Source organism: Lupinus angustifolius, chromosome LG03 (genome assembly GCF_001865875.1).
Source record: "Lupinus angustifolius cultivar Tanjil chromosome LG03, LupAngTanjil_v1.0, whole genome shotgun sequence".
Taxonomy (NCBI): domain Eukaryota; kingdom Viridiplantae; phylum Streptophyta; class Magnoliopsida; order Fabales; family Fabaceae; genus Lupinus; species Lupinus angustifolius.
In genome coordinates this window covers 14,150,563-14,211,551 of record NC_032011.1, presented here as the reverse complement: position 1 = coordinate 14,211,551, position 60,989 = coordinate 14,150,563, and the positions used below count along the sequence as shown (strand labels likewise).

At 32.0% G+C, this 60,989-nt stretch overlaps 6 protein-coding genes and 1 non-coding gene across 12 annotated transcripts; 5 read left to right on the top strand and 2 right to left on the bottom strand.

The window, feature by feature from the left end:
* Positions 3,133–5,901, top strand: LOC109343455 (60S ribosomal protein L10-like). The gene is made up of 4 exons (XM_019581733.1): positions 3,133–3,245; positions 3,935–4,436; positions 4,691–4,772; positions 5,621–5,901. The coding sequence occupies exons 1-4, from the start codon at positions 3,236–3,238 to the stop codon at positions 5,690–5,692; spliced, it is 666 nt and encodes a 221-aa protein (XP_019437278.1). The 5' UTR covers positions 3,133–3,235; the 3' UTR covers positions 5,693–5,901.
* LOC109343454 (probable inactive receptor kinase At5g58300) lies at positions 8,460–13,109 on the top strand. Of its 4 annotated transcripts, none has more exons than XM_019581731.1 (3): positions 8,460–8,731; positions 10,091–11,468; positions 12,235–13,109. In XM_019581731.1, exons 2-3 carry the CDS (start codon positions 10,172–10,174, stop codon positions 12,852–12,854), a joined length of 1,917 nt encoding a protein of 638 aa, XP_019437276.1. In that variant the 5' UTR covers positions 8,460–8,731; positions 10,091–10,171; the 3' UTR covers positions 12,855–13,109. The 4 variants fall into 4 exon arrangements, with proteins under 4 accessions (XP_019437276.1, XP_019437275.1, XP_019437277.1 ...); XM_019581730.1 differs by lacking the exon at positions 8,460–8,731 and adding an exon at positions 9,226–9,769 and having other exon boundaries at positions 10,100–11,468; XM_019581732.1 differs by lacking the exon at positions 8,460–8,731 and adding an exon at positions 9,226–9,769.
* On the top strand, positions 14,158–14,231 carry TRNAI-AAU. Its single transcript has one exon. It is a non-coding gene; the product is annotated as a tRNA-Ile (tRNA).
* On the top strand, positions 16,863–19,521 carry LOC109343453 (protein NETWORKED 4A-like). 2 transcript variants are annotated; one of them, XM_019581726.1, is made up of 2 exons: positions 16,863–16,983; positions 17,658–19,521. In XM_019581726.1, the coding sequence occupies exon 2, from the start codon at positions 17,658–17,660 to the stop codon at positions 19,332–19,334; it is 1,677 nt and encodes a 558-aa protein (XP_019437271.1). In that variant the 5' UTR covers positions 16,863–16,983; the 3' UTR covers positions 19,335–19,521. The 2 variants fall into 2 exon arrangements, with proteins under 2 accessions (XP_019437271.1, XP_019437272.1); XM_019581727.1 differs by lacking the exon at positions 16,863–16,983 and having other exon boundaries at positions 17,648–17,937; positions 17,968–19,521.
* LOC109343452 (transcription elongation factor TFIIS-like) lies at positions 24,813–27,690 on the bottom strand. Of its 2 annotated transcripts, none has more exons than XM_019581725.1 (3): positions 27,617–27,690; positions 27,324–27,506; positions 24,813–25,966 (listed from the first exon to the last, which is right to left on the bottom strand). In XM_019581725.1, exons 2-3 carry the CDS (start codon positions 27,477–27,479, stop codon positions 25,031–25,033), a joined length of 1,092 nt encoding a protein of 363 aa, XP_019437270.1. In that variant the 5' UTR covers positions 27,480–27,506; positions 27,617–27,690; the 3' UTR covers positions 24,813–25,030. The 2 variants fall into 2 exon arrangements, with proteins under 2 accessions (XP_019437270.1, XP_019437269.1); XM_019581724.1 differs by having other exon boundaries at positions 27,324–27,513; positions 27,617–27,688.
* On the top strand, positions 39,191–40,761 carry LOC109343451 (putative F-box protein At3g16210). Its single transcript, XM_019581723.1, has one exon. It carries the CDS (start codon positions 39,301–39,303, stop codon positions 40,504–40,506), a length of 1,206 nt encoding a protein of 401 aa, XP_019437268.1. The 5' UTR covers positions 39,191–39,300; the 3' UTR covers positions 40,507–40,761.
* LOC109342580 (two-component response regulator ARR17-like) lies at positions 44,387–46,515 on the bottom strand. Its single transcript, XM_019580537.1, has 5 exons — positions 46,049–46,515; positions 45,651–45,727; positions 45,194–45,271; positions 45,007–45,077; positions 44,387–44,913 (listed from the first exon to the last, which is right to left on the bottom strand). Exons 1-5 carry the CDS (start codon positions 46,179–46,181, stop codon positions 44,811–44,813), a joined length of 462 nt encoding a protein of 153 aa, XP_019436082.1. The 5' UTR covers positions 46,182–46,515; the 3' UTR covers positions 44,387–44,810.

Below are 60,989 nucleotides of genomic sequence, written 5' to 3'. Positions count from 1 at the left end.
CCCAATTCGGTTTATGTGTGTTGGAGGGGTTAAATTCGGATTCCCCACTCCAAACACACACACTTCATTTTTGCCTCACTTTGAAACATAAACACATTTTCGTTTTCCCTCTTTTTTGCTCTGCTAGGGTTGCACTTCTTCTTTATTTTTCATTTTCGGTTTGTTCTTCCATTGTCATGGAAGGCTAAATTTATGGACTAAGTTCCTTTGGTAATGTATCACAACTCTTGAGGTTTTATTATTAATGCATTTTCGGTTTCTTTATTGTTGATTTCTTCTATCTTATTTCTGAATATGGTTTGCTTAATTCTATTGCTTAGACTGGTTGGTTGAGTTTATCTTCACTTAGTTGATTTACTCTCTCTAGTTCATGAATGCTTAGTTCGTGTGAATTTGTTAATCGTTTCATGCTTATATTGATTTCGCTTAGTTTGAGGTTTAGGTTCTGGAACTTTGAATTGATTATCGCTTAGTTAATTGATTCTCAACAAATTCGGAAGTTAATGGTTGGAATCTGAAAATAATCTTTTGAAACCGAGGATTGAGTTGTGAATAAACGAACCAAAGGGATTTAGTTGTTTTATTACATTGTTTAACTACTGTTTCTGAATTTGATTTATGTTCATACTATCCAACAACAAAAAACCCCTTGCGTGTGTGTGAGTATAAGGTGATTGAAGCTTTGCTTAAAAGATAATCCTTGGGAAACGACATAGGAGTCATTTCTTAGTACTATAGTTTTAATTGTTATATTATTTGTATCGGGTACGGCCTCGATCAGCAGGTGATGTGGTTCCCTCAAAGTGGTTGTAGTGATATCAACAGAATGACAAAGAATTTTGTATAGTGAGATGATGTTAACAAGCGAAATTCTAATCTGGTTAGCTGGAATATCCTCACTAGACATAAAAGATATGGCAACCTTAGGTTGAGGAATGTAAGATCGACAAATATTTCACTTCTTGGTAAGATGAGTTGGCATATGCTTAATAATACTAAGAATTTGTGGTGTAGAGTCTTGAAGGATAAGTATCTTGGAGGTAATTCACTGGTGTTTACTCTTTCTAAATCGAAAACGTCTTACACTTGGAAAAGTATTTTAAAAGCCACTCAACAACTCAAGGATGGTTCCAACTTGCAAATGGGAGGTGGAGACAGATCCTTATGGTGTGACAATTAGACAAGTTTTGGATAGTAATGTAACTTCGTCAATTTTGTTAATATTTCTGATACTTGAGACTTTAGTTGTCTCTTTACTATAGTCCATATACTATGGTCCCACTCAACAAGTTTTGGATAGTTATGTAACTTAGGACTTTAGTTGTCTCTATACTATGGTCCCACCTGAGATTATGGAGATTGTATGTAGTAGTTTTTCACCAGACTTGCCTAATTAGGAATAAGGGTGGACTTGGGATGAGAATACTTCTAGTACCTACACAACAAAGTCTGGGTATTGGTGGATTATTAACAATTCTGCTGAAGAGGATAGGTTTTGTTTTAATGATTAGACCTTGGTGTGGTGCCTTCGGATCCCAAAGAAAGTGAAATTGTTATGTTGGTTGGGCTTTCATGAGACTTTGACGTCTAATAAGCTTCATTTTCAGGAGGGAGATGATGACTAGTTCGTTGTGCCAAAGTGTAATGTAGGTATTGAGAATGTCATATGTCTTCCAGGATTGTCCTCATTCTTCTACATTATGGTTAAGATTAGGTTGGGCTAACCCATCCTTCTAGGTAACCCAATCCTTTCATTTCTAGGTGTTGGAAAACTGTATGCAGTAGAATGAGCTTCTGTTCTTGGTTGGAATTTGGTGGGCTTGAGAGGGTCGTAATAACTCCATTTTGGAAGCAAGTATTTGGGATATCAATTTTTTTTTTTTTGTAATGCTTACCAAGATTACTAGGAGTGGTGTCGTTTTGGTGCAGGTGTCTTTGAGGAGGAAAGTACTTGGTATCCCCATAAAGTTGGTCAAATTAAAGTCAATGTAAATGGTAGCTACATTAAAAGTTCAAAGGTTATGGAAGGAGGTGGATCTATTAGAGACCATGCATGTCAATGGTTGTCTTGTTTCTCTGCTAATTTTAGTATTGGTTCACCTATTCTTGCGAAATTCCAGGCTATAAATCAAGGTGTGAAACTTGCTTGGAGAATGGGGTTTAAGAAAGTTATCCTTGAAAGTGACCGTCTAAAGGTAATCCAAACCATTATAAATGGGGTTCATATTCGTTTCCAGCAAAATCTAGGAGTGGTCGATGATATTTGTGCTTGGATTTCTCATGATTGAACGTGTGAGGTCAAATATGTTGTTTGGGAGGCTAATCAAGTGGTTGACTTCATGACAAGACTTGGATCTCACTCTTGAGAGAAACTAAGGATTTGGACAGTGGTCCCTACTAATTGTTAGTCTTATCTAGCAACTGATCTGTCTAGATAAGTTTAGTTTTTTCTTTCTGTTTTTTACGTTTTCCGATGTACCAAAAAAAACCTTGTAACTTTAGATTTTGTCATACGTTCATAATTAGTTTGCCACAATGGATTAAGGGCTACAAGCCCACATTGGCACAATTAATTAGATCTTATACATATGATTCTACCGACTAAATTAATCAGATCGTATACACGATCTCTTCCAATTTAAAGTTTGGTCCAACTTTTACAATATTAATTTAGATCATACAGGTTGTAATCCATATTTACGACTTACATTGATCATTAGCTTAGTTTTTTTGGGTAGAAAGATCATTAGCTTAGTTGGAATGTCTATAGACACATTTGAAGTAATAATTACATGACAATGATTATTTAATTTCTAGAAAGAAAAAAATACTAATATTTAATATGTTATAGTAGTTTAAAGAATATTAATATTTTTACATATTAACAGATGTCGTTCACAAGAATCAAATTATTAACCTTTTCAATTATCCTAAAAATCTAAATAGATCTTAAACTACTAGATCAACACCTTATTGGTATATACAAATTTATATAAGGTGAATACATCATTTATAATTCAGTCTCTAATTTAAATTCTTGATTTATACATAGAGTTGTTTGTGGATTTTTTAACCAAACAAGGTCTTACATATAATGGATAGACTTATTTAACCAGCTAATAAATCACTGGGCCGAAACAGAAGCCTATCACACTCAGAAACGTATTGCATTTTCCAAGCCCTATATAAGCCAAGCCTCTAGGGTTTGTTCCGCGTTTCGGAAGAGAAAGCGGCCATGGGGAGAAGTAAGCATTTCTATCATTCTATTCTATATTTCAACATTTTCATTGTTTCTCCTTTCAATTTCACCTTATCTATGCTGAATTTCATGAATACGTAGAAATGATTCAAATCAATACTTATTTTTTTATCTTTTCAACAATTTTTGTGGCTATGTGTTTCTCATTTATTATGTTCCCGAGGGTTTAATGTTTTAGAAGGATTATGAACTATCGATGCTCGTTTTGCTTTTTGTCCAGAACTTTAGTTTTTGTTATTTTGTTATGGATTGATTTATTTCTAGTGCATTTTGTGTCTATGACGCCTTATTGAATTGATGTACTGATTATTTTTTATAATTGTTTCCTTGAGAATTCTGATATAATATTGACGCGTTAAAAATCTATTGAATAAATCCATTATTTATCTGTTTAGTTCAGTCTGAAAATTATTCATATTTGTCATTCCTGAAATGTGCAATAGCTTAATGATGATGGTTTAAAAACTTGGTAATCATTTTTTCTGTACTCACTCTCTTTGAATATCCATTGGTGTGTCAAATGCATAGAACTTGGGCTTGCTATGGGGTATTGTTTATCAATATTTGCATGAACCACTATATCTTATGCGCAATGTTATTTGATATTGGAATTGGTTTGGATTTTGTGTGTCATATTCATGACTTGGTAGTAAAAATGAATGATGTGTTATGCAGGACCTGCTAGGTGTTATAGGCAGATCAAGAATAAACCTTACCCAAAATCAAGGTTTTGCCGTGGTGTTCCTGATCCCAAGATTAGGATTTATGATGTTGGTATGAAGAAGAAAGGAGTTGATGAGTTTCCTTTCTGCGTCCATCTGGTTAGTTGGGAGAAGGAAAATGTTTCAAGTGAAGCATTGGAAGCTGCTAGGATTGCATGCAACAAGTATATGACAAAGTTCGCTGGAAAGGATGCCTTCCACTTGCGTGTCAGGGTACACCCATTCCATGTTCTTAGGATCAACAAAATGCTTTCATGTGCTGGAGCTGATAGGCTTCAGACTGGAATGAGAGGTGCATTCGGAAAACCACAGGGTGTATGTGCCAGAGTGGCTATTGGTCAGGTCCTTCTTTCTGTCCGTTGCAAGGACAATAACAGCCATAATGCACAGGAGGCCCTTCGTCGTGCCAAGTTTAAGTTCCCTGGTCGTCAAAAGATTATTGTTAGCAGGAAGTGGTATGTATCAAATTTACCTTATTCATATGTAGATGAATTCTACCATTCTCATTGACTTGTTGTAATCGTCTAATTGTTTAGATTGGTTGATACTTCATGTCTGGAATTTATCCATTTCTATGTTGTTTTCTGGTTCAGGAGCAGTTCGTTTGAGGAATTTATTAGTTTTTCTTTCTTTTGGTTCTTTATCATGTGGGGATTCTGTTGTGCATCTAGTTTTTTAACAGTGGTTAATGTTTCAATTGCTTTCTTAGGGGTTTTACCAAGTTCAATCGTTCTGATTATCTGAGGTATAAGTCAGAAGGCAGAATTTTGGCTGATGGTGTCAATGCCAAGGTAATGTGAACCTACAAAATTGTTGTATGCATTCATGATGAGGACATTTTGTAAACTGTATCCTGATTTTTGTGCATAATATTTTTTGCCTAAATTTACTGCTATATCCTTAATATTATTAAGGAGCATATCTTCTGTCCCAAAATGTGTATCACTCTACCCTTTAAGGACACTTTGGTTCATGTTTTATTTTTTGAAAAAATGAGTGGTAGATGAGTTGTACACACTTTGGGACATCACATGTATTTCACTGTTTTTAGGTATTCCATCTCTTGAAATTTGCTTTTCCTTTTTTTTCAAACTTTTTGTAGTTTACCCTCATTAAATATTTATGCTTTCATCTTTTTTACACCATGACTTATTAAATTAAAGAGTTGAACCAATGGTTTAAATTGTGGTCGTGGTTGTTGTTACTGCGATTGCAGTCATTACGGTCGTTGTGATGCGGATTGTGGCTGTTGCGATGTAAATTATTTTACATAAGAAAATATTTTTGAAATTGATGTGGCCCGATGTGGTTGCGTTGTGACCAAAATGTGATCCGATGTGGTTGTATGGTAGCCTGATATGGTTGCATCATTGTGATTTGGTGTCACATGTGTCATACCACAATTGCGGTGTTATGGTTGCGTGGGTCACCTTGATCGCAATATTGCTGCCGAATTATGTGATGTGTTCCACAATCCGAATCAATGAGTTGAACATTTTAGTAAAAATACAATAAAATAGCAACCAGATTTCTTATTCTCCTTGATAATACCTTGAGTAAGTTTATCTGTACCTCTAATATATTTTAGCGTAAATTTATTGATCTTTTAATTTACAAGTTCCAATATATGGTTTTGCAGCTTCTCGGGCGCCATGGACCATTGGCAAATCGTAAACCTGGACAAGCTTTTATTGACAGTGTTACTGCTTAGGCTTTTACTTGGAAATAGTTCCTCAATAGTTATGGGCTGTGTCTGTTTTTCCTTCTTGTTCCGCTCAGTTTTAAATTGTTGAATTTATTTTCGTTTTTGTAGACCACCTTGATTGGAATGAATTTTATATTTGGATACCTTGCGGTTGATAAGTTCTATTTGCCATCTTTTAGACACCTCTCAGTTATTCAGCTATTTTTTGGTGGAAATTCCTAGTTCCTATTCTTATCATTGGCTGTTTTTTTGTTTACCATGGTTGGGAATATTAAGCACAAAGCTAAATCAAGCGATTCAAATGCTCAAGGTATATATTTGAGGTCTATTTAAGAACATCGAGCTCTGATTTGAATAATCGATTATCTGCTTTTATTAGTGACCTGTCTATTAGGATGATGTCGAGTGAAGTTGGCCCAAGATGAGAGATACTAACTGTAAGCCACAATATAGCTTAAGTAATCATGTCTGGGTTCAACTGTTCTTATTCCATTGTTAGATTCATGTTATTGAGTTTACTTAATTAAATTAAGGCTGATTGTTGTTGTCCAATTGTCTAGGCTGGTTGTGAATTGAATTATGGCTTATCGATATTTACCCATCTCGTTTCAATGCTGGTCATTGGTTTGCCCCTGTTTAAAATTAAAATTGAATTCCATACTGTAGCCTAGGGTGTGTTAATCAAGAAATTAGATATTATTGTACCCCATATTTTGAAGTTTAAACCACATGTTTTATTTTTTGAAGATCTCTGACTCTACGAGCAAGGTGAAGGTTATTTTTTCTTTGCTGTCTTCCTCTTCTTACATTACAGCAATGTTAGCACATGGACAGGCACACTTATATTGAATGCCACCTTTGTTAGGAATATGAGAATTTATGAGAGCCTTGCCTTCCATTTTGTGTCTATACTTAAATATCATGTACATTCACACCCTGTCTGGAATAGAAGTTAAAAATGGACAGGTGAATCAAGATGGCTTATGATATCAATGTGGCACATGTTTCATAGCTATATGTGAAAGTGACTTCAAAATTCTAAGTGACGCTTAAACTAGACTCAACTTTTGCTTTTAAAAAATAATACTTCTTGGATAAGGTTTTTCTAAGGTGAGTTCATTTCTATAGTAAGCAAGTACTTATGTGCTAAGTTTTTGATAGAGTATAGAGGATCTCAACATATATACTCTTAACTACTACCCTATCTTCAATATTTCACTTTCATCTCATTAATCAAAGTTCTAAATAGAGAAATTGTGAATGATATGGTTAACGTTGACATGATGAATTGATGAGTTATGAATGACAGGCCACCAAGCTAATAAGGATGACATTAATTAGGAAGAGAGGAAGGATTTCAAATGGTTTATGTAAACAGCCAACTAACTTCTTGGTGCTTTTATGTGTAACTCATTACAAGGTTGGCCCTATTATGGCCTTATCTCCAATGAACCTAGCCAATATGTGCTTAGTTTCTGTTCAACACTCTTATCATGCTTGTACTTAATGATTGTCATCATCTTCATATATCTTTCTAGCCTAACAACAATAGGAAACAATTAGGCTTTTTTTGGTATAACTAAGAGTATCTTCTCACCCTAAGGTAAGGAGTTAACCACTTTTGGGGTACGTAATTACCCCTCCCAATAAGTGTCACTCACATGAATGAAATCTTTGATCTTTTGGTATTTCGGAATCTAGTAAGATCTTACACTACTATATCAACACATTGTCAGTAAACACTTCAGAAAATGACAACTAAGCATCAAAATAACTTCTCATTGAACTTTGGCTATCAATTTGTTTACTATATTTTGACAACAAGATTATAAAGGGAGATGAGCTCATTACTTTATAAATACTAGTAGATTAGATTATGTCTTTTAAGCTATGACATGTGAGTAGAAATGCAATGCTAAAGTGCTCTCATGGTGAAGTGTTGTTTTAATACTCATGGGACCATTATGATGGACTTTGATGTTGAATATGAATTCAAAACATGCAATTATGTCAATCATTTTCTTCTTTGTGAATCTCTAATTACTCCTTCACAAAAGGTTTCCAACTCATCATAACTGTCATAGTCATAAGTAGTAACCCTTGCCAAAAGAATTGTCCCCTATAGTTGAGAGAGTTGGATTTCTAAATACTCCATGTTTATAATGTATATTGAAGAGTTGAAATAAAATGTCTTATTGAATGTAATTATCGTACTAACACATGTAAACAAATCCTCATTTATGCTTATATACTTTTGCTCCTTATTTTGGAATAGAGATCTGTTGTCCCAAATTATATTTCAAATTTTGTCTTATAATGACGAAAGTATGTCATATTGATTAAAAAATTTAAACATTCATTATTTTTTTCTATTTTGCTTCATTGTCATTGGTGCGGAACATGATTGGAGACATGTTTTTTTGGTATTATGAAGGGTTATCCCCTTACTTTTTGGGTAAGGAATTAATCTCTTTCGGGATACATGATTGTCCATTTAGGACATGATTTGGGATAACTTATCTTTTTTCATTATTTTGGTATGGTTATAACTACTCAACCCATGCATTATTCCTTTTGTGTTGGGCTATTTTCACAATAATAGCTAGACATCAATGTACTAGTACTAGTTAGTTACATAATAGGATTTTCAAGTAAACTATCACAACATATTTTTGCTGTCATTTTATCAAGTAGGAAACTAGGAAATTTCCTCTTGCTTTTTCCTCGTGTGTGAATCTCTTGATGAAAAAGAGAAGAAATCAAGTCAGATTCTTATTATTACTGGTAAGATTGTAATGCTGTGATGCTACCTACTCTAACGGTGTTGAATAGAAGTAACTGTTAGAGAAACTAATCCACTCTCTTAAGTCCAAAGTTTCATGGCATACTAGTGCAGAATGCACAAGTCCTATTGTGCTGCATTTCATGAAAAATTAAAGATATTGTGCTTTATAAAAGATGCACTCTTTTTGGCCTTTATGATATCCATTGATGATTCACTCTATGATGTGTTCTTGGTGTAGTAAAGCTGAATTTCATACCAAGGTAATATCTGTCACTTCCTTTTGAATTCCAATTTAGTTCCTAACTTGAACACTTATTACATTATCAATGACGTGGTAGCGACACTTGTTGGGAGGGGCAGTCACACATCCTGAAAGAAATTAGTTCATTACTCAAAAAGTAAAGGAATGTCCTTGCTAGTACCCAAAAAAAACATTAACAACAATTGAAGATTGGAAAAATAAAGAATTTCTTCGAAGCCGATTCATTTCTGGTTACCTTTGCTGCTGGTAGTTTTGAGTCACCATTGTTTTTCTATGATACTGATCCTAATGAAGTTTTTACCCTCTTTATTCATTATATATAAATACACACATATATATGTATATATATGCTATTGGAGAATTATTTTAGTATGGTCTTTATGCCTACAATTCCTCCTCTCATGACTTTATTATATATTTATCTTAATGTTTCTCTAAGTGGGAATATAGTGGGTAAATATTCTGTTTTGCATGCTTTCTCACTAGAGGAATCAGCAATTTGTTTTCTCTGAAATGCTGAGGATACTTTGCTCTGAGTTTTTTAATGCAATACTTGAACCATATGCATCCCTTTAAATATTATTTGTCACAGTATTCACTAAGCAGATAAGGTGGCACAAAAAGAGAAATCATTTGGAGATCACAGGGTACTTTTATATGGCAAATAATGCTCTTTCTTTATAAAGTTCAAAGGAGAATCAAACTTTAGCCTTTTCTTTTCTAATTCTATTTTTTCTTGGATTCTCAATTATCACAATGGTTCCTTGTTTCTTCCCTTCTCCCTTCTTGGTTGTTTCTGAAACATATAGGCATTGATTTATGAAAGAGGGTTTCTTTATTCTCAATGAAAAGTGCACTTTAGTCCCCCATTATTTAAAGTTCAAAGACAAGCCTTTGGCTTTTTACTTTTTTTCTTTATTGAATGGAACTATGGAAGAGTCAGTTTAACACTTCAAGTATTGTAAGAATGAAAATGACTCAACTTGTGTATCTGAAAGAAAGAAATCTCTTTCCCTACTTCAAAACTTGCTGAATGGTAAGCAATAAGTATGAATAAGACTATATTAATATTCTGTTTGGTTCTATGAAAACCTGCAATATGTGATATTTTCTGCACCATTACTTCATTAGAAACATTTTCATGCTAAAAAAGTCAAATTTTTAGAGCAAGAAGTTGGTTCAAATTATTTTGTGCTATCCCTTCCATCTTGTAAACCAATCAAAACTATCACTTTTTGCTTGAATTCTGCTTCACTTTCATTATTGAAAATAGTTAATTTTAACTCTGGAGTTTGGACATGGTCTATATTCCTAGCTATATGGCAAGCTAACACTTTGCTCTTTGTAATTTCCGAAGCCAAACCAGGAACAGATGAAGAATTGTTAAGGTCAGACATTTGAAGTTGGAGCTATCACTTGCCTCACCAAACAAGTACCAATGAAGTTGCATTTCTCTATTGTTTCACTTGTTCTGCTAATAGTCATACTAACTCTCCTTGGCTTAGTTGTGGGTGACTTAAACTCTGACGCGCAAACTCTCTTGGAGTTTTCTTTTAGTGTCTCACATGGCCCAAGGCTAAACTGGAATGACACTTCTTCAATTTGCACCTCATGGATTGGTGTGACTTGCAACTCGAATCGATCTCGTGTCATTGGCCTAGCTCTTCCAGGAATTGGACTAACAGGTTCGATTCCAGAGAACAACATAGAAAAACTTGATGCTCTTAGGGTCCTGAGCCTTCATTCCAATGGCCTAAAAGGAAACCTTCCTTCTAACATCCTCTCCATCCCTTCACTCCAATTTGCACACTTGCAGCACAACAAATTCTCAGGTCCAATTCCTTCTTCTGTCTCTCCTAAACTCATTGCCTTAGATATTTCCTTCAACTCTTTTTCTGGCCCAATTTCACCTGCATTTCAGAACCTCAGAAGACTCACTTGGTTTTATCTTCAAAACAATTTAATATCCGGCGCTATCCCCAACTTCAATCTTCCAAGGCTCAAATATTTGAATTTGAGCTATAACAACTTGAATGGCACAATTCCAAATGCCGTCAAGACATTCCCTTATACTTCTTTTGTTGGTAACTCTCTCTTATGTGGTCCACCTCTCAATCATTGCTCTTCAATCTCCCCTTCTCCATCTCCTTCTGCTGTTTACCAGCCACTCTCTCCATCAACCACCCAAAATCAAGAAACTACGACTCATAAGAAAAAGTTTGGCCTAGCTCCTATACTTGCTCTAGTCATAGGAGGTATTGCCTTCATCTCTCTGCTGGTTTTAGTGATCATAGTTTGCTGTTTTAAGACTAAAAACAGTAAAAGCAGTGGCATACTGAAAGGAAAGGCATCATCTTGTGCTGGAAAGACCGAGGTTTCGAAAAGTTTCGGGAGTGGCGTGCAAGAGGCTGAAAAGAACAAGTTGTTTTTCTTTGAAGGATGCTCTGATAGCTTTGACCTTGAGGATTTACTAAAGGCTTCCGCTGAAGTTCTTGGAAAAGGGAGCTATGGTACAGCATATAAGGCTGTTTTGGAGGAAGGAACAACGGTCGTAGTTAAAAGGTTGAGGGAAGTTATGGTAGGAAAGAAGGAGTTTGAGCAGCAGATGGAGATTGTTGGGAGAATCGGATGCCACACCAATGTCATGCCTCTTCGAGCTTATTACTATTCGAAAGATGAGAAGCTTCTAGTTTACAACTACATGCCAGGGGGAAGCTTGTTTTTCTTGTTGCATGGTATGTTCTTCCTTGATCCATGGTTCAATATCTTATCATGGCTAATCTATGCTAAGTTTTGTTCAAAAGTTGCATTTTATGCTTTCTACATCAGCCTCTAAATGTTAATTAAATTGTGACAATGATTAATTCTTGGTTAGGCACTACCTATGGTACCATATTTAGCATTAAAAGGTTGTGAGGCTGGTGAAAAGAATGTACCAATGTCTAAAAAAAATGCTTTTATGCATTTGAACTCATATGTGACTAACTAAGATATATGTAGTATGCAGTTCCTACCTAAAAAGTTATTCCATCATAATAAACTTATTCACAATCAATCATCAAATTGAAATAGGAACTGAATTTGAAACTGTAACTGTATTCAAGTTGCTTCATAGTATAGCTAGGGTCACATGAAACACCATTGACATTATGTGACTTAAGTCGACAATGTCATTGATGATTCATGCTAGTAAGTGTATTCAACATTGCAACATTAAGGTCTTGATTCCTTTCTTGAAAGAACCCTCTATCTGTTTAACTTACAAAATTTCAATTGTAATAATTTTCAATGCTATATTTTTATTGAAGATATTTTAGAAGATGGTTAGGAAGTTAGCAGTTAGTTAGGTTTGTAACTGTTTTGATTAGTTGCTTGGTTTTACAAGCTTCTTTTTGTCTTTGTATAAGTAAATCATGTTGGCTTCACTTTTCAATCAATGAGAATGAGGTGAATTTCGAGATTTCTAACATTGCCTTATTCTTCTATTTCAAACAAAAATAGGAAACAGCGGTAGTGCAGGAAGAACTCCACTAGATTGGGACTCCAGAGTGAAGATTTCACTTGGAGCAGCCAAGGGAATTGTTTTCATTCACTCTCAAGGGGGTCCAAAATTCACACATGGCAACATCAAGTCCACCAATGTGCTCATAAACCAAGACTTCGATGCATGCATCTCCGATACCGGATTGTGTCCTCTAATGAACACACCAGCAGCCATGTCTAGACTCAATGGCTATAGAGCTCCAGAAGTAACAGACTCCAAGAAAATCACTCAGAAATCTGATGTTTACAGCTTCGGCGTGCTGCTTCTCGAAATGCTCACAGGCAAGACTCCACTAAGATATCCTGGCTATGAAGAAGTGGTTGATCTTCCAAGGTGGGTGAGGTCTGTTGTTAGAGAGGAATGGACTGCTGAAGTATTTGATGATGAGCTTCTTAGAGGTCACTGTGTTGAAGAGGAAATGGTGCAAGTGCTTCAAATTGCACTGGCATGTGTTGCTAATGTGCCAGATATGAGGCCTAGAATGGATGAAGTTGTTAGAATGATTGAAGAAATTAAGCATCCTGAGATGAAGAACATGCCATCATCTGAGTCTGAGTCAAATGTGCCAACACCATAAGTCCAATTCAGCTCGAGTTATCGAAAGAGTAATGATATATCCTCATAGTACAAGGAAGTAATATATCATTTTTAAATCAATCATTAATAAACAAAGTATCATTACTTTGTGACATATGTTATTTTTCATATGGTGTTGAAAGATTTGTAGGATATATCATTTTCCTTATTGAAAACAATTTGGGGTCATAATATATGGATGGCTATGCTTTCTTGATATTGTGCCTTCAAGCAATAAATATATTTCATTGTGAAGCACTAATGTTTTTGTTCATGTTGAGCATAAAAGTTATCATGCTTCATCATATTTATTAATATTATTAGCTTTGTAACTTGTGGCTAATTAGTGTTCACTTAATGCAAATAATTCAAATTTCATATGCAGACCAAATAGCCCATTAGCAACATTTTTATCCTTTGATCTTTTTACTTTAGATTTTGCCTATTTTAATGCTACTTTTATTTACAATGTTTGGAAGGCTTTGACATAAAGGATGGCATTAAAATTTAAAAATAACATTTAACACACAAGTAAGCCAACTAAATCGAGTATTTCATGAAGTGTAAAGGATTGAATATTTTTAATTTTTATTACATAAAATCATAAATGAGTATGAGAAGTATGAATAAGAATTTAGGAGTATCAACAATATTAACCATAGTTTAGGGAAGTATTTACTCACTTTTTTCCTTGAAATTTACGACCATTAGTATAACACCTTAACTTTAACATATGAAAGCTCTAAACCCATAAATCACCAAATGTGTTACCTTTTAAGTCTTTAACTTAATTATCTCATGACTCACATAATTAAGTCTCTAACTCATTTTAATTTATAACTATAAGTCCATTCAGTCATGATTGAGTCATGAGTTTCAATCACAATAAGCTTCCTTATCTGTAAATTATTGTAGGGGTAATAATTAAAGCTAAATATACATCTTTAATATATCCATGAGTCCAGAAATGTTCATGGTAAAGTTAAGATGTTATAATTGTCCTTGATAATTTTATTCGTAATTTGTCACAATGATATTCATACAAAATACTATCATTATTTATTTTGGGCTAAATTTTATTTAGATCCTATAATTTGTTTGTGATGGTGCAATTTTAATTCATTTATTTTTATTTTATCCAGCACCAAAACAAATCAATCCATTTTATCCTCAATTCAAGCATGGGAGACACCTCATTAATAGTCCTTGTTTTCGTGTGATAAGGTCAAAAACTCAAAATATTGAAAACGAGGAGATCAGCGTAGAAATAAACTAGTATATCGTATTCAGAAAATTTAATGTCTGGCCTATTAGCTCAGTTGGTTAGAGCGTCGTGCTAATAACGCGAAGGTCGCAGGTTCGAGACCTGCATGGGCCAAAGTTAACTTTTTTTTATGTCAATGCTTGGACTCTTCCACTATTTTTTCACATTTAAATTTATATAAACTTTATATACGCCTAAAACCTTTATATTGCAGCAGTTATATTATTCTCTGTATTATTTGATAATTTACACAATTACAAATAATAAATAATTGCTGTATTTATTATCTTGCCAAAATAAAATCTTACTTTTTTCACCTAAAAATACATTTTAAATATGATAATTTCACTTACTATTTTTAAAATTAAGAAAATCAGAGACACGTTGTCTTAATTTTATTTTACGATAAAACAGTGGCATTACTTTATTATTATTATTATTATTATTATTATTATTATTATTATTATTGCTGCTACGCATTGCCTCCTTGGTCCTTTTATTCATGATTTTTCTTACTTCTCTTCCATTTCCAAAGTTTACATATTACACCTTTTATTCTTGAGCTTGAAATTTATGCTAATCCTTTCACCATTCAATCGAATATTGATGAATGCACCAAACCTCACTACTCAGAAATAAAATGCTATTTATATTCCTAAATTTTTTTGCTCCCTTTAAAATACCAATTCCTATTTAATAGGTATTAGAATTCCAATTTATAATTTCTCTCCACTTGAGAAATTAAAATAAGTTGATGGAATGGTGCCCTTAAACTTTATTTTTCAAATTTTAATAAAAGATATCGTTTCTTACCACTTGATGGAATGGTGCATTTGGGATCAACTTCATAGAATATATGGCAGTTGAAAGAACCAAAGGCTGATCTATTAAGAAGAGGGGAAGGCTCAAACTATTTGTTAACCTCTTTTTTTAATGTAAATCTTTGAGTTTAATGTGGAGATTAATGGTGTACATGAAACTATAATCAACATGAATATGATGTATCCTAAAGTATTATTATGTGAAGTTGAATTTTCTTTCGTTTTAACGCCACTAACATGCAACTCAGTTCATTAACTAAGGTTGAAAGCTGATTTTAATCGAAGTTAAATGTTCTTTTTTTATTGGCACATCGTGCAATGTTCAATCCCAAAAATAATATTCTCATACAACCCTACAAGCATCATTTCATTACTCATTGAGCAATGAAATAACTTTTTTGAATATAGACAAAACCATATAAAATAAAGGTCAAAGTTACAGACAAGGCAAAAAGGAAACACAATTAGGGGTCATTAGGGATGAAAAGAGATTATAAGAAAACTTGGGAAGTATGTCCTAAATTATTTACAAGATTTCCAAAAGCACAAAATATAATACTTTATTACATGTAAGTATTATTTAATAAAACTAACAAAATGTTTGTCTAGTAGTGTAAGGTCATATTAGATGATGATCAAATAATCAAGAGTTCAATTTTTGGGAGAGACAATTTTTGGAAAGGACAATCACACACCATGAAAGAGATTAATTCCTTACTCATAGAATGAAAGAATAACATTGGTAGTATAGAAAATTATTTAATAGAATTAAACAAATGATTGACTCTACTCATCAAGTTCCAAAGAACTCATCATTGAACTCAAACAAATGAATATTGTCAACAATGTGTTAGTCTAGCAGTATAAGAATTCATTAGATGATTTATAGGATGACCAAAATGTTAAGAAGAGATTGTCACACATCCCGAAAATAATTAATTTTTTACTTAAAGAGGATAAAATATCATTCATAATACCAAAAAAAACTTATAAAAGTTAGATTTTATCCAACAAAATCCAGTGGATTGAATAAATCTAGTGGATTGAAAAGATAAGATTGTGCCATATTTATTGAATATGGTCATGAGGGTAAGAGAAGTAGATAAAAAGAATGACATATTACATTCTTGTAAAGTATGGAAGAATTCTTTCTATAGTTTTAAAAGTAAAAGCCATGAAAAATGATTATATTTAAAAGAAGTAAGATATTAATCAAGTTACATTTGTTAGAGACATAATGTATGATGCATCTTTTGTATACAAAAACTTGATGTGATTGGTTAAAAATATATATTTAATTTAAAAGTTTAATGATTTAATATTTTTTATCTAATTACATCAAATAATCTATAGAGTGACATAATTTGTAAAACATAAGATGTGCTCTTATATTGTATGCATATATTCTAAAGTAACTGTGTCAAATTTTTAATTTGATATCCAATTATATATTATTATATTCAACTTTTCTGAATCTAAATAACTTTATATACCTTTTTGATGGTAAATGAAGGTAAAGACTACATCATTTAAGAGGGAATTTCCCATGATAAACAGCACAATGCTTATGAGATTGTTCCCATAGTTTATATTTTTTATAAGTAGGCATACAAATTTTGTCAATATATGAAAGCATGCTGCCCACATGAATAATATAAGAAGGAAAAGAAGAAAAATTTAAATAAATTAAAATGATAAATAAAATATAAAATAAATAATTTTTTTTAAAAAACAATTCTTATAAATAATTTTATATTTTTTTTAAAAATTATTTATCAATTCCTTTAAAAATGAGGAGGAGAGAAAAGGCGGGAAATGATGATGGTACCCTAAATTGAGGAGAGGACACGTCCAATCTCACTCACACTTTTCCGTTTGGCAGTTTGGCTCCCTTTTCTTTTAAATAATAATAATAACAACACTTTTCATTTCATTTCAACTCTCTCTCTTTCTCTCTTTCTCCCACTTCCATTTCTTCATTTCAATCTCTCTTCCTTCACTTTCTGCGTTTCGTTTCTTCTCCGTTCTCTTCATTCTCGATACAGGTACCGAATCACCATTCTCCATTCTTCTTCTTCTTTTACATTTTATTTCTTTCAATTCAACTGCTTATGTTCTTTGTTACTCATTCACACTAATTATTGCTTTTCCTCTTTCAATTTCACATTCTTGCTGGCTTTAAGATCGTTTTATGCCATTTTCTTTAGCGTATTTGCTTAATTTATCAATAATTTTATGTTCTTGTGTGGTTCTTGGCAATTCCATTTTGTATTAACTAGTTTACGTAGTTTATGTTCAGAGTCTGAAACAGTAACAAGATTGAGTGTGAGTATATGTATCTTTACTGAATGTGTGTATACAAAATTTTGTTCTTGAGGCTTTAGATTCAAAGTATGCCAGATATTTTCATTTTGCGATGTATTTTCATTGTAGCATTATGAAATTTTACATTCAGATGAGTTTCAATTTATAAATATTTTGTAGATTAGGAAAATAGTGAGAAAAAGATAGGGTGATAACTGCTCACTATGTAGTTTTGCAAACTGGAATTGTTATCATATTATTTGAGTCTCTTTCTCTCTATAATTTCAATGGCTTGTTGCTAGCTTCATACTCTTTTGTCCGATTTTTTATGATAGGAATGGGAAACATGAACCTGTTAGGATGTTTGTTTTTATTGTAGTTCAGGTTCTTATAGGATTTATTCTCATAATTTCAGATGGAGGAGGGCTTTGACGATTCCGATTTCAGTGGTGGTAAAGCGAGTGAATTTGAGACTCCATTTTTCACTCCATTTCAGAAGCCAGACTTTCCTAAGTCTGACATTGAACCATTCAGTATAGACTTCTCTCTTAGCCCAGGTGGTGATAGCTCTGCGGATTCTATGAAGGAGAGCTCTGGATCATGTTACTCGTCATTATCCTCATATTCAGATAGCCAATCTTCTAATCCGTCTGTGAATACTGATGAGAAGATACTCCCTGAAGGTGTTAAACAAGGTATTCATTTAGATGTGGAGGGAAACCCAGATAACATCTTGTTGGAGGGAGAGAAAAAAAGTTATGATGAGCTGCTTAGAAGATTCATAAAAAATGAGGAAGAGCTTAAAGTTTCCAACTCCAAACTTCAGTTCTCAGAAATGGAGATTACTCAGTTGAAGATTCAAATTGAGGAAAGTGAGGGTCTACTTGGTAATGTGCGGAAAGAACTAAAAATGAAAGAAGATGATCTTGAGTATGAAAAAGGGCAAGTTCTGGAGTTGCAAAAACAGACAGCAGAATTGGAAACTCACATTCCAGACTGTAGCCACAAGATTGCAAATTTGAAGATTCAAATTGAGGAAAGTGAGGGTCAGCTTGATAATGTACGGAAAGAACTGAAAAATAAAGAGGATGATCTGGAGTACGAAAAAGGACAGGTAATGGAGTTGCAAAAACTGACAGCCGAGTTGGAAACCCATGTTCCAGATTGTTCAAACAAGATTGAGAAGTTAGTGCAGGAGCTTGAGGTAGCTCAAGAACAGTTGAAGGTGTCAAATGATGAAAAGACAAGGTTAAAAGAGGAACTTAAGAGTAGGTATGCTATTAATCATGAATTGCAATGTAAGGTTAAGGAGATACAAGATGCGGCACAGCAAAGTGAGGCCACAGTGCAATGGCTGCGTGATTGGGGGGGAAAGAGGAGTAAGGAGCTGGAAGATAAGATTACACAACACCAAGCTAATGAAACTGAACATGACCATGAGGTGCGAAAATTGAAGGCCGAAATAGACGATTTGAAATCTGATATTTCAAGATTGTCAAAATCGCAAAAATTGCTGGACTCGAGACTCAAAGAATGGGAGGCTCGAAGCAAAGTATCTCAAAGAAAAATGAAGCAATCTGAAGCTGAAAAGGTGAAACTAGAAAAGCTGCATGCTAATCAGAAATTGCTTTTCAAAGCTGAAATCACTTCTTTGAAGGAAGAACTTGATCATAAAAGACATGATGTAGAAGCTGTGAATAAGGAGTTTGACCAGCATAAGCAGAAATATGACATGCTCATGACTGAAATAGATGAGGCCAATGCTAAGGTTGATAAACTTATGGCTGAGGTAAGCTCCCGAGACAATCAAATTGCAAAAATGAAGACAAAGCTAGTACAGCTTCAAGCACAACAGCCAGAGCTAATTTCTCGATCGGAAGCTAGACTGAATCTAGTAAATGAGTTGAAACTGAAAGTAGAAGACCTTGAAAACAAGGTGACTATACAGAATGCTGTGATCTCAGATAGGGCTGAGGAGAAGAGGGAGGCAATCAGGCAACTTTGCATTTCCATTGAGCACTATAGGAGTGAATATCGAGAACTTCGTCGTGCATTTGCTGGGCACGAGCATCATTCTGTTACAGCTTCCTAGGTCACAATCACGTGTCTCTTTGTTTTGATTGTGTTGTCCAATGTAGCATATTATCAACTTTGCATATCTTTCTCTTATTAGTGTTGTCCATTTAAAAATGGCATGATACTGTCTATTCCCTATCAAATTAGATGAAACTGTAAAACTTCTATTGCTGGATGTTGAAGTCTTTTATGTTCAATTTTCATAGCCTAGATTTCTGGTTCTAATAAAAGAGGTCAATAGGATATTTTTCACAACATTTCCTGTGTTGTGCTCCTTTATCCTCTGGCCAAGGCCACATTGGGTGCTAACAGAAAGCTCAATTCAGTGGCCAGTTAGTTAAATTAAGCCATGTCAATATTCAATAACCCCTCAATAATTTATCCTTGCCAATTTATATCACTAACTTTGATCGGTAAATAATGTTAGAATGAACATAAAATTCTTTACTGTATTAGCACCTGGTAAACCACAATTGTTGAGTGGGAAGAACATAAATTTCCTAACTGATTGCATCTGTGAGCCATACATCATCATCATGACTTTGAATCAGTAACTGATGAAAGGCACCACTTGAAATATATTACGTATATAGACATAATAATTGTAGGCGTTGTCTTTAGTGCTCTTCAAAGATAGTAATTGTGACTTTGTGTACCTAATGATTTTGATTTGAGCCAAACTCCTTCCGTTATAACATTATAGAGGGAAGTACTGTGATTTTGAAAAGAAATTAAAAAAACAAGATGTAAGCCTTGGATTGTAGGATGGTTTTAATTTGAAATTAAGAGCTTTATAAATCACAATTTGGTTTTGGTATTGATAGAGATTTTTATGCCAATTTTAGGATAAGAATTATGAGAAAAAATGGAAAAGATATAAAGATGGAGACGCCACAAGCTGAAGAATTTGATAAGTCAATGATATTCACCACAAGGAAAAGAAGGATCCTTGATAAGAATTTAGATGTCACACATAGAGAGGGTGATGAGTCTTAGAACACCACAAGAATAAGGATCTTGATATCGAATTAAGGAGCTTTGACTCAACTTTAGGAATTCAATCCAATTTTTCGCAAAAACAAATTTGACTTTATTAATGAATAAACAAAATTATAAATAAACAAATTTGCCTTGCTGAAAAGATAAAGATAAGATTTAATTTAACAAATTAAAATTTGAAGATAAAATCGTAACTAACATAATCCTAACAAGCTTAATCTAATTTGATTTGATCGTCTTATCTTCATCCCTTAAGTATAGCCACAAGTTGGTTGTGAAATTGAAAGTCAAGTAGAGTCTTGAGTTGTTTCAATCAGTCTCTTATAATCTCCTTAATTTGTGTCTTGCCTTATCTCAAGGGGTAACCATATGTTGATTAAACCAATCTGATTTTACCCAAGGAAATTGAATAAATCTCTATTTATCTTTTAAGTCTTGCACTCCATATTTGTAGTTGTGCCCTTTGTGCTCTTATATCATTCCTATTTTCATGTCACGTTGTTTATGTTACACCACTTAGCCACTACTGGGCCAAATTACAAGAAAATAAATAATTTCCTAAACTCCAAAATACATCAAATTAAATACTAAAATACTTATGAAAAATAAACATAAATCATGAGACTGCATGAGAATTTAATTCTCATTTATTAATAACAATGCAAATAAAATAAACCAAACTATGCTAAGAATTCTTTGTAAGAACATGACCTCTAAAAATCATAGGTCACCCCCCTTGGTTACATCATACCCTCCTTCTTGAAAAGAATTTGTCCTCAAATTTGAGGTACCATCACCTCTTGGATCAAAGACCATCTTCTTGAATTGTTTGAACCAATTCTCCACATATTCATCATTGGTTATACCCTTGATGAATAGTCCAGCAATAACACATGCACCAAAAATTAATTTTGTGAGGAAACGTTCATCCTTAGAAAACTCCGTAGGAGTCGAGTCATCAAGGCTTGTCCTAATCTCATCCATATGAACAACTTGTCCAATATAAAAGTCAGCCTCCAAAAAGTATGGATGAATAGGTGGTTCTTCTTTAATAAGGATCATTCCAAAGTGTTGCAAAATCTTGTGAATAAAACTAGGCAAAGACTTGTTAGTAGAAAAAAAAATCTCTACCCTAGAGTGGGGATGGGGGCTGTTTTAGAACTAAAATACTTCCACTTCCCTCTTCTTCAATTTCCTTTTTACACATAATTTCCTTTTTCTCCTCCTCAATTTTTTTCTTCAAAGTCTTTTGATCCTCAATCACTTGTACAGTAGATAAGGGACATAACACCATCTTTCGAATTTGGTGAAAAAAAGTATATTTGTTTGAGAATCCATCATGGATGGTCCTCTTATCCATTTGCCATGGACGACCCAAACATATATGACTGGTCTCAATGTGAACCACATCACAAAGAACTACATCTTCATATTTCCCTATTGAAAAGGGAACCTCCACTTGCAGGTTCACAATAATATCTCTAATCTCACTTAACCATTGTAGTTGGTAAGGAGTGGGATGTGGTTTAGTCGCAAGATTTAGTTTTGAAACTAACCTTGAACTAGCCATGTTGGTACGACCACCATCAATACTTAATAGGCAAATGTTTCCTTGGACCAAACACCTAGAATGTAAGATGTTTGTCCCTTGGTTGGCCTCATCGGCCATGACTTGGGTTTCAAGCCAAAACTAGCTCTAATATTGATGACAACCTCTAGGAGATGTCTTTGATTGTAGGATCGTTTTAGCTTGAAATTAAGAGCTTTATAAGTCAAAATTCGGTTTTGGTATTGGTAGAGATTTTTAGGCCAATTTTAGGATAGATTTGTGGGGAAAATGGAAAAGATATAAAGATGGAGACACCACAAGCTTAAGAGTTTGATAAGTCAATGATATTCACCACAAGGAAGGATCCTTGATAAGAATTTAGACGCCACACCGAGAGGGTGATGAGTCTTAGAACGCCACAAGAATAAGGATCTTGAGAAGTTCGAATTAAGGAGCTTGGACTCAACTTTAGGAATTCAATCCAATTTTTTTCAAAAACAAACTTGACTTTATTAATGAATAAACAAAATTATAAATGGGCAGATTTGCCTTGCTGAAAAGATAAAGATAAGATCTAATTTAACAAATTGAAATTTGAAGATAAAATCCTAACTAACATAATCCTAACAAGCCTAATCTAATTTGATTTGATCATCTTATCTCATCCCTTAAATATAGCCACAAGTTGATTGTGAAATTGAAAGTCAAGTAGAGCCTTGAGTTGTTTCAATCAGCCTCTTATCATCTCCTTAATTTGTGTCTTGCCTTATCTCGAGGAGTAACCATATGTTGATTAAACCAATCTGATTTGACTAAGGAAATTGAATAAATCTCCGTATTTATTTTTTAAGCCTTGCACTCCATATTTGTAGTTGTGCCCTCTTATGCTCTTATATTCTTCCTATTTTCATGCCATCTTGTTTATGCTACACCATTTAGCCACCACTGATCCAAATTACAAGGAAATAAATAATTTCCCAAACCCCAAAATACATTAAATTAAATACTAAAATACTTATAAAAAATAAACATAATCCAAATTATGCTAAGAATTCTATGTAAGAACATGGCCTCCAAAAAGATTCATGCTCAATGATTTTTGGGTGATTGAACTAGAATTTGGGTATAGATAGTAAAAGTTTCAAAATTAGCCTAAGTACTTATGAAATAAAATATAAATAAAATAATCTATCTATATATTATCAATATAAATATTTATATACAATTAATATATTATTTACGATTTATTTATATTAAGAGTCAATAATAATAATTAAATGAAAAATAATACAACGATAATATATAAATCTCTTAAATTTAATGGAATTTTATAAATAATTTTTCACAAACTTATTCTGGTTCTTAAAATGTTTTTATGACCCAACTTAATATTTATTCATTTTTAATAATTTTTTAAGAAGCAAAGTGAAACTTATGAGATATAAGCATAATTTAGATTAGACTTTTTTATTCTTTAGATATAATATGATGATATTTTTATTGTTAAATGTAAATGGAAAATCATGTGATTATTAGAGATGATTGTTTTCTAGTTCATATGTATTTCATGTGAGACCTTAAAGCATATACTTCAGCATGGGAAAATCACAACCAGGATTCTTTAGTCTGGACTGTTGTATGGGTAGCCAATACATACCCCACTACAAAACCACCTAAATTGTGAGGCTTACTGATAAAGAAGATCAGAACATCATGTTTGTAAGACATTTATTTATTAATATATAGCAACTCAGGTAAAAAGATTGTATTATTATGAGAAATGAGAACAATTAATATAAACTATTGGATCTTATTTCACAAGAACATCCTTTATTCTTCTCTTCATTTGACAAATGACAACTACCATCTCATTCAATGTCAGAGTCATTTCTCTTGTAATGTGAAGGTGGCTAAGGTGATAGTGTTGATATTTAAGGTGAACAATCATTTTTGGTCAAACCATGCTTCTTGTTTTGTAAAGCAGGGAGAGGATAATGACAGGTTTGTGATGGGAAGTGCAAATTAGAGTCTGGTGACAAACATGGAGAGAAAAGGAAAGCATTTATAGGTGAGGATGTAAGAAAAGAGCCTAAGGATTACATCCAAAGGGCACAAATATTTGATAGAAGCTCTAGAGTGTGCCAAGCTCTTAAGGAACATAACGGTGTTGTTTCTCAACAATGCAGTATCTTTAACTAGACTGTGGTAGAAATAAACATGTGCACATTTGATGTCCCACAAGTTGTGTCACTCAATATGTCATTAGCTTTGATTGGTCGGAAGTGTTAGGTATTCCAAGTGTGAATGAAAAAGTCTCACATTTGGCAAAAATTAATGAGTTCAAGAGCATATAAGTGGATAGACTCATATACCTCATGCCTTATGGTTTTGAGTAAAGATTTACTGTCAAACCAACTTATATGTTTCTTTCACTTAGCCTATAGAGGAATGTTGTAGCCCATGAATTAAGAATATTTTTATTCTGTTCTCTATTGTGTTCTTATTTTCTTACTTTTGTTTTTTGTTGTTCTTAACCAAGGGAAAGGGAGGAGAGGTAGTTTTTGTGGAAAAAATGTAAATGATTGAGACCAAATAAGAATAAAAATAAATATGTTTTTGGGTTGTGATAATCAATCAGTTTACCTGTTTATCTCATGTTTATATTACTTCTCCAGTATGATAATCATAACTAGTTTCAGTTTTTTCACACGCATGTAATATGATTGTCATACACCATTTACACGGCCAAATTTGTGCAAGCATGAATATGTTCCAAATAACTTGTAAATATCATATATTAATTATATAATTATAGTTAATGATTATATTGGATTTGAACAGAGAAAACCATTGTCAATACCAAATAGTGCACTTTGTTCTAACAAGCTGAGCATTTTGTTGTGATCAGCTAGGCTTCTGTATTGTAGTTACTAGCCAGCAGAAACATGAGAAACATTGGCACAATTTTATAACAGACTAAATTAGCATCAGTAATAGGAAATTACTATAAAGTACACTACTGACTAAAAATTTCTACATGCAACAGTTCTAAATAGAAAATTTTGACATGGCTGCAGTGTGGAATCATAATGACACTGAGCTTGATACCCTAGATAAGCAACAGATGACAATAGCTCTAATGAGACTCAGCGGTCATCACTACGCTAACAGAACTTCCAACGGTTATTGCAGACAACACAAGTGACATAGGTTGTCATAGGTTCATCAGCACTGCGAGTCTGCATTTGGTAATAGGTGGTCTTCCTTTGACCACATCGACCACACCTAAATTGATCAGTTGTGGCTTTTGGTTGAGCTCCACGCTCGCATTCAAACAAAGCTTTCTGTTCAAGTTTCTGATTTTCCTGTTTCCTTTGCTCGCTAGCCATTTCTGCTGTGCTCATGTTGATCAGTCGCTCTGGCTCAATAACACCAAGTAGAACTTTTCTACGAAAATCTGTGTTATTTTGATCCTTAAGGTTAAACATTAGGGACCTATACTTGACCTTTTGAGCCCCATTAGAAGGACCCCATTTCTGAAATAATAGAGACTCCACTGTCACTGCAACACGAATAGGGTCACACGCATTAACTTCATCCATGACATCTTCATCAGCCTCTCCAGGAACCTTAGATAAAGCCTCTTGGAGAATTTCTCTTATTTTGTCTCGAACCGAATCATTAGATTTAATCATAGTCTTTAGCTTAGGAGCAGCAGCAGAGCTGGACGATGTTCTCTTCACCCCAGAAGCTTGCTTCTCCACCTTGACATTTGCAACACGATCAGTTTTCTCAATTTTGAGATCAACGTTTTGTGCCTTCTTTGTACTGTCTGAGCTTGACCTTGGTGTACCATTCCTATCAATTTTCTCAACCTTGACAGTTTCAGCCTTCTCAACCTTCACCGAAGGACTCTTTTGAAATTTCCCAGCTTTAGCTGTCTCCCCATTGGCTGGTTCAACCTTATCATCAGAGCCCCCATTCTTATTTTTGCTTGTTTCCTTTATAATTATGTTTTTCCATATCTCAATTAGGTCAATAGCAAAGGCCCGGATTTTCTGCCTTGGATGCTTCGTCAGAGATTTAAGATGTTTACCCACCTGAAAGATTACATTACAAAACAGTTCAGAACAAACAATCAAATTATACAGTCAAAGGGGTCACTTTAGTGTCCCCTTAAAGGGAGAAGGGGGTGAGGATTATGTAATATGCTTTATATGAAGAAAACAGTAGGAAGTACCCATCCCTTAACTTTTTTATCCCCAATGTATGGGGATATAAAACTGACCTTTGAGTTATCATTATGCCATCACATGGCAAAGATCAAACATTGTTAACATATACAGAAGCCAGCTACAAAACATTCTGATAAGAGGGAGAAAGGAAAGGGGAGAGGAGGACAAAACAAAGTAAACTTCGACAAACCGATAACAAATTTCCACCAATGTAAAAAAAATAATAATCCAAATTATGAAACAGCAGCAGCATTTCGTTATGCCTGGCAACAGAGAAAAAGAGGATTGCCATTTCTAATCCTACCTTAAATACTAAAACAAAACATTAATAACTAGTATTGATGTTTTCCTTCTTCCTCGTGTACAAGTACATCATGCACATGAATGAATATGGATCCTCTCCTTCCATTGAAAAGGGAAGGGTCTAAATCCTAGCAAGAATTACACAACCATCACAAACAAATAATAGATCCACAAGAAGCTAAAAGAATTTAGATTTTCCACCGAACAGTCACCTTGTGACTTTCTGTTCAATTAAGAAGTTTTTGTAACCAAACATGACCAGATAATCAAATTTAAACAAGCTGGTTACACCTCATAAGTACACATCCCAATTTATCCGTGCATTAACCACTACCACAAGCATCCTTGGAAATATACAAAGAGTGAACTTCTCGAATCTCAATGAATTCTAACGAATGAAAATGATTTTTTCCCTCAAGCAATTTTCAGCACATAAAATTGAAAATCTAGGTCATCCATAACTACAAAATACTAACTGTCTAATTCATTAAATGTGAACTTTTCCCTCAAGCTATTCACACAAGACAAATAGCACTCACTTGTTTCTCTTCACACTTCACATGAGCAAATGGTTTCCCAAATTTTATGATAAACAAAACAAAAATCCAAAACATAAAACTCAAAACCTTAGATAATTGATAACTATAAATTTATGACCTTCTGTGCATAACATAAACAAGAGCTCAATTTGCACAATTATAGGATGCAAAAACATCACAAAACACAATATAGCATTCACTTGTTTCTCTAAACACTTCAAGCGACCAATCACATTCCCAACTTTTCTCATAAATATAAAAAATCATAGCTTCATCCAAACCAAAAACACAACAAACCAAGCATAAAGTTAGAGAGAGAGAGAGAAACGTCAAAATCAAATTTTGAAAAAACAAGTGAACGAAACCAAGGGGAAAAAAACCTGGGTGCTGACGAGAATCTTGTAATTGACGGGAAATTTCTTGAGCTGTTGAAGCGCATCAATGCATCTACTTTCTTCGACTTCTCCGTCGCCGGAGCTCGCCGCATCAGCCGCCGTCTTCGCGGCTCCGTACAATTCCAACAACTCTTTTTCCATTGAACCACACAACACTATTCACTTCCTCTTGAATCCAAACCGAAACAATAAAATAAACAAACCATAGAAACAATAAAAGAATGAAAAATATGAAACTTTTATGAATAATGAAATGGGAAAAGAGTGAAAGAACTTACGAGAATGGTGTTGTTGTGGCTGCGGTTGTGTTGGCAGTGAAAGGAGCGAAAGGAATTGAAGGAGAAGACGAGGGTATATATATATATATATGGACGGTGATCAGAGGGTCAGCATCATCGGACGGTTGGTCTTTGCGGGTAAAGTCTTGAGAGATATAGTAGTCTCAATCACATAATATTTATGCATCGTAAGTAAAAAAGATAGAATATTTTATTAATTTAAAAATTTATATATCTACTATATTATTTATAATTTATTTGTATTTTTTAATAGTTAATTATGATTAACTATAAATAATGAAAGATAATGTAATAATGTATAAATTTTTTACACAATTATTTAATGTTTCTTTCTTAAGAGATACAACTAGATTTATATATATTGTATATTATTTATTTATACTAGTGTGTATAGACATTTTGAGACATTTTGAGGAATGTCTACCATGTACTGTTATATGTTTTTATTAATTTAATTTTTATATATTTTATATTTTATTTTTTAGAATTAGAATGTATTTTTGAGTTGAGTGTATTTTATAATATAATTTTTTGTTTTAATTATAATGTTTAATTTAAGGTGGGAGATGAGGTTAATTAATATCTTAATGGTGGTTGCTTAGGATTATATGGACTTTTATAAAAAATAAATAATATTAATGGTAAAAATATGAAGTGAAAATTATATCATGGTGAAAGTTACACCATGTTTTCCTTATTTTGTCTTTATATAGTATAGATTTAAAAATTATTAAATATAAATGAGTGAATGATATATTAATAATGTATTAAATGCAACAAATATATATTTATTTTTATATATATTAACAATGAACGATATTTGTTGGGAGTGATATTTATGAACCTGGAAAAAAAATTTGGTTCCTTATCTAAGGGAGGGATACTCTTTGTAATATGAAAAAATATGGTTATTATTATTATTTATAGAGGAAAAATGTATACACAGACAATGTAAAAGTTTTTACATTATTATTGTATTATCCACATTCAATTTTAATTTTAATCATCATCTACCTTTTAAGAAAAATGTAATCCAAATATATAAATCTTTACATTTTTAATATATAGGTACTATACTCTTATTTATATTTATATGTGTTGCTTTTATTGAATGACTAATGATATAAATGACAGTTACCGTATAGAGAACTTAAATACTATATAAATGCATAAACTATGGAAAACCCCTATATATCTTAACAAAATGAACTTATTGTATTGATATTTATTTTTAATATACTATTACATTAAATTATTCAACTATTTATATTATTATATGTATATAACTCATTTGCAATTACATTTTCGTCGAAGAAATCTAGAATCCTTCACCAAAAAATAATAATCTAAGATCATTATTTTAGCATTTTTATCACTTTTGAAATATTAGTTTTAAGAAATAAAATAAAAACTATTCATATTACAGAAATGGGCACTATATATATATACAAAATATTACATTAAAGAATCAATATGTTGATTTCTATAATTGAAAAAATTCATTACAAGACTTTAAAAGGGTAACTAGAAATGTGTATAAAAAAGCTAACTAGAAATCCATTCACTCACTCAGATGAGCAAATTCAGTCTCGTTTATTGTAAAATTATCTTTTACTGGGAATCCTTTCTGTTTTTAGAATAGAATAGCTTAACTATAATTCAAGTCTAGAATAGCTTAACTATAATTCAAGTCTAGAATAGCTTAACTATTACTAAGAAGAAAAAAAGAGCCACTCCTTCAAGCGTGCTCCATATGGCTCAGGCATATATAATATGACTCATATAATTGTTTTTTCTATCTTCTATAATTATTTACCATATTATCATTGAATAATGTTTTATTTTGTAACCATAACAATTATACATGTTATGAAAATGGACATTACCTGAATAATTTACAATACATTACAAGAAAAATTGCAATAATATTTTACCTAGATGGGATTGGAACTGGTCATGAGGTTCATGTAAGTGTGTAGTCATTTTTTACATCAAGAATCAAACTTTAATTTTATTGGAAAAAGTGGAAGCAAGGATTTTGTTGTGGTTTTTAGTTACTGGCTCTAGTAGTAGGCAGAAGAAATTTGTTTTTCAGTTATGTAGTGGCCTTGTGAAGTGTCAAGGGTGGGAAGCAACAACTTAAAAAGCTCATTACTACTTGTGGTAAGGAGAAAAGGACTTGTTGCCAATAACAAGAAAGAATAAAAGTTCTGTACTTTATTTCCTACTAATAAATATAGAAAAATACTAGATTGTGGAATTTAAGATCAACATTTTACCCCAAAAGAATATCCATGATTTCTTTTATATTAAAAATAGAAAAAGATATACGTTAAATATACTAATGACTAGTGAGAATATGTTATATAGAGATTATTGGGTGTCATTGAAATGCATAGTTTAACGCCCATTCTTTACTTCAAAATATATATTTTAAAGAGAAACTATTCACTTCAAAGGAATCTCTTAAACAAAAATTGCTATCAAACTAGTCTACCCAACTTCTTTTAACCATCTACTGAACAGACTTTGCTTTTTGCTTGATAATTTGTTTAGATTGAATTGTTAGAAAATATAATAATAAAAATAAAACATTTATTATTTTGAATTACATCATTTTTCCTTTCAAACCATCTAATGCTTCAATCAAATGAAAAAAAAGAAGGAATTAACCTTTCAAAGTTCAAACCATCCAATGCTTCAATCAAAACAAATTATCATTTATAGTTAATTGTGAAAAATTATATAGTTTTCCACTTACTGAAACACGAGATCTTAATATATCTCTGCATTATTCTCCCCGGTAAAGAATGCTAACTGCTATAAACTCCACTGGTGATTCGTTCAGAGGACCTAGAAGAAAATTTATGGGTTCACATCAATTTATAACAGAAAAACTCTGATAAAAATAACCAAGACACAACATCAAAAAATTCATATCCAAATCCGCCACATGATCATAGCAGGAAATTAAAATTATTAGACCGTGATTCAGTTACTCAACCTTGACATGATCCAAGGATTTAGGTAACATTCTTCTCAGATCACAACTCATTTTTGCTCCGGCTCTGGCTTATCCAAGAAGGTCTTCTTTATCCAGCCCCATGGCTGTAAAACATTTGAACAAACTGCATTAGAGTTGCAATAAGAATCAACAAGAATTGAAATGCACCGGGAAGCTAAATACGGCATGTTGAGACAAAAATTACCAAAATGAAAAAAAATCATGAATAGGCATAATACTTCAGCAGGGAAGGATGCATAAACTAACTTTGGGCACATCCATAAACACATGGATGAAGGAAGTTGGCTAAGAGCGCTGAAGATGTTTGAAAGATCTAAACACATGAGTAGAGTAAAACTCTAGTAACAGGCATCAAGAAACTGTTCTATTTAAAGGCTGACAATGATATATGCATATATGAGTATACTCCATTTGAGTGACAATAACAACCAAATCTTTATCTCACTAGGTGAGGTCGAGTACATGAATTGGACGATATCATAATGCTCTATCATAAATCTTGTTCATCGACAAAGCATTGATATCCAAGTCTTTCTTAATAATTTCGCCTATGATATTTCTTGGTCTCCCTCTAGGAATTGGACTAGCCTCCCTTTAATCTACTCTCCTTATGGGGACTTCTACCGGTCTCCTCCACACATGTCCAAACCACCTAAGGCGCAATTCTACCATCTTTTCTACAATAGGAGCTACTCCAACTTTCTGCCTAATGCGTTCATTTCTAATCTTATCTTGACTAGTTACAATAATTCTTCTAACTAACTCTCTTCATGCTCTTTTTTGGTTTTCCGTCAGATATATGGGCTTGTTTGGAGGTCAGGATAGGAGGGCGAGATATTATAAGAGAAGGATAAGAGCTAGATGAGATATGAGTAGGATAAACTCTTATCTTGTCCAATGTTTGGTGCATACTTAGATAACAATGACATTGGTAGCAATGATGGTAGTGCAGTGGTGGTGACAATGGTGTTCGAGCGTGAAGGTATGAGGAAAAACTGTATCATATCTTACTTATTTCTAACTCAACTCACCCCATGAGATAGTAAGTACACTAAGCCAACAAGATAGGATAGTACAACACAATAGCACTATCCTTATCCGGTTGACTCGTCAAACTCTGAATTACAATGAATTACAATAGGACAGGACATTATGACATATTATCGTTATCATGACTCTCTTATCATGTACACCAATCGAGTCCATAAACAGAGATAAAATGTAAGGTATATGACATATATCTATTCCATCAGAAATCAACAATTTTATCGAAGCGCTGAGGCCATTTTGTAAACTAATGAACCTATAGTCTCAATTTTCATCCTCATAATTGAAGCAGGAGAAAATGTAATGAGAATAAAAAAAATTGGATTTTATTTTATTTTTGGGAGGAGGCTTAATGTCAATGTGTATTCATTAGCCAGCATTCCTGTTTTTTCTTGATGTGGTGAATATAGAATATCAAATCCAACAATATAATCAATAAAACCCTCATCATTTTTTTGTTTGAAAACAACTTGTAATAGAGAATACACCATTACCAACAAACAAAAACATGCCATAGAACATCCATGCCAAACATTTTGTCCACCATAAAGCAGAATAGAAAATAAAATATTATAAAAAATTGTATTAGAAAATGAAAATTTCGAAAAAAATTAATAAATTTTATGAAACTATCATAGATAGTTATACATCTTTTAATAAATCCAAATTTTATCCTCCAAAGATGCAAACATCACTTTGGTCCTCTGAAATATTCTTTCATTAACTCAGTCTCTCAACAATGCATAGTGTCATTACATTGGTCCCACAAAGAATTTGGACATCAATCTCAGACCTCAATGATGTCAAGTGACATTTATTTAGTCCCGACTCATGCAAAATAGCAACAACCTGGTCCCTAAACTAAGGACTTATCATAGTCACTTCTCTAAATTCAGCAAAGGAGGATCAATATGATGATACTTAGCATCTTTCATATCCGATGGACTAAATTGATAAATAGAACTTTTTGAACACTAAAGTGATGAATAATGAGGCATATATCTCTGCAGAACGAAAAATAAGGGTTTACTCTGTATCTGATTGAAATTTTAGCAAGAAAGGAAGAAGTGCTAGTAGTAAAAGACTATAAAATCAAGCAAAATCAAATTTAAGCAACTGTTATTGCTGCAACGTATATATCTACAACTGCTTAAAGGCTAATTTGCTAAAGAAGTCAAGCCTACCTACTTTATTACCTCCTTCCACTTTCTTTGCTATCCAATCACAGAAAGAAAGAGGGAGATAGGAAAGGGAACATTACAGAGGAAAGAAGCACATATACAGAGAAACGAAATGAGAGAAAATATTTTCAGTCTATCCTTTTTCTCTGGTATTAGCCTTCTCGTTTGCGAGAATAACGTTGTGCATATCTACCCTTCTCAGACCTCGCTAGGCGGAGACCTCGTGCATTGAGCCCCCTTTTATTTTTTCCTCCATCCGTTTTCTTCCTTTAGAAGATTTATTCATGTATAATGTTGTATGCATGGATTCCACTGCAAAATAGTTTGTCCCTTCTTTATTTTTATCTTTTTAACATGGCTTTATTATTATGACACCTTAGAATACAGATCATCTATCCCCACCTTTGTCCTCAACCATGTCCTAATCTAATGAAATGAGACAGAGTTAGGGGCATGCTTCTGGGACATGTGATCTTCATTCAACACCTTAAGGGGATAACAAACAGAAATTAATATAAAAAACCCAACTATGAATGGTTCATCCCTAATTTCAATAGGTTACTAACAAAATGACTCATGAAGCTCATAGTACATCATAGTGATGTGCAAAGAGATCCAAGTGTAATGTGATTAATGACATGATTGCAACTGAAAAAAAAACAATGAAACCAATCTCCAACATGTGATTGCAATAAATTAAAAGGACTGCTTTATTTGGTGCAATTGAGAACCTTAGTAGAACAAAAAAAATATCTGTTTTATTCATAAAATTAGGCCAAACATAGAAAAATCACGAGTTCTTTACCTTTCGTTCTAATACGTATATCAATGAAACGCTACACTACATTACTGATCAGTACTAAAACATATAATGCTTTTAGATCTAAATTAAAACAAAAAGTAAACATCTCCAACCGCAAAGTTAAGAAAACAAATTTATAGCAACAGAGGATCGAGAATGAAAAATGAAAATCTGAAAAGTCAAAGGAGAGAGAAAGAGAGATAAGACGCGTTACCTGAACAAGGTAAAGAGCACCAGAGGCGGCAGCGACGCCCCACAAGGCGGCGGATTTGACGTCAGAGGGTTGGAGACGAAGCTTCGCAGGTAAACCGGCCATTTCTGAAATCAAATATCGTACGATGAAAGCGAACCCTACCAGATGTACTATTAATTCAGCGAATCTTTTTAGTCGAAGTGGTATGTCTTAGAATGTTCCTTTCAATACTTATGAATATTAAATACCAGAAAATGTATACACCGATTAAGACGGGCCAGTTCACTGAATTAAAAAATTTATAATTGATATATATATATATATATATATATATATAGGGTTTGCTAACATGGGTAAGGTGTCTTTTCAGTTAGTTACATGTTAGCATTGTGTACCAAAATATTTGGACAAAAATACCCTTAATATTGTGTTCGAACAAATTAGATGAGAAAGGTTATTTTAGTAAATAAATTCTGTAAATTAAAAAAAAACTCAAAAATCCCTTTCTCATCGAGACTTAATTCTCCTAAACAAAATCTTTGTTCTCTCCTCTCCAAAACAATGATTCCTCTTAATGCCACTTTGCAAAATCTAGAAAAATAGGTCCAAACTTGTATTGTTTCAACAACAGTAACAAACTAACAATCACATTCATCATACAAGCTTGCATTTGGATTTTGTGGATATTATTTGGCATTTGGCATTTAGTGCCATATGCATAACTGATAATTGCAAACGGCAGACTTGTGAATAAAACTAAACACAATAGATGCAAAACAAAATAAATGTTTACAGGATCTTGTAAGGTCTTTGGTACTTACTTTTGCTCCACAAAAGCAAAATATTCAATTTTAAGTGACTCTCTCTCCATTGAATCACAGAAAAGAGAAGAGAACAATGGTTGGTTGTGCTCATATTCCAGTAGAGAGCAGAGAAGAAGGTATTTTGGACTTTGTGTCGTGAGAATTGAAGGGTTTGAGAATGTGGAGAGAGAAAGGGATTTTTGAGTTTTTTTTTTAATTTAGAGAATCTATTTACTAAAATAGCCTTCTCATCCAATTTGTTCGAACACAATATTAAGGGTATTTTTGTCCAAATATTTTGGTACATATTAAGGGTATTAAATTGTAGTTCAAATATCGCCAACATGTTCGTCTAATAGTATAATCTCACAACCTCATCCTAAAATTAATGATTGATGAAAGTGATTTTTGTAGGGAGGATAATTATATATACTAAAACTAATACTTTATTATTTATTCAGAGAAGTGAAATGATATCCTTGATTATATCAAAAAATTGAAAATCTCTCTTTGACTGCTAGTTATGACGATCATATAATATAAAAAGTAATTAGTTAAATATTAAAGTATAAATTTTTAACATGTTTGTTATGTCGAATTGAACCAAATTCATAGATTTAATGTCTGATGCATGAAATAATATATGATGTCAAATTCATTTATATAATTTTTAGCATAACCAATTTATTTCTCTCATTCTAATTAGAGTCTATCTCCTAAAACAATATAATTTGTGACTTCACTTTAATATATAAATATTTGGGTAATGTCAAAAATAAAATCATGTTACTTCATTTTATAGTAATGGTAATATAGACTCAAGTTCAGAATAAACTCTATATATTAAAATATAATCATTATCGTAATATATGATCATCATTTTTTACTTCGTCTGTGAAGTTCTTTTGTATGCTTATTATCAACACATTTATTGTGAACAACTAATGATTGAACTTGGTTTTATTGAGTTCTATATAGAAACAATGTTGTTTTTTAGTTTTGTTGCAAAGTTACTATTCTTTATTAAGTTGTTATTGTAAAAGTTCTATCTAATTAAATACATAATTAAGAAGTGAAATGTATAATCTAATGATCTAAAGATGTTCTCATTTTGTTTGATACATCATTCTATTGTTGTGCTTAAAGATATTATACAAAATAGGAATACTATAATGTTTTCATTTATAATATTATTGTAATTTATAAATATTTATGTTGTAAATGTTATCTTATGTTTTGTTCAAAGTTCATAAAACCAATATTTATTATCTATTTTTGTTATAAGTTTATAATATCATGTTGTAAACGAATCTTCACCCAAGACTTATTAATAGAGGTATAAAAGTTTGGTTTGGTTCGATTTTGGTGCATTTTAGTGACCTAGCCGAACATAATGGCCCCGCTCAATTAACCGCAAATTTAACAATAGGAACCGAACCGAACCGTTCTTTAATGGTTCGGTTCCACGATTTTTCTATTATTTTTTATGGAAAGTCTTGTATCAATTGAAAGCTCAAAATGTATTATAAGATTTTTTTTTACAACAGGAAAAACACTACTAATATTATTAACAAAAATGTTAGTAACATATATAATAATTATGTAATTTATGGATAAAAAACTCATATATAATACAATCCACAATTAGTAACATATATATAATAATATAATTCATGATTAGTGATATATATATCAATCAATAAATATATAATAGTTACATATATAACCTTACAATTCACAATTAGTAACACATATAACAATCTATGGTGTATATTAGTTTCAAACTCAATACCACTATAACATATATGTAATAACATATATATTATTAACATAATAACAATTTAGTAACATATATAACACTATAATCACACAAATTGATAATTTAAGCTACAAAATTGGTTGAAGAATTTAAACAATAATAAAATATAATTCTTTAGTATCTATTTGTTTGATATGTGATTCAGTTTGGTTCGGTTCCAGCGGTTCCTAAATTTCTAAAACTATAAACCGAATCGAACATAAATGGTTCCTTAAAAAAATAACTGAACCAAACCGCGAAACCAAACCAAACCGTGAAACCGAACCACATTTTGCGGTTTAATTCAGTTCAGTTCCATCGGTTTCGCCGTTTAAACCGGAACCACTTACCCTACTTATTAACAAGCAAAAATTACTGAATATAAAAATCTAAGAAAAAACGAATAGCTCAAACGAATATGAGTAAACCTTCTAAAAAATCTATCCATTTTAATGTTGGATTCAAGTCTATTTTAACTACATAATAAAAAAAACTCTCTCAAACTATATATCACCTCATTCTCACTTATTTCCCTCCTAAAAGGTTTTATGTTACTACGATGTACATTCTCACATCACATCCTTACCTTTCATGCATTTTATATTTTAATAATTTAATGTTAATTAGCGATTAACCTCTATGTGTTTTTATGTTTAAAATTAATAATTATTGAACATTAGATGAGATTGAAATCTCTTTTCACATCCAGACTATTTTTCTTTCCTGTTTCATTTCATTTATACTAATACATATTTGTCTCTCTCATACATCTTCATCTCTCCCCTACCTGATCATCTCCCCCTACCTCATCATCTCCCATATAAGGGTGTAAGTGTGTAACTTCATATACATCTTGACGGATGAGCACAAACATATAAATCTTGATGGATGAGCACAAACATATAAATCTTGTGATCTCACTTTTGGTAACAAAACCTTAATATAATCATTCGAATTTCTCTTATGTAGTTATTTAATTTAAATTAAAAAACTATACAGTTTCACCTAATTCAATATTTCTATAATCTATCTATACTATTTAATGTTTACTATTACTCTAAGAATTGCTACCATTTTCACCTAATCAAAGCTCTGTGATACTTTTCTTACTGAATTTTAATATCACGGTTCAGATTCTTTAGATTTTAATTTTTCTCTATTATAATTAAAAAAATCAAATTCGAAATTGAAATTTTTTATAACTTTTAAATATTTTCAATAAAAAGGACTCATATAATATCATGATTTGATTTTATATTTTTATTAGAAAATCATATTCGAAGTTGAAAAAATCATTTGATTTTTTATAAATTTTAAAATATTTAATTTAAAAAAATCATATAGTATCATGTTTTAGTTTCCTATTTTAATTAGAAAATTCAAATTCGAAATTGTCATTTATTTTTCTTATATGTTTGAACAAACAAAACACATGTAACACATGTATTCTTAATAATATCAATGTATGAGTAACATGTGTTTTTAACTATGTGAATTCACAGATAATATGTGTTTTTAACTATGTGAATACACGAAGAACGTGTATTTTATTTGTAATGCGTGTAGAATAACATGTGTGTTTTTAAACACGCGAATATAAGGGTCACATGTGTATTATTAACAATACGAATGTACAAATAATATGTATGTTTTTAACCCTGCAAATGCACGAGTAACATGCATGTTATTAACTATGTGAAGACACATATAATATGTGTCTTCTTAGTCATGTGATAAAAAATACTATCTCATGCGAATGTACGAGTATGTTACTAGTTTTTTTTGGGTTTCCCACAGGTATTCTCGCACTGGATGCAATCCTGTCCGAGCCAGGAACATCCACAAGTACTGTGACTAACTCTCCCCGCGGACGTTTTTTCGATCCACAAGACTAGAACCTGAGACCTTACTTAAGGGAAATCAAACATGTACCACTTGAACCAACGTCAGTTGATGTATGTTGCTAGTTTAATAATATTGATTGAAAAAGTTGGCTTAAATTAATATTTTTATATCTATAAATTATTGGTAGAAAATATTGTATATGGTGATTATCATTTATTGCCATTGATATGAGGAGTTAATAGATAATTAATAATTTAATAATTATATAAGAAAAAAATAAATGCATTGTCACTTGTATGAATTTTATATAGGATTTAATATGTATATACTGAGAGTATAAGTGATTTTTACACTGTCAGTAAATCATCACCATTCATATATTAGTTATTACTAAACTTTCAAATAAAAGTATTACAAATGAATGGTGAATGATATGCTGACAGTGTAAAAACTTTACATTGTCAGTGCATAAATTTTAAACTTTTTTATATATATTATTTACCATTGATTATTCTAAGGAAAAATAATTCAAATTATAATTATATAAGTTTAGAATTTAAAATTTATGTATTGTTAATATAAAGTTTTTTACACTATTATTATATTATCTACTATTAGTTTTTATTACTCTTTTTTTAGAGTCATTATCTATTAAAATATAAATTGTGAATAATTTTTTGACAATGAAAAACACTTATATTATTAGTCTAGACATATTAAATCTATATGTTTATAACGGACAAAAACACTTATATTATTATATTATTAGTGTAGAAATATTAAATCTATAAGTTTATAACGGCCAAAAACGATATATATCCTCTTATAGTCCTATATTAAACCTGGATACACAATGCTGTAATACACATCTTTCCGAAAGAAAGAAAATCTACACTAATGGTCAACAATCCCAACCACCTCCATTAGTATGAGACAGAATTGAGTAGAGTCCCAACACAAAGCAACACGATGTCAAAAACGACGTCGTCTTCTTCACCTTCAAAAACCCCGGTTCAGCTTCCCGAAGACATCCAAGCCGAAATTCTGAACCGCCTTCCGGTCCAAACCCTCGCCCGGTTCCGCTGCGTTTGCAAATCATGGCACCGTTTATTCACCGATCCTTTCTTCATCAACAACCACCTCCGCCGCCACCACTCCACCACTCCCCACCGCATCATCCTCTCCCGTTACTTCAAATCTCCCTTATCCATTTCCCTCCACCACCGTAACCACAACCTTCAAGAACTACACCTTCCTTTTATCTCCGGCCACACCTACTACGTCAAAGGCCACTGCCATGGTCTTATTTGCATCATCATCAACAACGGTGACATCGTTCTATGGAACCCTTCCATCAACCAACATAGAATTCTTCCAACACCTTCGAATTTCATGAAAACCAGAGAAGTTCTCGGTATAGGTTTTGATTCCACAATCAATGACTATAAAATCATCAGAGCCCCTTCCTCTTACTGCAATATCAAGGTCAAAGATTATAATCCCCAAATTGAAATCCTAACCCTAACTTCCAATTCGTGGCGAAAACTCCCTGACGAAGTTACCCCTCCCTATTTCATCGAGCACTATCACCAATCCGTGACGTTGAACAACGCAGTTTACTGGTTGACTCTCGATGATATCTCTACTGTTGTGTTGAAGTTCAGTTTATCGGAGGAGAAATTCACGGTGGTGCCTAACCCACCGGATAATAATGGGAGGAACTTGTCGTGGTTGGGAGTGTTGAATGGCGCACTATGCGTTGTTCATTCTCAGAGGAGAGTTTATTTTGATATATGGGCGACGAGGGATGATTGTAATTGGGAGAGAATGGTATCGGTTTCGAAGTTTCTAGACCGGTTGAGGTCGTTGGATTATGCTCCTCTTTGTTTTATGAAGAATGGGGAGTTGGTGATTAATGTTAGAGGGAAGGGAGTGTTTGCTTATGATGAGGAGGCTGATGAGTATAGTAAGATTGCTGAGGTGGATGATGTGAAATGGTTGCAGGAGACTGTGTATACTGAAAGCTTGGTTTCGCCTCACGGCGATGGTGGTGATGGATTCTTGGAGCGGATAAGTTCGTCTAGTACTCGTAGTCGGAATCTGTGGAAGATGCTACGCAGATTTACCAATGGTGTTGTGGATCATTTCAATGGTAAAGGTAGTAAAACAAAGTGATGCTTAATGCTGTAATGATTGTTTGTGGTAACAACACTTGTCTGGTACTCATTAGCAATATTAGTATGAAGGTTGTTTGAGGATACATCAAACTCATTTAGATAACGTTTTGTTCTTTAGAAGTCTTCAAGTTGACTCTTGGCTTAAAGTTGTTTTGGACATAGTAAGCTAAAGAGATTATAAGTTATTACTTGTTTATTGTGATGAACTCAGTATGGTGTTCCCTTGTTGTCAATACTTTCATTTTCCTGCTTACTTTTGTCACAATATAACTTCATGATGCCAGTGTATCTGTAATATGAATATATGCTTTTTTTGTACTTGAAAATTGATGCTTCTAGGAAAATCTTGAACTATAACTTGGGATTTTAGTTGTCCTTGTAATGGTGAAATGTGAATAATCATTACCTAACAAACATTAACACACAATAGAGCATAGCTTTGGAGAAACTTTAAGTTGCCACCTTCTAGTAAGGGTTCCTTTTAAGCTAGCTCATATCTCATAAAATCATAAAAGGCACTGAACAATCCTCAGTGTGTACAAGTGCATTTTAGTAAAGTTACACTATTTTCATTTATCATTTTGTACAATGAATTGAAAGCCTGATTCATATTTGTTGGAAGAAATTCCTTTATTCATTCTTCAAAACCTTTGTGCAACACTGGACTACTCTCCATGTAACTTCCTTCTTGATTTGGTTAAATATGCTTCCTAACTTCATTCTCCTTTGAATATCCTATTGTTCATTTTCTTCCTATATATGTTACATCAATGCCACGATCACAGTAAAGCGTTAGTCTTCTTGATCTACTATTTCTCTATATATACAACATTTGAAACTTCAACAAATTATATTTTTATGAAAAGTGTCTTATTTGAAACCAATATTACGATCATCTTGAGTTAGGATGAAAATGGGTACCTGGATTCATGAGTATGCACAAAAGATACTCGCAACGAGTTGAGTCTGTGTCTGTGTTGTTGGACCCATGGGTAATTGAGACTCAAGATTTTAAGATCTGTTGTTGGATGGGCTTGGGTCCAGGCAATGAGGTACCCAGATCCAGGGTAGTCGGTCCTGCTATTCCTTCATATATATATATATATATATATTGTTAATCTATATTTTTTAATTCATAAATGTGATTATTATGTTATTAAATAGTGATGTTATATTGTTAACTAAGTAGTGATGCTATGCTATGTTATTAAATGTGATTATTATGTTATTATATTCTTACTAAATCAATTTTATCTCATAATATTGAAATAATAAATTTAAAAAGTGTTTAAAACTTTAAATTATGTTTGTAATTTTTCTCTTGTTGATTATCTAAGTAACATATAAGATTGCGAGAAACAAATAAACAATTACATAAATTACTTGCAATTATTTTTAATGTTTTTAAATTTGTGGGTACCCACAGATTCACTAGGTACCTAAAGACCCGTGGCTAGTAGACTCAACTAGTGTTATTGATATCATACCGGTCATCAAACCGATTAAGGTACTAATATAGTGGTATTGTGGTTCAACCGATGATTCACTAATTAAACTGCATACCGACAAAATTAAACATATATATATATATAATATATTAAAATTAATGTTGAAAAATCAATAAAAAACCAATATTTTTTATTTTCATTAAAAAATTAATTTTAAAATAAACCGGCAGGTATGACTAGTACGGTTTAATTGAAAATCGGCCAGTATGACTGATTTTAACCGGTATGATTGCATGATTGATATAATTATTGTACCGTACCGGTATAGAGACCGGTTTACCGGTTGAACCGGCCGACAAGAACTGATTTTTATAACATTGGACCCAATAGATATCAACATGGGTCTAGGGCAAGTTTGTATAAAAATAAAGCAATGAGGCGGTCCAGATAATGCACTACCCTTACAAGCAAATGTTCATGTCATGAGTCTGCCATTACAAGCAACTGTTCGTGGCATTACATGATATTACAACGGTTAGTGCATGTGGATATTTTGGTTGATATTGTGGCCTTCTATAAACAATTGTTGATGGATTTCAATTTTTTTGAATAAGTATCATTCACTCCCAAAAGTGTTGCTCAAAAGAATCGAATTCTTGACATTTTAGTCATATTATGAATCTAGCAAAACCTTACATGACTAGATCAACTCCTTATTGGTGCTTTAGGATTCCAATTTGAAACCATGAATTTGTAATGATAATATAAGGGGACACAACCACATATTAAGAAATGCATCTTGCACAACCATAAATTAAGAAATGTATCTTGCACACCCACATATTACTATCAAGTTGATTGATTTCTTGTTTTTGAGAGTTGAACCAAGACCTCATTCTTATAGGTGAGAACATATTTTAGGTGAGAAGTGAGAGCATTGTCTTCGATCTACAATTTTCATATAAGAAATGTATTTTGCACAACCACATATTACTATTAGGTTGTTACATCTAATCATTGAGTTAGCCTTCTGCAAAAAGCAATCATTATGTTCTTAGTCCAACATTGTAGCATCTGCCACTTGAACTCCTGCAATATCAATGATATTGCACTAAATATTACATGCCGACGATTCACACTTAGTCGATATGTTCAATTGTTTGACATACACTCATATAGTAGAGATAGAATAAAAAAATGCATATATTAATTTGTTCAGAAGTGAATCCTAGTAAAATCTATAGTTTGAAAACTATGGTTTGGCTTAATAAAAAATCAAATTTTTTCACGTACAACTTAAATCACATTTTTAGACTTAGATTCTTGTTTAGACATGATGTAACCTTACTCGAACTAAATATGTGATTTGTAAATGTAACTCAATTTGTATACCCAAACCACAATTTAGCATAACCTATTATACAAACATGGTTAGATATGAAGCCTAAGTACTTAAAACAAAAACCCAAAGTACTGTTCACATATGAAATTTAATTCTATTTATGAACCTCCCACTTAGATTGTGTTCATTCTTAAATGATTTGATGCTAATTTAATGGGCTATGTTTTAGTTGATACGGGGTTGTTATTGTTTGCTATGGGAACAACCATAGGAGTGAAATGAAGAGGAAGAGTAGTGTGAAAAATCAAACATATTAATGGCATGTTGTTGCTGCCCATGTTATGCACCGTCATATGCATGTCCGGAGGTATTGGGAAATATATGTTTGTGATAATACTTAGTTTTCAGTTTCAAACACACACCATTGTGTTTGTCATGACATTTGTAGGTTTGGTGCAAGAAATTTTTTTGACCCCAACTTGAATATTGATTAATTTAATTATGTAATATTTTTATAATAAATTTTGAAGAAAAATAACTCTTTGTGAGAATACAATATGATTTTGTTGGAATTCAATTATGTTATTTATTAGGGATTTGTGCCTAATATATTTTTAAATCTCTTATTCTTAATAAATATTAAATAGTTTCAAAATTTTCTTATTATAGGTCAGACCTTATTCTAATTATACATTAATTATATATAATACAATATAATAATCACTATTGTCAACCTAATATAATTGATAGTGATAAAATTTTAATTATATAAAAAAAAGATTGAGACACCCATTATTCATGGGGACTGTGGGTATACATGTTGATCCTCCGATATTAAAACATTCAGTGCTGGATAAAATGATAACACTAACATTTAAAAAATAAATAATGGCTTAGGTTTTAAATTAATTTTAATAAATTTTTTTAATTCATTAAATTAATCTAGGTTTCACATTCATGTATTAGATAATTCTTATTAGACTTTCTAGTATGGGAGGAGGATCCAACTCTTGGTAACAATCCATACTTACACACGATTTCAGCTACAATTTGGGCTTTTTCCTCCATTATTTCATTGTAACAAAAAATTAACTTTCTAAAGCACCAATCAACACTAAAATAATTTGATATACATAGGTCAAAATACAAGAGAAAAGGACACTAGACAGCATCATCAAAACAAATGATAAGCATGTCCTACACCCTAGACTACTGCAATTAGTAGGGAACATTTTTGTTAAGGCCTAGTGGCAAAGATTTTAGCAATAGACAGCCATGACAATAGTGGGGTATGGAGTGTTGCCCATATTAGTAACCAATCCATACATCTTCTAGTGTTACTTTCTTGCTTCTCTTAACGGTTTATTTACAAGTTGAGTTTTGGAAGGAAATAAATGATAGGAAAAAGCTTAGAGTTATATCACACGTGTATTTCATAGCTCTTAAATATTCTCTTTCTTTGTTTCCCGTCTAAAACTCAACCCAAAAGACACAGACACAGACCATTAAAAGCTAAATTTCACAATCCCTATTCATTAACTCACATGTTAGTTTTTTCACATCAGATTGCTTGAGAGGCTTCAAGATGAACATTTGAGCTCCTTCTTCCATACACCTGTTTCAAGCAGAACAATGAGTTAGCATATTGAAAACAAAATAAAATGGACTAAACAGTGTTAAGAGATTATACAATAATTATGAAAGTTACTTGTCAATCCTTGTTGGTATGTTCTCAGATGACATTATAACAACTGGAACCTCCTTCATCATAGATGATTCCTGTTTCAACATAATGTTATTTGTCATGGTTAATAATTTAATATTTTATCACTTAGTGCATACATGTAAAAAATAAATAAAGCAGAAATACATACTAAACAAACACACAAAAATACCTTAATTTTCTTAAGTAGCTCATAGCCTGTCATTCCTGGCATGCAATAATCTGTGATAACCAAATTTACTTTGGATCTCTAGAAAGCAGCAATTAGTATAACTGGTTAGCACATAGCAGCTTGCTCAAATGTATATGACTAGGGTGTACACAAAACTACACAACTATGACTAGGGTGTGTTAGTTTAAATAAGTTTATTATATGTTTAATAATTAAAATCATATTATTATTTTTTAAAAAGTGATTGTATTTTTTAGAACATTGATCCAAATCAAACATGCACTCATACCATTCTAGTTGTTATATTCACACTACATAACTTTATCTAATATGAAAGGAGAAGAATGAAACATTTGTCAGCATATTGTTATTCTATATTTAAAAAGTTGAAATCTTATATTAGTAAAAAAATGATTTATTTTTCCAAAACATAAATCCAAACCAAACATACACTTACCCCATTCAAGGTGTTATGTTCACCACTTGTCAAGCCCAAGAACTCCAATGCCCTTGGCCCATTTTCTGCAGTTGTAACTGAAGCCTATAGCATTAGCAACCAACCAAAAAGGACATACAAAATATTTTTTCCAAACATAATCACCAAAATGAAAGGCATCAAAATTAAAATTATCAAAGGTGTTATTAACAATATATTTAAAAACAAAACAACATTATGACACTAATTGAGAGTGACAGTTACACATCGAATGAATTGGTTTCTTACATATAGGTTAAATGATCCTCTTTCTTAAATTATTTTTTTAACAAATAAGAAAAACGTGTAAAACTAGTCATTTCGAAAAAGGAAAATGAAGAAGAAGAAAAAAAGAGTGCATGCAATCTAGCTAGCTATACCTTTGCAAGCAGAGTTCCTAAGCAGCTTCTCAACAAGTTTCCGATCAATAAGGTTGTCATCAACAGCCAAAACATGAGGAATATCACCACTTTCCATTACCCAATTTGAAGAAGACCAAGAAGAAGAACTCATGTTTTGATCTTAAACACAAGAATAAATAACACTACCTCCTTGTTTTCCTCTTTCTTATGTTAGCAAATGAGGAATTTGAAGAAATGTTAACATACACAAACACAAGGTAATAGACACAGTTGCAATAAATAAAAAAGGGTGCACGAATATTAATTGTAGAGTAGAAAAGGACGTAAAGAAAAACAAATGTGTGACAAGACGTGTATATAAATGAAGAGAGAAAAGAAGAAAAAACACAAAGGAAACAAAACTTGAAAGTCACAAGACATGTATGAATATGAAAGTAACTATGTCCTATATATACATCAAGTGTAAATGCAAATGAATTTTAAGGTGGTTGATGGGAGAGGAATGTTAGAAAAAAATTGAGAGAGAAGAATCAACATCAAGGTATCCGTATCATGTCTCATAAGTTGTCCGCACTAACAATAATGAAACAAAATATAATAATAATCATAAATGTTTAATTTTTTTTAATTAATATAACATATTATTATTGGCACAAGACAACATTGAGGAGAATCCAAGATAACAAATCATTTTTCAATCAATATCAGAAAGAGATACTTATACCAAGTCACATATATTGCGTGATCCTTTTGGGGTATCTATGGATTTGATTCAGTCCCCACCCTCTGTATTCAGAAATCAAAATCTTGAGCTGCCATCATCAATTCATATCTCTCACTATCTCACACACATTTCATTTATAGTTTCTTTTTTTTTTCCCTGTCTCTGTTGACGAGATTTCAGCATCAATATCTGCACACTATGCATTCATACACACTTCATGTTTGAGACATGCTTACCACAAGTCTTTATCTGCTAAGCTATACGCCTGTAAGTAAGCACCCATATAATAATGTTAATCACAAAATACATCATTGGGAATTAATGAGATAATATAATTATTGAGTTTTGGTCGATAATTTGTTGAATATAATAAAGGATAATTTTTTGGAGTTTTTTAATTATTTATTGATTCTTAACTAATTATAAAATTGATAGCACATTTGTTGTATCATAATTTATATCACTTCATATACCATATACTGTAATTGATCTGAAAAATAATTAATAATAAAACTTTTAATTTAAATACATTTTCAATCAATCATATTCATAGCTCATATAGTGATACAAATTGTAGAATATAAGATATTTTCTCTATAAAATCCAACTAAAAAGTTGAAGATAACATTTTTATATGGCAACTCATAGCACATGTGGTGTAATATTGATGGTAGTGAAATTCAAATTTTTAGTTATTGCTCATTGCTCTTCTAATTATGATTTATTAGTATCTTTATATCTGATTATTTTAAATAAAAATTAGAAGTTTGACAAATTTTGAACTTTTAATTGATTGTAATTGAACAAAAATTAGAAAAAAGCCACTGTAAATTTTACGATAATTTTATTTATGGTAATAAAATTCAAACTTTTATATTGATTTTCTAATTAATGTTGACCAGTTTCTAATTAAGAGTAAAAATATTATTGTATTACATATAAAGATTAAAAGTGTCATATTGTACTATTCTTCTTTTTGTTTTTTTATGCATATCCCTTTTTCTGTAAGGAAGGGTCTTGACCCAGCAAGGCAAGGGCAGAAAATAATCCCTAGTTCCCCAATTAGAAAGAGATTATATGTCTATATTTTTGTCTTAATTTCTTGTCTAGATCTAATAAAAAAATGTCACATAATTAAATTTTTAAAAAGAAATACAAAATAATATTTTCATTTACTTGAAGAAACCTATTGATTGGGGATATGAGAATACAATAATTTTAGGATAGAGAAACCTTATTCTCCCCATCATTGAGATTGTTCTCCCCGAATGTTCAATGGATCCCACAACTTCTCAAAAATTAGAAAAGAAAATAGTTAGTATGGAATGAAACTTAAAACAATATTATAAAAATAAATATTAAATATAAAGCTCAAATTGTGGATAAAAAAAATGTAAAGCTCAAATACCATTCAATAAACTCAAATTAACTCAAGTTCATTAAATTGAAAAAATAATAAAGAAACTCATAATAATTTCAAACTCAAAAAAAAAAATATCAAGATCTAGAAATCAAATTCATTTCTCCTAATAAGTTTATAACATGGCATTAAAAAACATATTTACCCATGGTATATATATAATTTGATTTTATACCTAAGTTTTTTGTTTTTCTAGGGGAAAGGTGAGTATGTTTTAACTCGACATTCACATTATCTTGCATGTCCTAGATTTTATATTATATTATCGGGTCATGATTCACATTATCTTGCATGTCCTAATTAATTTGTTTCTCCTTTCCATTCTCACATGAATCCCCAAAAATCATTGCAAATTGTAACCCCTTATATCAGCTAAATTAAAATGTTTCCTTGTGAATTGCACATAGAAACTAATGCCATTTTTATATAACCCCAACACATACAAACACTCTCATTGCACAGGGCAACAGAAGCGCCCGAAGTTCTTGGGCAAAGGCATCTGTTGTGCGATGTTTAAGCTGAGATTGGCAATGCCTTAATTAGTGAGGAAACATAAATGTCTGGGATATTGTGTTGAGGAAAACTTTATAAATAGGGAGTGCAACCTGCTTAGTTGTATTGATTGAATGTTATTAAATTTGGCACATATGGAATGGACCTTTTCGATGTAGAATGAATATATAATTGGGTCGAGTTGTCGGTCCGAATGATCATGAATTATAATCAGTATATATCTATGACTTAACTATTTATACATAAATGACTCGTTCGGTCGAACCATTTAATCAATCAATTTATTTTAAAGAAAATGCTAAAACGATGTCTCCCTAAGAGGAAAAAAGATGTTGTTCTTTCAAATTGTTTTTTTATCTATGTTGGTAGTTATTTGAGTTTTAGATTATCTTGTAATAAAATGTTAGTTATTTAATTAAGATTTAAACTTATGTCTACTTTTTTTGCAATAAAACATAAAATTTATGTTGTTTATTTGGTGATATTTTCAACTTATTTATGGCATTATGTTATTATATATACTAAAATCTTCTCAGTTGATTATTTAATTATGTATGTGATAATAATATTTTTATTTTATTTTGAAGTATAAAAATATCAAATAATATTAGTTAGTAATATATTTTTTTCAGAATTTTTTGATGTAAACTGATTTAATTAGTTCAATCATTGGTTCATTAACCTGATCATTAACCAACAATCTAATTAAGTTGATGACTGATTTGAATTTAATAACATTTATTAAGTTATCCATATATCTGAATATATGACAAATAAGTGAAAATAATGTAAATTTATATAACCAATAGCACAAAAACATTAACTATATACAATTTTTTTTCAAGGTGTACTGTGCATGGGCACACCCTAACTATATAATGGGTTTGTCCTTAGTCGTGGTGGTCCATTATAAAATGTGTTAGGGCTTCAAAGTGTTTGTGGTTTCTCCATGAAGTATCCTTACCACAACGAATTGCTATACCCAATATTTTAAATTGCACCCGAAATCATAATGGTAATTGATGTCACAATATTATGGTTTTTGGAAGTATTCACAACAATATTACAACTTTTTTTATTGATCGGCAGTTATTAGTTGTTAAGTATGTTAGTATTTTTGTTGTGGATAAAACTCCATTTTCAATCTCTTTCATCTTTACTATCAAACCACCTTATAACTATTTTTTGTTATTGTTGATGGTAAGACTCGAATCCACAACCTCAACTGTTGCATTGTTGGGTTGGTTGTAGAACTCAGCCAACTCTAACGATGAATGGTTATTATAGTATTCACTCGAATCATTGGATGCAAAGTTATTCTTCTGGTAATTAACATTATCAAATTTTTTTGGGTGCTACCAAAGGTATTCTATCACCTTTTGGGCTAAGGTACTAATCTCTTTTGTGATGTGTGTTTGTTCTCATAATAAGTGTTACTCCTAGAAACTAAACTATTAACCTTTTGGTCATTCTGAAAATATAGAGAGACTTTACACAACTTGACCAACACTGTGGTGTTACACTTTCCAAACTATAACTACACTATAAACTCAAAAACCATAATTAATTTTGTTGATGTTCAAAACTTCAAATATTTTGTGGTACCAAGTACCAACAATCTCTGAGTGGATGGATATGCAATATCTTCATTTAATAGTTGCTCTGGAAATGGATGATGTACATGGTCCACCAAACGTGATAAATGGTATTCCCATGAATGTGGCTACACCCTTGTCATCAGTGAAAAGGTGCTGCATGCACAAAATACACATGACATTCTGAACATCATAAATTCAAGTTTACACACATAACTCCAAATTTATGTAGTTGTGATCACTATTGTGGTTACATGATAATTGTGATCATTGGAGTGTAAATGTGTTTTAATAAAAAAATATTTATGAACCATATGTTATTTGATGCAGTTCAATTGCAGTCAATGTGACTGTGCTAAATTATGATGTGACCACATCAATATAACTGTGTTACATTGTAATAGTGGTTGTGATGATTACCATAACCATTAATTACGATCTCATCAGGTAATGTCGGTGTAATCTTTTCCTATGTTTTTTTTGGATTAAGTACATCTTCACGCTTTCTATCAATCCTAACTTAGTAGCATGACAATTATGAGTGTAAGCGGTTCAGATTTAAACCGCAAAATCGATGAGATTGAATCAAAAAATGTGGTTCAATTTTGCGATTCAATTCGTTTTTAGGAAATTGTTGAAGATTGGTTTGATTCACAATTCTAGAGATTCAAGAACCGCTCTAACCGAACAATAACTTTAAAAAAACATTTTCATTTTTCATATAAGATAAAGGAATAAATAAAATATCATATTGACTATAGAAATAGACATGATTGATTTAATTTGTCACATTACTTCATTCATATGACACATGAGAAATTAGTTTCCTTTACTCTTCACACGTAAATACTACTTATTTGATTTGAAATTATGATATTGAAAAACTTCAATAAGAATTAACGTGTTTGGAATTTTATACACTCATATTATGAAACATAGTAGGTAAGCATTTTAATAATTAGTGTACCTTACCATCAATACTAATATCAAATATATTAATAATTAAAGATCCCTTCTATGAGTATGAAATCTTGACAATTTTGCTCAAAAACGTTTCAACTAGGTATACCTATAAACTTAGAATTAATTCTTCAATATTTGCTAGTTTGTTCAAAGAACATATATTTATCTCCATAAAAGATCTCCAATGATATCACACTTCAGATGTTATATAAGTGATTTGCCTCTTTTTCTTTTTGACAAATTAAGAAGTGAAAATATATTACTAATTAGATGATGTTACTATGATAATCAATCATATAAGAATCATGTTGGCATTTTACTATTGTTTCATCATTTTTTTTGTTACTAGTTTTTTTGCCAAGTTTCTGGATAAGACTTTTTTTATTTAGGTTATGCAATTATGCGTATGAAATGTATTTTAAAATTTTGGAGTAGGTATGTTAGTTTGTTGGCTAAAATGATAGTTGAAATGAACAACACCATCTTATAAAATATGTTTTGAAATATTAAACAATGCTTTAATATAATTAATGCAAACTACGGAACAAAACCGAACCAAAACGTTTTGTGGTCCATTTAGTTTGGTTCCTACATAAAATTTCAACATTAACTAAGGTAAAACGAATTATGTATATTCATGATTTACACTAAAAACTAAACCAAATGGAACTGCCACATCCCTAATGACAAAATATATATATAATTAATTATGGCAAGCAAATTACATATATCCAAAGTAAAATTAATTATGACAAACGGTACCTTGTTAAGTAATGAAAAATTATTTTACATATTTGGTTAAGTGCATGTATTTTATTTGATTTTTATTTTAACTCTTACAGAAAAATAGAATGAATAGAACAATATAATTGAAAATTTTTATAGTGATGCAAACTTATTTTTTATTTTTAAACTTATTATATAAAATTTCACTTAATACAACCTCATGATAGTTTCCTTATCCTTGTTTGATTCGGGGAAAATTGTGAATGGAGAAAGAGGCAAGAAAGAAAATGAGAAGTAAGAAAGAAGTTATAAAAGAATAGGTTTCTATATTATTTGAAATAAGAAAATGAGAAAACAAAGATATGAGAGAAGAGAACACATGTTATATTTGAAAGGAAAGTATCATAAAATTAGAAAGAAAAGGAATGACTATTATTTTATTGTTGACCATAACAACTACGTCTTAATCTCATCAGGTAACTAAGTCTTAATCACAATTAGCATAGTTGAACATATGAATTATATCCATTTTATTATTGATTAATAATTTTTTAAATAAATTTTTATAATATTATACGAGTTTAAAATCTATGCATGAATGGTGTAAAGTATTTTACACTGTTAGCACATCATTCATTATTGATTTATATTACTTTTGTTTGAGATCAATAATGATTATCAAATCAATGGTGAATAATTCGCTGACAATATAAGAAACTCTTATAATGTCAGTATATATATATTAAATCCATATTATATATGTATAGCTAAACACTAACATTAACATTACTTTCCTCCTCGGATACAACAATAGTTTGTAGTATTTTATGCCAAATTCTTTATCCCATCACATACAAATTTATATGGAAAGAGTAATATGCATATAATAATAAAAGAAAAAAATTGTATATACTGATAGTGTATGAGTTTTATACATTATTACTACATTATCCACTATTTAGATTAATTATCATTGATTTAAAAAAAAATTAATGTAAGACTGAGATGACAACTAAGATGGGAGGGTGAATTAGTTGTCTTAAATCTGTGATAGATTTTTCTGTAAATTTCAGAGTTAGTAGCAGCTGAAAAGTTATACAGAAAAATATCAAGTAAATTTAAGGATATAAGGGATAAAAGAGTACTCAGAGAGTTTTATATTGGTTCACCTTCTTGTCCATCGAAGGTTACATCTAGTACTCTTGCATCACAAGAGATTTCTTCACTAGATATTAAGAGTAGTAATATCAAATTCTCACCCCGAGACTTCCCTGTACCTTACTCACTCTCTAATACCTATGTCACTCTTTAAAAAACAATCTTTCCAAGTGACTCTATCCCCTTTCTTATCACACCTTTGTGATAGAAAGTATTTCAGCAAATTGAATGAAGAAAACTTTAACAATAGCAAAGATTACCTTTACAAGATTTGAACACTATAATCTCTTGCAATCCGGTAACTCTTTATACACTTAGTTATAATGCTTAGAAGGTTTGAAAATCTTTGAAACCACAGTTAAAGTAACTTCAGAAAATTTAATCTGAAATTTAATAACAAGTTGCAAAAAGTGCAAAAAAAGTGTTTCAGAAAAATTCAGATTATGTATGTGAGTTGTGTGTTTGAATTATAAGTTTCAATGCCTTTAAATAGGTTTTCCAATAAGCCATAACACCTTTATGAAAAGTTAGGAGTCGATTGGAATGAAACCATTACGTTTGGGGTGAAAGCTGTTCAATTTGAATATGAAAATCTGGTGTAACAACTCTTAGTAATCGATTACAATATCGGCGTAATCAATTATCCAAACATTCTGTTCAACTGAGTAATCAATTACCACACTATGTAATCGGTTACTCTCATGTACTATAACCGTGTAATCGTTTACTCAAAGGGAGTAATCGATTACACTGTTTAGTTTTTGTTGAGTAACTCATTTCTCACTCATGTAACTTGTTACTTAGTTCTGGTAACTTGTTACTTAGTCACAATAACCTATTACTTAGATATAGTAACCTATTACTTAGATCCAGTAACATGTTACACAATATTTTGAAAATTGTTTTCATTTATATTTGTAGATTTCAATTTTCTTTTAAAATATTTTTGAGCATTACTACTAATTCAATATTATATATTATATGGATAGAAGTACCTATAGACTTAGACTCTAAATTCCTTGAAGCTTTATCTTCATTGTCTTCATAAGTATTCTTCATTTTCTTCTTAATGTGATGTTGGTGTCTTCATCGAAATAGAGCCAATGTCATGAGCTAGATCTTTTTCACATTCTCCCCCTTTTTGATGATGACAAACTAATATCTTCTTGACAGTGTAGTTTTCTGAGAGTAGCATACTTTGTGATATTTTGACATGACTTGAGTATGCTCCCCCTATTTTGTATGCTCCTCATTTAACTTGGAGTTATGTGCTTGAAAGAATTTTAGACAAAAAATACACTCTCCCAAATTTTCTCCTCCTTTTGAATTCATCAAAAACAAGAAAAGTCAAGAGTCCAACACACACGATATGTATTTAGCAAACAAAAATTTAACATAACATAGCATAAAACTAAAAATATGTTCATACATTGTTCAAACAACCAGAAAACATAAAAAAAATGTCAACAATGATGCAACATTACAAAGAGAAACCTAGACATCAATTATTCTAAGACTCCGACTCAGTACTATCATCATCAAGATCCATGTTGTTGATCTTATAGGATATACGTTGAATTTCTACTTGGACTTGTTGATTCTAAGCATCAAGAGCATCCATCCGATTAGAGATGTAGCCTCGAGGAGAGAATAATTCATCCATGATCATATGATCGGTAGGCATGGCAACAGATGAAGATGACTCAGCATGAAATTCAGAAGGTTGAGGTTCAGGAGGGTTAACAGAGACATTTGTAGTTGGATCAGCAAGTGCAGATTGTCTATCACTTTGATGCTTATAAATTCCATCAATTTGGTCTCGAAAGAAACCCATTTTGTGGATCACATCCACATTGATCTTACTATCGCATGCATCAAGTGTGATTTTGGACTCACCTGCAGTGGATACACCAAAATGCTCAAGTATGTTGGAGATAATGATTGTATAAGGCAAGGGGCTGTGAGTTTCTCGCACAGACCATATTTGTCTCATTACTATCAAAGCCCAATTGATTTGAAGGTTATTCTTAAGAGCATACGTCAATTGTAGTTCCATGTCATTAATTTGAGAATGATCTGAGAATCTTGGAACTATGACATAACTAAGAAAATAGTGAAGCAAACGATCTTCGAGATTTAGATTTCCTACAGCAAGGATATCTCTACTCTTTACAGCTTCATCTAAAGCTTGTTTCTTATGCATTTCAATTTCCCGTTTAGAGAATCTACACATAGAGTAGTAGAACTCTTTTCTATCATAATTATCCCATTCACATACAAGACCGAAATCGTTTATGCTACCTTGATAGGGTATATTATAGCATATTGAACTGAAAGTCTTTACATCTAAAATAATTTCTTTTCCTTTCACTGAGGATGTTAAACGATTTTTACTCAAGTTCAACTTGCAGTAAAATGCTCTAACAAGTTCAGGGTAGTAGGCATTTGATTTCTCACAGAAATCAAAAAGATTTTGGGGCCTAAGTAGAATAGGGAAATGAAAATCATCAAACTCAAAGTTACTTATCTTGCCATACTTAGGCGCAAAGATTAGTCATCCAAGAAAATGCTTCGAGAAGACTTTGCATTGTTCATTATTGGTGAGAAGTTGTGCCAAATCCAGAGGATTAGCCTAATAAGATGAAGTGCCTTGCTTCTTTTGAGACATACTGGTACATTGCTTATTAACTTTTGATGATGAAGCCATCCATTGAAGTTTTGAAAAAAAAATTAGGTTTTGAGTGTTTGAGAGATTTAGGGATTTTTTATTCTGGCCACTAAACACGAAATTTATGGAATATAAGTGCTTAGAATTGAAAAAGTGATATGAAATGACTCAAAAATCATTCAAATCGGATCAAAGATGAAGTTTTTAGAGGCAAAATAGGATAGACATGAAAAAGGGGGTTGAGGAAGAAGATGAAATGTCTAAAAAATGAAGAAGAACACTTAAATACTGGTTTGAGTAAATTGGTTACTCAACATAAAAATTCCCAGAATTTAACCAACAAGTTTAGGTAATCGATTACACAGATGGGTAATCGATTACTAAAGGTTTCTGCCATATTCAGTAATCGGTTATTCTCTAGAGTAATCGGTTACTGATTCTAGAGTTTCGAATCTTCAGGCATACTGATGCCTTATAATCGATTATTGACCCTATGTAATCGATTTCATACCCCAAAAATTGAATTTTTTAAAACAAAACTAAGCAATTTGACGTACAAGTAGGCATACGATAAACACAATGAAACAAACATATAAGCATGTATAAACATTTAAGACAAATAAGCTTCATCAAATATGCCTAATTCTCGTATAATTTTATAGAAAGGTTCTGTAAGAACAGGATTGCAACTAATAGGGGGGGTGAATTAGTTGACTTAAAATTATAGTAACTTTTTCTGCAAAATGGAAGAGTTAATGTGCAACGGATAATATTGCAGAAAATACACAAGTATAAATTAAAGAGGAAAGGGAAATGAGAGTACACAAGTATTTTATACTGGTTCACATTCTCTTCCACCGAAGGCTACGTCCAGTACTCTTGCAACACGAGAGATTTTCCACTAAATATTGAGTAGTAATTACAAAGTCTCACCCCGAGATCTCTACTCTATGTACCTTACACACTCACTAATATTTATACCTTGGAAAAAACTTTCCAAGTCACTCTATCCTCTTTGTATTCACACCCTGTGAAAGAAAGATTGTTTGCAATGAATGAAGAATTACAACAATGGCTTTGGATTGCCTTTACAAGTATGAAATATTATATCACTTGAAATCCAATCAACTCTCTTTATATGCTTAGTAATAATGCTCAATATATTTGTGAAAACTTTTGAAGCAATTACTCAGAATAAATTCTCTTTTGAAAGTTGAAGAACTCAGTGCAAAAGTGCAGAAAAACAGTGAGAGAATTTATGAGAGTTGTATAAAAGTTGTGTGTTGATGTTGTGAGAGTTAGAGTCTTTATATAGGTTTTCCAAACACCCAAGGTGCCTTTCTGAAAGTGTAGGAGTTGTTTGGAGTGAAGAGACTTTGTTTGGAGTGAAACCATTTCGTTTTGAAATCTGAAATGTCATGCAACAGTCCTCAGTAATCGATTACTGACATTGGGTAATCGATTACTGACATTGGGTAATCGATTACCCAAACATACTGTCCACGTAATTTTTAAATTTGAATTTGAGTAATTGATTACACCATTTGGGTAATCGGTTACTCAAGTTTTGTAAAACTGGTAATCTGTTACTCAAATGCAGTAATGGATTACTCTGAATAGTTTTAAGTTGGATAACTCTTTTTCTCTCACATGTAACTTGTTACTTGAATGAAGTAACTCGTTACACATCTTTTCAAAAATTGTTTTAAGTATTTTTAAAGTGTTTCATTATTCTTTAAAAATAGTTTGAGCACTACTACTTTGCATAAGTAAGAGTTTTAGGATAGAAGTACCTATAGAGACTTAACCTAATTTTCTTGAAGCTTTAATCTTCTTTGTCTTCATAAGTATTCTTCATTTTCTTATTTTTGGTGATGTTGGTGTCTTCATCAAAACCGTGCCAATGTCAGGAGCAAAGATCTTCTTCACAGGTTCTTTTGCCAAATGTTTAGTAATTATATCTGCTAGTTGGTTATGAGTATCAAATAATTCTAGAGTCTCATCTTTCGTTTGGACATGGTCCCTAAGGAAGTAATGTCTTATATCTATGTGTTTGATTCTAGAACGCATTACTGGATTTTTTGTGAGATTTATAGCACTAGTATTGTCAAATTTTAGGGGAATGCAACCTAAGTCTAAGCCATAATCTCGTAATTGTTGTTTAAGCCACAACACTTGGGCAAAACAACTACCTGCCGCTATGTATTCTGCTTCTGCAGTACTTAGGATAACACAGACTTGTTTCTTGTATGACCATGAGACCAGTGCATTTCCTAATATATTACAAGTACCACTTGTGCTTTTTCTCTCAGTTTTGCATCCAGCAAAATCTGAATCTGAATATCCTACCAAATTACATATACTTCCTTTTGGATACCATAATCCAACATCAGTTGTGCCTTTTAGATATTTCGTGATTCGTTTGACATCAACTAAATGTGATTCTTTTGGTTTTGATTGATAACGTACACACAAACAAACACTAAACATTATATCAGGTCTACTAGGAGTTAGATAAAGTACAGAACCAATCGTACCTCGATACTTTGATATGTCAATGCATTTTCCATCTTCATTTGTATCGATGTATATACTAGAACACATAGGAGTGGCAAGTGGCTTGCAGTCATCCATTTCAATTTTTTTCAGCAAGTTTCTACAGTATTTGGATTGACTTACAAAAATACTAGGGGGTGGCAATGTGGGCCAGCCCGGCCCGACCCGACCCGCTTTTGGCCCGCCAAAATAAGGGCTGGCCCGGCTCGGCCCGTATTGTTAAAAGGGCTCAAAATTCCAGCCCGACCCACATTTTGCAGGGCTAGTAGGCTGACGGGCTGACCCATTTTCCCCCTCCAAAATGTACATTATTAAAGCTTTTAGACAAAAAATAATCAACAAACTTGATAAATGTCTTTTAAAACAAAAAATAAAAAACATAAGTCTATAATATTACGATAACAACATAACATCTTAGCTTAAAACTTGTAAATTCTAAAGAAGAAACCAACATAGTCTTAAACTTTTAGACTATTAGTTCACAATAAAACTTCTAAGTCATAAATTTCAATTTTTAAATATTAGATGGTCTGTTGGAAGAAGATGCATCCACTTTTCTATTATTATCACCATCAATGTCTTTGAAAAATGGATGTTAATGGAATAAGAAATGGAGATCAAACAAAACAATTTTAACATAAAATAGAACCTGAGAAGTGAGTAGTGAGCTGAAAAATGGATGCTAAGAGAGCCTGAGATTAGTATGCTAAGAGAGCTGGAAAATGGAAAATGGATTTGTAGTTTACTGGTTTATGGATTTTTGCACAATGCAAGTGTGAAGTGGTTTGTGGTTTATGCTAAGAGAGAAGTAGTTTAATGATTTGTGGTTTATGCTAAGAGAGCTTGTCAGTTGCCACGCGTGTCACATTTTTCTATTTTTTAACAATGGCCCGTCGGGCCAGCCCGTCCCGGCCCTCCTTGGCCCGTCTAAAAAACGGGCTACTAAAACGGGCTGAATATGGGGTTTTGGGCTAAAATCCTCAGCCAGACTCGCTAAAAATAGCTATCCGAACGGGCTGGCCTGTCGGGCCAAGCCCATATTGCCACCCCTAAAAAATACCATCCTCAAGTTATTTGATTTGCACAGGGAAGTAATTTAACTTCTCCATCATGGACATTTCAAACTCCCCTTGCATCATTTTGCCAAAATCACTACACAAAATCTCATTAGTAGAACAAAAAATAATATCATCTACATATATTTGAACAAGAAGAGGATGATGATTTATTTTCTTAATAAAAAGTGTAGTGTCAACCTTTCCTTTGGTAAAGCATTTTTCAAGTAGAAATTTTGTTAGACGATCGTACTAAGCACATGGAGTTTGCTTTAAGCCATAGAGAGCTTTCTTTAGTTTATATATATGAGAATGATGTTTGTAGTCTTCAAAACCTGGAGGTTGTTCGACATACACTTCTTATTGTATACAACCATTAAGAAATACACTCTTTACGTCCATTTGATATAACTGAAAATTTAGAGAGCATACATATGTAAGTAATAACCGAATAGCTTCAAGTCTAACAATATGAGCGAAGGTTTCATCAAAATATATTCCTTCTTCCTAATTGTATCCTCGTGCTACTAGTCTACCTTTATTTCTAACAATAATTCTATTTTCATCTGATTTATTACGGAATACCCAACAAGTTCTTATAACATGCCTATTATTCGGTCTAGGAACAAGTTCCCAAACTTCATTTCTCTCAAAATGGTTTAAATCTTCATGCATTGCAAGAATCCAATGTTCATCCTCGATTGCATCATCAATCTTAGAAGGTTCTATTTGAGAAATGAATGCCATGTTTAAACAAGCATCATTTAGCTTTAAATAGGTAGTGACACCCTAACTTATGTCGTCAATGATGTTGTCAATAGAATGAACTCGACGAGTTCTCCATTATTTTGGTATATCAGAATGAATCTGCTCTTCTTGAGAAGATAGAGTACCATCCATTTTTAAATGCTCAATATTGATTGTTGTATTGGTAAAAGACTCTTCTTTTAAAGGGGAACTTGGCAAGTTGTCTTCAAGAGTTAACTTGTCCTTATTACAGGATTGATTTCATCAAAAGACACATGAACATATTCTTGCATGACTAGAATTCTTTTACTGAAAATTATGTGGCCTAGGAAGAGTCATTCATCGACTTTTGCATCAAACTTGCCTAAGTTGTCTTTACCATTATTTAAAACAAAACATTTACAACCAAATACATGCAAATGAGAAATGTTTGGTTTTCTACCTTTAATGAGTTCACATGAGGTTTTCTTGAGAATTGGTCTATATAAGAACTCAGTTTGAAACATAAAATGTTCTACTAACTGCATCAGCTCAAAAGTATTTTGGGAGATTAGTTTCATTCAACATTGTACACGTAAGTTCTTCTAAGGATTGATTCTTTCTCTCTACAACACTATTTTGTTGTGGTGTTTTAGGAGCATAAAAATTATAATTGATACCAAGATCATTACAAAATTCTTCAAAAGAAGCGTTTTGAAATTCTCACCCATGATCACTTCTTATAACGGCGACTTTTAGTGATTTTTCATTTTGAACTCTTTTAGCATATTTGTTAAAGGAATTAAATGCCTCATTCTTATGAACTTAGAACAAATTCCAAATATATCTTGAATA

Bases quoted from the DNA above. Each gene is read 5' to 3' on its own strand.
- LOC109343455 (XM_019581733.1), top strand. The intron at 4,437-4,690 runs GTATGTATCAAA...TTGCTTTCTTAG, and splicing joins ATTATTGTTAGCAGGAAGTG to GGGTTTTACCAAGTTCAATC. The intron at 4,773-5,620 runs GTAATGTGAACC...ATGGTTTTGCAG, and splicing joins CTGATGGTGTCAATGCCAAG to CTTCTCGGGCGCCATGGACC.
- LOC109343454 (XM_019581731.1), top strand. From the start codon at position 10,172: ATGAAGTTGCATTTCTCTATTGTTTCACTTGTTCTGCTAATAGTCATA. The intron at 11,469-12,234 runs GTATGTTCTTCC...AAACAAAAATAG, and splicing joins CTTGTTTTTCTTGTTGCATG to GAAACAGCGGTAGTGCAGGA.
- LOC109343453 (XM_019581726.1), top strand. From the start codon at position 17,658: ATGGAGGAGGGCTTTGACGATTCCGATTTCAGTGGTGGTAAAGCGAGT.
- LOC109343452 (XM_019581725.1), bottom strand. From the start codon at position 27,479: ATGGAAAAAGAGTTGTTGGAATTGTACGGAGCCGCGAAGACGGCGGCT. The intron at 25,967-27,323 runs GTTTTTTTCCCC...GTAATCTTTCAG, and splicing joins AGATTCTCGTCAGCACCCAG to GTGGGTAAACATCTTAAATC.
- LOC109343451 (XM_019581723.1), top strand. From the start codon at position 39,301: ATGTCAAAAACGACGTCGTCTTCTTCACCTTCAAAAACCCCGGTTCAG.
- LOC109342580 (XM_019580537.1), bottom strand. From the start codon at position 46,181: ATGAGTTCTTCTTCTTGGTCTTCTTCAAATTGGGTAATGGAAAGTGGT. The intron at 45,272-45,650 runs GTAAGTGTATGT...GCTGCTTTCTAG, and splicing joins AACATAACACCTTGAATGGG to AGATCCAAAGTAAATTTGGT. The intron at 44,914-45,006 runs GTAACTTTCATA...TGCTTGAAACAG, and splicing joins ATACCAACAAGGATTGACAA to GTGTATGGAAGAAGGAGCTC.